Consider the following 72,089-nt stretch of genomic DNA (forward strand, 5'->3'; position numbering starts at 1 on the left):
CACCAATCCCTCACCCACTTCAGGCATCACCACACATTTCCTTTAGAAACATCACCATGGCTTCAGCAGGTTAAACGTCTCTAACACCAATTTGTCTACATATATACATTTTATATGCATGAATGCCTTTACTAATATGGCCTTTATTGGCGTGTACTGACTATGCTTTTTCCATTTTTCCGTTGTTTTCCTGCTCATGTAATTATAAATGGATGTGCATGTTCGTAAGAGTACTCGATTAGAGTGGCCAGGGGGAGAATTTAGTTCAGAAAAGGAGAGAGGATAAGCCTTGAGAATAACCCACTACTGGTAGGTAGGTAGGTAGAATGCTGGTAGTGCTTCATCTGCAGTAAGTAATGACTATCAGTCTCTGTAGTAGATGGAGCAGAACATAGTCAGGCAATCCAAGTTCATAGACAAACAATGAGAATCTTGATCCAAATCAAATATTAAGAAGACTTTGAGAACAAGCCAATGATCAAACCAAGTAAGTATGTCATGTGCCAAATCAGAGAGCAGGAGAGTAGCCACAAGCCAGAATAAGGTCAGGATATCAAAAGACTAAACCCACACCATTAATTTCCAAAAAGCACATGAAACAAGGTTTACATTGATGACAAAACATGTATGGTCACAAACATGATGGGAAAAACCAAAGGAGCACAAGAGTAAGACGATGCATAAGACGCCTTAAAGCTGCTGGGTCACATGGGTTGTATTATTATATGTGCCCTGTAACACATTTGAGTTTTTTCTACCCCCAGGAGAAGGGTTTTAGCTTCTTGTACCAAACAGTTTTTGGATGAAGGGCTGGTAGTTGTAGTCAGTATAGAGATTCTTAAACTCTGAGTACCTATAGCAGAGTCGCCCCTCCCCATGTATGTCATCTCATCAGTAAGGATTGTTGTAGTAATAGGTAAGAGCCATATTAGCAGTAGAAGAACTAATGAATAGGTTTAGTCCCCAATATATAATACACCTGGTAAATTAATAACAATAACTGAAAAAGAAACAAAAATCAATATATAAATCCCAGTGAAAGATGATTTTAACAACATTTGCCTCAATCACAATCTATCAGCAATTTGCTCTTGAAATGCTTATTTGCTTTTCGGCTTTTCAACCAAATTAGTTGGAGAGTTGCTCGAATAATCACAATAATATATCAACTCATTTGTTAAAAGCCTGCTGCCGTTAACTAGTTTTTAACAGAAAAGTTCCAGAAAAGGACTTTTTGTGTGTTAGGAATCTGCTTTATAGAAACCAGACTATGAATCAAATTATACACGCTTATGCCGTTACAATATTCTATACAACAGATCATAAAAAATATACCTTTAAAATTAACCTTACTCACAATGAATCGCATTAAAATACCACAATAAAATACCAGATTATGGACCGCTAACCTTGCAGTGTTTAGATAAACAATATACCAAGATACTTCACACAAATCTCACTGGGTCTCAATAGATTTAAAATAACTTTCAGACAAGTATAATTAAGTTATTTAGTCTACAAATTATTTTATATAACTTCAATTAGAAATATCAGAAATTGTATATATTATTAATGCAAAAAGCCAATGTATATGCCAATATGTCTGACCTGAAATGATCTCTTATTTAGCTACAATAAGGCAAATTTTATAATATATATATATAGCAATAACTGTAATTAATTTATGATATTAAAATACGAAATTCTTTCTAAACATTAATATTTAATACCATATACTTACTACAATCTAACTAAAGCTTTAGAATATATTTACGTTACCAGATAAAATTGAAGTTCACCTCATAAATTAAGAGAGGTATTTTTGCAATATGGATAAGGAAGTTAGGCCCAGATTTGCTTTATAGAGACTGGATTCCAAGGCAACAGTTTGTCAGTCAAAATTCAGCAGCTAAGCCCCCTTTCTTTCTCCTTGCATGAGGTTATATCACGTGATATACCCCACCCCTTTTTATTCTAATCATTGGTGAATATGGGATACGCTCCATGGAAGCTTGTCTGTGATAGGCCCTTCGAGCTGAACATCTCTTGGTTATTTGAGAGATGCCTCCCTGAGTAGCCATTTACCTTTTAGTTGCAATACCATCTTTGAACTATAGGTGGCAGCAGACAACCAAAAATGCAGTCTCATTATCAATACTACTACTACAGTAAATACAGTTCTTATATGTATCTTTTAATTGTATATTTAATATACTCATTACTTCCTGATATTAAGAAACCTGTCTGGTCACATATCTGTCCCATCTAATATGACTTATCATGTATCTATAGAGACTAAACATAATTATATAACTAGCATCATACTAGTAAGCAATTTACTGTTAATTATTTTTCTTCACAGAATCATAGCATTCAAAATCCTTGCATTGTATTGTATTTTAATATGAATACAGTTTATTTCATGTTTCTAATAATTTTTGAGTTTTATGACCAATGTTTATGACCAATATTCATAGGACATCTTGTTGTCTGAAAAATAAAGAAACAGATGTTGTTATTTTGAAATGAGTCAAACATTTATACATCTATCAATGCAGCTATTATTCAATACGGCAGACATTTATCCAATATAGTATGTTTCAGATCAATACATATATATATATATATATATATATATATATATATATATATATATATATATATATATGTTGTTAATATAGTGGAGAATGTTAACTTACATGAATTTATACTCAATTCAATTCATTTCATATCTAATATCCAAACAGACAATCTCTCAGACTTATCTATTTACATTTACTATACAGCTACTTATTAAGTTCAGCAAATACTTTCTAATTTACTCCTATTATCAAATTTTCTTCGTTCTCTTGTTATCTTTATTTGAAAAAGAAGGCATCTAAGGGTTTTTTTTTGGTTCAGACCTCTGGACAGCACTTTTGTGTTGTTGAAGGACAACCCAGGTTGTTCACCAAAAATGGGCCAGCATCTAAACTTACATTCTTGCATTTTAAATAAAGATACCAAGAGAATGAAGAAAATTTGATAATAAGAGTAAATTAGAAAGTTACTTAAAATTTCATGCTCTATCTGAATAATGAAAGAAAATGTTTGGGTTCAGTGTCCCTCTTATATGTTACTGTTAGGCACTGCTTCTTAGATCCACAAACATACATTTTTATACAATACTGAAAATTACACATAAGTTGTACTTTAAAATGAATTTCAAAGTTAAAATGCAAAAAGAAAATTTATGCTTACCTGATAAATTTCTTTCTTTCTTGACACGATGAGTCCATGGATCATCTAATTACTATTGGGAATATCACTCCTGCCCAGCAGGAGGCGGCAAAGAGCACCACAGGAAAGCTGTTAAATATCACCTCCCTTCCCTCCCACTCCAGTCATTCGACCGAAGTAAAGAAGAGAAAGGAAGTAACAAGGGGCAGAGGTGTCTGAAGTTTATAACATACTCCTACCCAGGGCGGGCCGTGGACTCATCATGTCAAGAAAGAAATAAATTTATCAGGTAAGCATACATTTTCTTTTCTTTCTAATGACACGATGAGTCCATGTATCATCTAATTACTATTGGGAATCAATACCCAAGCTAGAGTACACAGATGATAAGGGAGGGGCAAGACAGGGATCCTAAATGGAAGGCACCACTGCTTGAAGAACCTTTTTCCCAAAAGCAGCCTCAGCCGAGGCAAAAGTATCAAATTTATAAAATTTTGAATAAGTGTGAAGAGAGGACCAAGTTGCAGCCTTGCAAATCTGTTCCACAGAAGCTTCATTTTTGAATGCCCATGAGGAAGAAACAGCCCTCGTGGAATGAGCCGTAACTCTCTCTGGAGGATGCTGTCCAGCAGTTTCATAGGCAAAATGTATGATAGTCTTCAGCCAAAAAGAAAGAGGAGTAGCCGTAGCTTTCTGGCCCTTACGTCTTCCCGAGAAAGCCACAAGCAAAGCAGGAGACTGATGAAAATCCCTAGTTGCCTGTAAGTAAAATTTTAGAGCACGTACCACATCTAAATTATGCATAAAAATCGAAAGAGAGAGAACAGCACTCCATGAGATAAAACAGAAGCTGGAATAACTTCCATGCATGTTCATTTTTATTGTAACTCCTCAGGGTGCACGTTCTTTTTGCACACTATGCCCCTTCACAGAGAAAAAATATCCTGAAGCATATCAGTCTGACCCGGCCCAATGACAGTCCAGCGCCAAAATACCAGGCAATTCTTCTCTGAACAAGGGAAGCAACAACCCCACGTCCAAATTATGCAGAAGCTGTTCCTTCTTAGAAGAAGGATTAGGACACAATGAAGGAACAACAATCTCCTGATTAATGTTCCGGTCAGAAACTACTTTAGGAAGGAACTCTAACTTACGGCAAGATTACGAGTTTTGCGTTATGAGTAAAAAGCAGTCTTGTAGGTACAGCTGTCCAGCACACTTTTTTGGCCTTACCGCAAATAAACTTACGCAAATGGTGTACAGTCTTTTTTCTATGGGACCTCCATAGCTCCGGTATTACGAGTTTGTCCTGGGAGGCCAAAAAGTGAGCGGTACACCCTATCCCGTCAAGATTCGTAATGCATTTTAAAGTCAGTAGTTATGAGTTTTACGCTACAGAGCTGTAGCATAAAATTCATAACTAAAGTGCTAAAAAGTACACTAACACCCATAAACTGCCTATTAACCCCTAAACCGAGGCCCTCCCGCATCGCAAACACTATAATAAAATTATTAACCCCTAATCTGCCACTCCGGACATCGCCGTCACTATAATAAACATATTAACCCCTAAACCGCCACACTTCCGCATCGCAAACACTAGTTAAATATTATTAAACCCTAATATGCCGCCCCTAACATTGCTGCTACCTACCTACATTTATTAACCCCTAATCTGCCGCACCCAACGTCGCCGCCACGATACTAAATTTATTAACCTCTAAATCTATGTCTAACCCTAACCCTAACACCCCCTAACTTAAATATAATTAAAATAAATCTAAATAAAACCAGCTATTAATAACAAAATAATTCCTATTTAAAAATAAATTCTTACCTGTAAAATAAACCCTAAGGTAGCTACAATATAACTAATAGTTACATTGGGGCATATGTATCAAGCTCCGAATGGAGCTTGAAGCCCCGTGTTTCTGCCGAGCCTGCAGGCTCGCCAGAAACAGCAGTTATGAAGCAGCGGTCACAAAGACCGCTGCTCCATAACCTGTCCGCCTGCTCTGAGCAGGCGGACAGACATCGCCGGAAATCAACCCGATCGAGTACGATCGGGTTGATTGACACCTCCCTGCTGGTGGCCTATTGGCCGTGAGTCTCTTGTGAGCTGCTGGTGAAATGCTGAATATGGCGAGCGTATTGCTCGCCGTATTCAGCGATGTCTGTCGGACCTGATCCGCACTGTCGGATCAGGTCCGACAGACATTGATAACTAGAGACCATTGTATCTATCTTAGGGTTTATTTTTATTTTACAGGCAAGTTTGTATTTATTTTAACTAGGTAGAATAGTTACTAAATAGTTATTAATTATTTAATAACTACCTAGCTAAAATAAATACAAAATGACCTGTAAAATAAAACCTAATGTAAGTTACACTAACACCTAACACTACCCTACAATTAAATAAATTCCCTAAATTAAATACAATTAAATAAATTAAATACAATTAGCTAAATTACCAAAAAAATAACACTAAATTGCATAAAATAAAAAATATAAAATCTAATAGCCCTATCAAAATAAAAAAGCCCACCCAAAATAAAAAAACCCTAGCCTAAACTAAACTACAACACTAACCCCCTGAAGATCCACTTACAGTTTTGAAGAGCCGACATCCATCCTCAACGAAGCCGGGAGAAGTCTTCATCCAAGCGGCAAGATGTCCTCAATGAAGCTGGCAGAAGTGGCCCTCCAGACGGGCAGAAGTCTTCACCCAGACGGCATCTTCAAGACATCTGGCGCGGAGCATCCTCTTCAATCGATGGCTTCTTGCTGAATGAAGGTTCCTTTAAATGACATCATCCAAGATGACATCCCTTAGATTCCGATTGGATGATAGAATTCTATCAGGCAATCGGAATTAAGGTAGAAAAAATCCTATTGGCTGATGCAATCAGCCAATAGAATGCAAGCTCAATCCTATTGGCTGATTGGATCAGCCAATATGCTTTTTTCTACCTTCATTCCGATTGGCTGATAGAATTCTATCAGCCAATCGGAATCTAAGGGACGCCATCTTGGATGACGTCATTTAAAGGAACCTTCATTCAGCAAGAATCCGTCGATTGAAGAGGATGCTCCACGCTGGATGTCTTGAAGATGGACCCGCTCCGCATCGGAAGGATGAAGATAGAAGATGCCGCCTGGGTGAAGACTTCTGCCCATCTGGAGGACCACTTCTGCTGGCTTCATTGAGGACATCTTGCCGCTTGGATGAAGACTTCTCCCGGCTTCGTTGAGGATTGATGTTGGCTCTTCAAAACTGTAAGTGGATCTTCAGGGGGTTAGTGTTAGGATTTTTTAAGGGTGTATTGGGTGGGTTTTATTTTTAGGTTAGGGCTTTGGGCTGCAATAGAGCTAAAGGCCTTTTTAAGGGCAATGCCCATCCAAATGCCCTTTTCAGGGCAATGGGGAGCTAAGGTTTTTTTTAGTAAGGGTTTTATTTGGGGGGTTGGTTGTGTGGGTGGTAGGTTTTACTGTTGGGGGGGTTATTTGTAAGTTTTTTAAGGTAAAATAGCTGATTTCTTTGGGGCAATGCCCCGCAAAAGTCCCTTTTAAGGGCTATTGGTAGTTTAGTTCAAGCTAGGGTTTTTTTATTTTGGTTGGGCTTTTTTATTGATAGGGCTATTAAATTAGGTGTAATTAGTTTAAAGATCTTGTAATTTGTTTTTTGTTTTCTGTAATTTAGTGTTTTTTTTTGGTAATATAGCTAATTTTATTTAATTTATTTAATTGTATTTAATTTAGGGAATTTATTTAATTGTAGGGTAGTGTTAGGTGTTAGTGTAACTTAGGTTTTATTTTACAGGTCAATTTGTATTTATTTTAGCTAGGTAGTTAGTAAATAGTTAATAACTATTTAGTAACTATTCTACCTAGTTAAAATAAATACAAACTTGCCTGTGAAATAAAAATAAACCCTAAGCTAGCTACCATGTAACTATTAGTTATATTTTAGCTAGCTTAGGGTTTATTCTACAGGTATTTATTTTTAAATAGGAATTATTTAGTTATTAATCGTTGGTTTTATTTAGATTTATTTTAATTATATTTAAGTTAGGGGTGTTAGGATTAGGGTTAGACTTAGATTTAGCGGTTAATAAATTTAATATAGTGGCGGCAACGTTAGGGACGGCAGATTAGGGGTTAATAAATGTAGGTAGGTGGCGGCGATGTTAGGGTCAGCAGATTAGGGGTTAATAATATTTAACTAGTGTTTGCAAGGCGGGAGTGCGGCGGTTTAGGGGTTAATATGTTTATTATAGTGGTGACGACGTTGGGGACTGTAGATTAGGGGTTAATAAATGTAGGTAGGTTGCGGCGACATTGGGGTGGGAGATTAGGGGTTAATAAATATAATGTAGGTGTCGGCGATGTTGGGGGCAGCAGATTAGGGGTTAATAAGTATAATGTAGGTGGCGGCGATGTCGGGGGCGGCAGATTAGGGGTTAATAAGATTAGGGGTTAATAAGTGTAAGATTAGGGGTGTTTAGACTCGGGGTTCATGTTAGGGTGTTAGGTGTAAACATAAAATGTGTTTCCCCATAGGAATCAATGAGGCTGTGTTACGGAGCTTTACGCTGCTTTATTGCAGGTGTTAGGCTTTTTTTCAGCCGGCTCTCCCCATTGATGTCTATGGGGAAATGGTGCAAGAGCACGTAAAACCAGCTCACCGCTGATTTAAGCAGCGCTGGTATTGGAGTGTGATATGGAGCACAAGTTTGCTCTATGCTCACTTTTTGTCTTTTAACGCAGGGTTTGTAAAAACCTGTAATACCAGTGCTGTAGAAAAGTGAGCGGTGACAATAACGTGCAAGTTAGTACCGCATCCCTCATAACGCAAAACTGGTAATCTAGCCGTTAGTACGTAAAACTACCTTATCTGAATGAAAAATAAGGTAAGGAGACTACTTACCAAAAAATGTGGCAGCGCAAAAATTAAACTGATATAGGGTACACTCTACCTATTAGATACCACAATTTAAAATTCTACAATCTTACAATCCAAAGAATACTAAAAAGTCTTTTATACACAATTCTAAACTACCAATGGTAAAGTGCTAGTGCTATTACTATTCTTCCTTAAATAATTTAATTAAAAAATGTATTTCCTTATCTACCTGAGTAATATAATAAACTCAAAAATCTGTTATGCATGTAAAAAAATCTATTACACATATAAAAATCTATTACACATAAAACACTGTTTCATGTAGTATAAATACCGCAGTTCAACCTCTTGAATTAAAACAGGTCCTGAAAAGGGTTAAAGTCCAAATGGAGTAAATATGGCTTGAATGTTCTTTAGCAATAGGTTTCCAGCTGATATCTGTGATCTTTCCGTTGCTGCTTGTCTCAGGATCCTACTTGTGTCCAGATCCTCCTTTCACACAAACTAAAACAACAAAAACACAAGCGCATCCGAGATTCACTGTATCTTTCTTTATTATTTTAAAATAAAGCCATAAAAATACACACTTACAAGATAAGTGCAAATTATGTGCACATAAAGTTTAAAGTTGCTCTGCGGTCCCAACCCAAGCCTCAGTATCTGGTCTTTGTAATGGGAGCTGTATGTCCGCTCTTTTATTCCTCCAGCTTAGTGATTCAGCAAATCCGGTATTGTTTCACCGGTGAGGCACGATTGTCCTGTCAGTAAGCAAGGTTTGTTCAACTTTTTCTCCCGAACGCGTTTCATTCACTCTCGGGTGAACTTTCTCAACGGGCTGGTATTACGAGTCTTGCAGGTATATCTGTACCGCAACGTAACTACTGCAGCTTTCAAAAAGTCATTTTTCAATGGGACTTCCACAGCACCGGTATTTCGAGTTTGCCTGTACAGCCTATACCGTCAAGATCCGTACTGAAAGTCAGTAGTTATGGCTTTTATGTTACAGAGCTGTAGCATAAAACTCATAACTAAACTGCTAAAAACTACACTACACTAACACCCATAAACTACCTATTAACCCCTAAACCGAGGCCCTCCTGCATCGCAAACAATAAAATAAAATTATTAACCCCTAATCTGCCGCTCTGGACATCGCCGCCACTATAATAAACATATTAACCCCTAAACCGCCGCACTCCCGCATCGCAAACACTAGTTAAATATTATTAACCCCTAATCTGCTGTCCCTAACATCGCCACAACCTACATTACTGTTATTAACCCCTAATCTGCTGCCCCCAAAATCGCCGCCACTATACTAGTTATTAACCCTTAAACCTAACCCTAAGTCTAACCCTAACCCTAACACCCACTAATTTTTACATAATTTAAATTATTCCAAATAAAAATTACAATTACTACCTAAATAAATCCTATTTAAAAATAAATACTTACCTGTAAAATAAACCCTAAGCTAGTTACAATATAACTAATAGTTACATTGTATCTATCTTAGGTTTTATTTTTATTACACAGGTAAGTTTGTATTTATTTTAACTAGGTAGACTAGTTAGTAAAGAGTTATTAACTATTTACTAACTATCTAGTTAAAATAAATTCAAATTTGCCTGTAAAATAAAACCTAACCTGTCTTACACTAACACCTAACCTTACACTACAATTAAATAAATTGCATTTATTAAATACAATTAACTAAATTACAAAAAAAAACACACTAAATTACACAAAATAAAAAATAAATTATCAAATATTTAAACTAATTACACCTAATCTAATAGCCCTATCAAAATAAATAAGCTCCCCCAAAATAAAAAACACACTAGCCTAAACTAAACTGCCAATAGCCCTTAAAAGGGCCTTTTGCTGGGCATTGCCCCAAAGAAATCAGCTCTTTTACATGTAAAAAAAATACAAACAACCCCCCAACAGTAAAACCCACCACCCACACAACCAAACCCCCCAAATAAATCCTATTTAAAAAGCCTAATCTCCCCATTGCCCTGAAAATGGCATTTGGATGGGCATTGCCCTTAAAAGGGTATTTAGCTCTTTTTCAGCCCAAACCCTAATCTAAAAATGAAACCCTCCCAATAAACCCTTAAAAAAACACTAACCCCCGAAGATCCACTTACAGTTTTTGAAGACCGGACATCCATCCTCAAAGAAGCCAGGAGAAGTCTTCATCCAAGCGGAAAGAAGTGGTCCTCCAGGCGGGCAGAAGCCTCCATCCAGATGGCATCTTCTATCTTCATCCTTCTGATGAGGAGTGGCTCCATCTTCAAGACATCTGGCACGGAGCATCCTTTTCATACGGTCCCAGCCGTACACTGAAGGTTCCTTTAAATGACATCATCCAAGATGGCGTCCCTTGAATTCGGATTGGCTGATAGAATTCTTTCAGCCAATCGGAATTAAAGGTGAAAAAATCCTATTGGTTGATGCAATCAGCCGATAGGATTGAGCTTCAATCCTATTGGCTGATCCAATCAGCCAATTAGATTGAGCTTGCATTTAATTGGCTGTTCCTCTCCCTTACATAGCCCTGTGGAAAGAAAAAAAATGGAGTAATTTTACTCAGACTTTCAGAGTTAGGGCAGCATAAATTACATGGGAGGCGCAGTGAGAATTATGTCCCACAAGTTCCCAGTACTTGAAAGCTACCACTGCCCTACTGAAGAGACTGGCGTGGACTACGGCTACACCCTAGAATAAAGCAGCACAATCTTGCACTACTTAAAAAAATAATAAAATCTTGCTTGAAGACTCTTTATCTAACACCTAACTTTACCACTTCCTTGCTCTAACAAGGCAAAGAGAATGACTGGAGTGGGAGGGAAGGGAGGTGATATTTAACAGCTTTGCTGTGGTGCTCTTTGCCGCCTCCTGCTGGGCAGGAGTGATATTCCCAATAGTAATTAGATGATCTGTGGACTCATCGTGTCATTAGAAAGAAACATGTGTTTCTGCTAGCCAGTACAGATGTGTATCTGAGATTTAGGGGCAATTAACATGCCTGTGCTAATTACTATATTTTTAGAATTTCTGTTTGCTTATCTGACTTATGTAGAGAATCTTGTCACCAACATCCCATGATGTATCCTGGCTTGGTTAATTATCAATCTTCACTAATTGAACCAAATGTTTTCCCTTTGTCTCTCTCTTAGATGTATTGAGCAGTGAGGGGGTCTGTAAATCTATTATCTATTTTGGGCAGGAAACCCATATATGGACATATACATCGGAGGGTTCCATAATGCTAATATTTACTTTGAAGTGACCCATTGGTCTTATCTATACAAAGGTCTAAATCTTTTGTTCTTTCCTGTGTAACCAAGAAGGGGGGGGGGGTTGGTCTGTTATGGCTACAGCCCACACAATTCATGTCAGAGGAGACATTAGCTGATCTGAAGTACCAAAATTTATTTGATACATATGTAGTTTATTTAATGCTATTTACAGATACCATGACATAATTACCCCTTCCAGTTTTAAATAGATGTAGGACACATGTATTTGAATTGGTGGTACTTGGTGAGTGTGTTGGTTGACCGATGCATCATAGACAGTCTTCTGTAAAGAGAGTCCGTTATTTTTGAGTCCTCATGCTCGTTAGTTAGGCATCTTTAAACTACAATATGTCTTTAGTGTATTTGGGGATATGACACTTCATTCTCCCTCAATGACTTGTAGTTGGGATCTAGGATGGCATGCTCGTAACTGATTAATATGGACCCATTTGTCCATAAAAGTATCATTTTAGGGATCCTTATTTTATAGGCAACTGGAGATATTTTGTCAGTAATGACAAAAGGACCCTTCCATGATGGAAGGAATTTCTCCTTAACCTGATCTCTTCCAAAGTTATAAAGATAAACTGTATCATTTTTTTTATATTACTTTTTGGATGTTTTGAGATCATAATAGGTTTTAGCAGCAGTTGCGGATTTTCTATGTTCATTTGAACAAATGCAAAGGCATATTGCAGGTGCTTCCTTAAGTTCTCCACAAACTGATGTGTATTGGCAACATTTATCAAGTTCTGTTCTGATGTACGGTACAGTAAATGTTGAGGTAGAACCATTCTTCTACCCGTCATCAATTCAAAAGGTGACATCTAAGTAGCACTACTTGGAGTTGCTCTTAATGCCATTAAGACTAGAGGAAATTTTACATCCCAGTCTTTACCCGTTTCACTCACAAACTTTTTGAGGATTTTCACAATGGACTGGTTGTAATGCTCTACGCCACCACTTGAGGCAGCTCTATATGCAATATGGAGCTTTCTTTTGACCCCTAGTATTTTTCACATTTTGGTCATCACTTCGCTAGTGAAGTGGGTTCCCTGATCGGATTCAATTCACTGGGGTAAACCGAATCTGGAAAATACGTGGTTGATGAGCAATGCTGCGCATGTTTCAGCACTATTGTTAGGTGCACTGATGCACTCTACCCATTTAGTGAATAGGCACGTTACTGTCAACATGTATTTGTTACCTCTTGATGACCTTGTTACTGGACCAATAAAATAAATTTGTAAATCTAACCATGGCATTACCACTCCCCTTTTCTGCAATGGAGCTCTATGCGTTGGCGCAGTGGGTTGGAACTGTGGACAGATTAAACACCCTTGACAGTAGGTTTAAACATCCTTCAACATGTGCAGCCAAAAGGCGTAGTCACGCAATATTTCATACATTAATTTGGCGCCACAATGACCAGATGTGGGAGCATCATGGGCATGTTGAAGCATGAGACCTCTGAACTTGGTGGGTTCCACCCATTGCTGGATGCCAGTTTTGGAGGTTCTAATTAACAAACCATCCTGCAACTTGAATTGTGATCTGGACTTCATTAAGATTCTAAGATCTTCCTTGCCAATACCATCCTCTTTTGAGATGGGGTTGCTTTCAGGATCTTCTATGTGTTTATAGAAGATGCCTTCAATGGGGTCTTCTTTTTGACTAGTAATCAGGTCCTCACTAGGAGAATCCTGACTCCATTGTACCAGATTGTCAATCTCGCAGAACAACTTGCCATGTTTGACTGGTTTGTTGTTAGTTTTCTACATGCCATTTCTTTTCCAAGTTGGCAGGTTTTCAACAAAGCTGTCACGCACATAATTTGAGTCAGTAATGATCACAAATTCATGAATATCATGTTCAATAGCCATCTCAATGGTTTTTAGAATAGCAGTTAGTTCTGCAACTTGACTGGATCTTGGTCCAACGTTGAAACCTACAGAAATGTTTGGGAATCCATTTGCCCAAGTTATACCGATGCCGGCGACTAATCTGCGCTCATTATCAATAGTGGCATGGTAAGAACAACCATCAACATTTACCCAATGTAATGTTTGACAATGGTCCTCATTGTATATTTTATACGGGGAAAGCAATTGTTACTCCAGGAAATCATCTTTTAATAACTCTTCCCCATGATCCTTAGACGTGCAGTCATAGAGCTCAACAAGCCCCTGTGCAACTGGATTCTTTTTATTCTGCTTGTAGAAAATTTCTAAAGGCCAGCCTTGTAAGGAAAGAGTCCATGCGGTTATGCGGCTGTTAAACAAATTTCCATCTCTTATTCTCTCACTTTGCAGATATAGCAAAGACTGGTAGGCCGTTTCTACAATAATCTTCTCACCCTGTATATAGCTGCAGAAATTTTGTAGAGCCCATACAGTAGATAAGAGGGTTTTTTCACAATCACTTTTATCAATTTTATTTCTACTGGGGATAGAGTTTTGCTCGCATAATCAATGACTTTACTTAAATTATCATGCTCCTGGTATAAAACAGCACTCATGCTTATATTGGTGTAACCTGTCTCTAAGTAGAAAGGCTTACCCCTTTCAGGGTATGCTAAGCAAGGTGCTTGAGTGAGTTTTTTCTTCAGCTCTCTGATGGCTATCTCTTGAATCTCGCTCCAGTGCCATTTCGCATCCTTCTTTAGAAGAAGTAGCAGTGGTTTATCTAATTCTGCATAATTATCAATACATTTGCGAGAATAATTTGTCATACCCAGGAATGATTTCAATTCCTTTAAGTTAGTTGGTTTCTTAGAATTTATTATAGCTTCCACCTTTTTCTTCTGAGGATTTAACCCTTCAGAGGTAACTTCTGGCTAGATTACGAGTTCTGCATTAGCCTTAAAAAGCAGCGTTGAGAGGTCCCAACGCTGCTTTATAACGCCCGCTGGTATTACAAGTCTGGCAGGTACAGGTGTACCGGTCACTTTTCTTCCACGACTCGAGGCTACCGCAAATCCCCTTACGTCAATTGCGTATCCTATCTTTTCAATGGGATTTGCCTAATGCCGGTATTACGAGTCTTGGAAGAAGTGAGCGGTACACCCTCTCCTGTCAAGACTCCTAACACATTTAAAAGTCAGTAGTTAACATAAAACTCTTAACTAAAGTGCTACAAAGTACACTAACACCCATAAACTACCTATAAACCCCTAAACCGAGGCCCCTCCCACATCGCAAACACTATAATACATTTTTTTAATCCCTAATCTGCCGACCGGACATCGCCGCCACTTTAATAAATGTATTAACCCCTAAAACGCCGCACTCCCGCCTCACAAACACTAGTTACATTTTATTAACCCCTAATCAGCGTCCCTAACATCCCCAACACCTACCTACATTTATTAACCCCTAATCTGCCACCCACAACGTCACCGCTACTATTGGAGCAGCCAATAGAATGCAAGCTCAATCCTATTGGCTGATTGGATCAGCCAATAGGATTGAACTTCAATCCGATTGGCTGATTGCATCAGCCAATAGGATTTTTCCTACCTTAATTCCGATTGGCTGATAGAATCCTATCAGCCAATCGGAATTCAAGGGACGCCATCTTGGATGACGTCACTTAAAGGAACCTTCATTCAGTCGTCTTCCGTGGACAGAAGAGGATGCTCCGCGTCGGATGTTTTCAAGATGGACCCGCTCCGCTCCGGAAGGATGAAGATTGAAGATGCCGCATGGATGAAGACTTCTGCCATCTGGAGAACCTCTTCTGCCCCGATCGGATGAAGACTTCTGCCCCTCTGGAGGACCACTTGTGCCCGGCTGGGTGAAGACGGCTCAAGGTAGGGTGATCTTCAGGGGGTTAGTGTTAGTTTTTTTTAAGGGGGGTTTGGGTGGGTTTTAGAGTAGGGTTGGGTGGTGGGTTGTAATGTTGGGTGGTGGTGTTGTATTTCTTTTTTTACAGGTAAAAGAGCTGATTACTTTGGGGCAATGCCCCGCAAAAGGCCCTTTTAACGGCTATTTGTAATTTAGTATAGGGTAGGGATTTTTTTTTATTTTTATTTTTTTTTTTAAATTTTATTAGGGGGATTAGATTAGGTGTAATTAGTTTAAAAATTTGTAATTTCTTTTTTATTTTCAGTAATTTAGTGGGGTTTTTTTTCGTAATTTCGTTTATTTAATTTAATTGTATTTAATTGTAGGTAGTTTAGGTAATTCATTTAATGATAGTGTAGTGTTAGGTGTAATTGTAACTTAGGTTAGGGTTTCTTTTACAAGTATATTTGTATTTATTTTAGCTAGGTAGTTATTAAATAGTTAATAACTACTCAATAACTATTATACCTAGTTAAAATAAATACAAAGTTGCCTGTAAAATAAAAATAAATCCTAAAATAGCTACAATGTAACTATTAGTTATTTTGTAGCTATATTAGGGTTTATTTTATAGGTAAGTATTTAGTTTTAAAAAGGAATAATTTAGTTAATATTAGTAATTTAATTTAGATTTATTTAAATTATATTTAAATTAGGGGGGGTTAGGTTTAGGGTTAGACTTAGATTTAGGGGTTAATAACTTTATTATAGTGGCGGCAATGTTGGGGGCAGCAGATTAGGGGTTAATAAATATAATGTAGGTTGCAGCGGTGTCCGGAGTGGCAGATTAGGGGTTAATAATATAATGTAGGGTTCGGCGATGTTGGGGGCAGTAGATTAGGGGTTCATAAGTATAATGTAGGTGTCGGCAATGTCGGGGGCGGCAGGGGTTAATAAGTGTAAGATTAGGGGTGTTTAGACTCGGGGTTCATGTTAGGGTGTTAGGTGTAGACATAAATTTCATTTTCCCATAGGAAACAATGGGTTAGAAGCTGGACGCTGCTTTTTTGCAGGTGTTAGGTTTTTTCAGCCGGCTCAGCCCCATTGTTTCCTATGGGGAAATCGTGCATGAGCACGTTTAGCCACCTCACTGCTGACTTAAGCAACGCTGGTATAGAGGTGAGATGTGGAGCTAAATTTTGCTCAGTGCTCACTTTTCTGAGGCTAATGCAGCCATTCAGAAAACTCGGATTACCAGCGTTGTTTTAAGTGAGCGCTGAAAAATAAAGGCTCGTTAGCACCGCACGGCTTTACCGACAAAACTCGTAAAGATTTTAGGCTGTCCTCTCTCATAGGCTTCTTCCAACCTAGAGGTGAGATCCCCTTGATTATAATTTACATTTCCTTCATGATTCTAAATATTGGGGTATTCTTGCTCTTTGATCGGCTGATCAAATACTAGAGAGGCTTCTTCAATTTTACAGATGCCTTCCTCTGAGCTTTTTAGGCACTGCTTCTTAGATCCACAAACATACATTTTTATACAATACTGAAAATTACACATAAGTTGTACTTTAAAATGAATTTCAAAGTTACAATGCAAACCATGTGTTTCTGCTAGCCAGTACAGATGTGTATCTGAGATTCAGTAGCAATTAACATGCCTGTGCTAATTACTATATTTTTATAATTTCTGTTTGCTTATCTGACTTATGTAGAGAATCTTGTCTCCAACATCCCATGATGTATCCTGGCTTGGTTAATTATCTATCTTCACTAATTGAACCAAATGTTTTCCCTTTGTCTCTCTCTTAGATGTATTGAGCAGTGAGGGGGTCTGTAAATCTATTATCAATTTTGGGCAGGAAACCCATATATGGGCATATACATCTGAGGGTTCCATAATGCTAATATTTACTTTGCAGTGGCCCATTGATCTTATCTATTCAAAGGTCTAAATATTTTGTTCTTTCCTGTGTAACCAAGAATGGGGGGTTGGTCTGTTATGGCTACAGCCCACACAAATCATGTCAGAGGAGACATTAGCTGATCTGAAGTACCAAAATTTATTTGATACATATGTAGTTTATTTAATGCTATTTACAGATACCCTGACAAAACAAAACTCATATTTACAATGCACGGGTGATTGTGCTGTACTGAACTGAGCATATATTGATATACGATTGGCTACAGCATTCCCTTTAAGGTGAAAACTCGAACAGGGCACAAAACAAATACCCGTGCATTTGAAATTAACAACACACAAACAAATTGATATAACATATTTTTGATATCTATCAAGATGATAGCAAAGATGTTTTTGCAAGGGTACACACAAAATACATAAATATTGATGACAAATTGGAAAGTTTTTTTGAAAGTTTTTTAGAAAAATCGGAGAGTCCTATGATTGAAAACTATTACCTATTGCCAAAAATTAATTACGTCATACTCAGAATTGAGTCCAGAAGGCACCCTAGTTTTGAACCTAAAAATCCAAAAAATTTCTTGTCGCTCTAGGCTTTTGATTCTATCACCACCCTTACCTACCCTTACCTACTGCTGCTATCCTTTCAATGATGTTCCATACCAAGGTATCACTACTCTTGTTGTGGAAATATGCAAAATGTTGAACCAAAGGAGTTTTAGATTTACCCATATGTATAGTGGAGAGATGTTCTCTAATGCGGGAATTAACAGACAGTACATGTTATAAGGTATATGACAAAGTTGCAAGTACAATTAAGACAGCTGTGTATAGGAAAGTTCTCCTGTGTTACCATAGATTTAAACATGTCACCTAAAAGAACATGTTCACAAGGTTTACACCTTGACCTGCCGCATCTAAACATGCCTTTGTCTTGCAACCATGTAGAGGTGGACCCTTTAGGTTTAATTACTTCAGAGGGTGTTATTGAATTTGCAATTGTTTTTGCTTTCCTGTAAGCACATCTTATGCTCTTTTTGACCGTGGGGACCAATAAGTCATCTCGATCTCTTGACTGGAAGCCCGGCGTAAGTGAATCGTCGGGGGTTAGTGTTAGGTTTTTCTAAGGGTTTTTTGGGTGGGTTTTATTTTTAGATTAGGGTCTGGGCATGTAAAAGAGCTAAATGCCCTTTTAAGGGCAATGCCCATACAAATGCCCTTTTCAGGGCAATGGGAAGCTTAGGTTATTTTAGATAGGTTTTTTATTTGGGGGGGGTTGGTTGGTTGGGTGGTGGGTTTTACTGTTGGGGGGTGTTTTTTTTTTGCAGGTAAAAGAGCTGATATCTTTGGGGCAATGCCCCACAAGAGGCCCTTTTAAGTGTCATTGGTAGTTTATTGTAGGCTAGGGTTTTTTTTTTATTTTGGGGGGCTTTTTTAATTTGATAGGGCTATTAAATTATGTGTAATTCTTTTTTATTTTTGATAATTTGTTTTTTTTATTTTTCGTAATTTTAGTGTTTGTTTTTTTTGCAATGTAGTACTTTTAATAATGTTTAATTGTATATTTAAATAATTTGAGTAGGGTTAGGTTTCTGTAATATGTAATTTAGTTTATTTAATTGGTAGTTTAATTTAATTGTAGTTTAATAGTTAGGGTAGGTTAATTAATAGTTTAAAATAGTTTCTTTTAATTCTAGAGGTAAGTTTTAATTTATATTAAGATAGTGATGTTGTAAGTTTAATTTAAAGTTAGGGGCAGGGATAGGCAAGGTGTCCGTACACGGACACTGGTGTCCGTGACTAGCCCTTGCAGTGTCCAGCACAACCTTAGTATATATTTTCTTTCTGATTAAATAATAGGAATAAAAAAAAAATATGTAGTGTGAATTAAGTTAGTGGCTTGTCAAGAGACTGCTAGTGATATTGGGTGATAAGTTATGGAATAAATAAAGCCTGAGAGAAATACTGAATGTGTATCTGCATCTGTATAATAACAATCAGCTCTATACAAAGACACAGTAGTGACACTGGCACATGCGTATAGCGAGACAAGGGCTGGTTATAGGGTCAGTGGTATCTGCATGAGTATAATAACACCCAGCGCTGTATAATGACACAGTAGTGACACTGGCACATGCGTATAGCGAGACAAGGGCTGGTTATAGGGTCAGTGGTATCTGCATGAGTGTAATAACACCCAGCGCTGTATAATGACACAGTAGTGACACGAGCACATGGGTATAGTCAGAGGAGGGCTAGTTATAGAATCAGTGGTATCTGCATCAGTATAATAACACCCATCACTATATAATGACACAGTAGTGACACTGGCACATGCGTATAGCCAGACAAGGGCTGGTTATAGGGTCAGTGGTATCTGCATCAGTATAATAACACCCAGCACTATATAATGACACAGTAGTGACACTTGTTCATGGGTATAGCAAAAGGAGGGCTGGTTATAGGATCAGTAGTATCTGCATCAGTGTAATAACACCCAGCACTATATAATGACACAGTAGTGACACTGGCTCATGGGTATAGCCAGAGAAGGGCTGGTTATAGGATCAGTGGTATCTGCATCAGTATAATAACAAAAAAGCACTATAAAATAATGTTTTTAATTTTAAATGTTTCTTGGTGTCCTTCACTAAGGTCTGTACTTTGGAAAATGTCCGCCACAGCCTTTGCCTGTGCCTATCCCTGGTTAGGGGGTTGTTAGGTTTAGGGGTTAATAGCATAATTTAGTTTATGGTGATGTGGGGGGCTGACGGTTTAGGGGTTAATAGGTTTAGTTAGTGGTAGTGATGTGGGAGGCCAGAGGTTTAGGGGTTAATACGTTTATTTAGTGGTGGTGGTGGCGGAGAGTGGCGGGATAGGGGTTAACAACTTTATTTAGGTTGCGGCGGGGCCGGGGAGCGGCGGAATAGGGGTTAATACATTTTATTTAGGTTGCGACGATGTCGGAGGCGGCAGATTAGGTGTTTATGTTAGGTGTAAACATTACTTGTTTTCTGCCATAGACATCAATGGGTTATATTTCTTTGTTTTGCAGCATCGAACATAAGCTTTCGCTGCTTTCAGACTCCCATTGATTTCTATGGCATCTGCGGTCTCTAGGGTGGTGGATTGAAAACTAGGTACGCTGGGTCAGAAAAGACGCAAGCGTACCTGTTAAAATTTTGATAACTGGGAAAAAGTGCTAGATAGAGCCGAATGTGTATTCAGAACATCTGTAATGACGTAAGCATCGATCTGCGTCGGATTGAGACCGGCGGATCGTATGTTACGTCCCAAATTTCAACTTTTGCCGGTCTTGAGGCTTTGGTTATTAGGTCTGATCAATCTTGCAACAATTTCGATGCAGAATTCCGGTGTATTTGCAGTTGACACATTGATAGAAAGCCCTCTCTGTGTAAATAGCGTTCAAGCTCACAAATCCAGCATGCAAACTTGTTACAATAAATATATAGTCCAGTAAAAATGTGATACTGCTAAACCCTAACAATTAGCAGTTAATCCTTAAAATATATGATGTGTAAAATAGTGATTCAATTCCCTTTTGTTCTGTATATATATATATATATATATATATATATATATATATATATATATATATATATATATATACATATATACAGTATATATATATACTATATATATTATATACTATATACTGTATATATACATTTGAGTTTTTCCATGTCAAACCCCTTGACATATACCATATCTCTTTAACCTTTTAAGCGTGGATTGCGACACATGGTCATCATCCACACTATGGGCAAGATTACAAGTGGAGCACAAAACTGTTATCAATGTTGTACACTAACACCTCTCAAGGTTAATCAATACCGATCCTATGTTTGCGCTGTTATTACAAGTTGAAAATAAAATGTTAGCTCAACAGTGAAAGACTCAGGCTCGCTAACATTTGGAGATTGGTTAACACAACTATGCTAACTCCCTTTACCCATAGACTTCTATGCGGCATGCTACAAAATACTCTTCTATCTTTGCTTGATCGCAAAACCAAAGGTGGAAAACACTAAAAACAGCAATAAAAGGGGGCGCACAGATTATGATGTCTAGAATGATATATATAAAGATATAGCAAAGGAAATCTTAATATAAGATACAAACAATATGTCTGTTACCAAACTATTGTGCAATGATAGTCCCAAAATGGAATCAGTGCTCACTGTTCATAGATTGTAAAGGCCTCAATTGGTCTCAGGGTAAAAGCGGCTGCTCTCCTCTTCACAGACGAATCTGGATAAGACTAAGAAGTAGAAAGCACAAAACAGAGGGGCGCCTCATGTGCAGGTCAACCAAAAGCAAGAATCAGATGTAATAACCATAGCCAAAAGGGTACTCACGTTTGGCAATAGCACACCAATGTGCTGGTAGTAGCGTGCTGATATCAGACGGGCCCGGACAGATTACAAGTGGAGCACAAAACTGTTATCAATGTTTTACACTAACACCTCTCAAGGTTAATCAATACCGATCCTATGTTTAAGCTGTTATTACAAGTTGAAAATAAAATGTTAGCTCAACAGTGAAAGACTCAGGCTCGCTAACATTTGGAGATTGGATAACACAACTATGCTAACTCCCTTTACCCATAGACTTCTATGCGGCATGCTACAAAATACTCTTATATCTTTGCTTGATCGCAAAACCAAAGGTGGAAAACACTAAAAACAGCAATAAAAGGGGGCGCACAGATTATGATGTCTAGAATGATATATATAAAGATATAGCAAAGGAAATCTTAATATAAGATACAAACAATATGTCTGTTTCCAAACTATTGTGCAATGATAGTCCCAAAATGGAATCAGTGCTCACTGTTCATAGATTGTAAAGGCCTCAATTGGTCTCAGGGTAAAAGGGGCTGCTCTCCTCTTCACAGACGAATCCAGATAAGACTAAGAAGTAGAAAGCACAAAACAGAGGGGCGCCTCATGTGTAGGTCAACCAAAAGCAAGAATCAGATGTAATAACCAAAGCCAAAAGGGTACTCACGTTTGTCAATAGCACACCAATGTGCTGGTAGTAGCGTGCTGATATCAGACGGGCCCGGACATGTACTGGCTTAAGCAGGGGGACATGTCTGGCACTGCAGGATCCCTGGCGGCATAGTGTGTTACTGATGCATTTCGCTAGGACGCGTTTCGCGCCCCCTAGCGAAACGCGTCAGACTAGTCTTTCTGTCCATGTCTGTCTGGGTCTAATTTTGTAAATAACCCTTGGTGTTAATTTGGAACCTTTTATGCAGTCGTTCTTGTTCATGATGTACTGAGCGGTGGGTTCCTACTCCTCTACGGCTTTGCACCTTGCGTTTGCCATCCGGTGCTCTTTTTGCATTCCCCTGCTGGTCACGTCTATTACGAGTTCCCCCTGATGAGATCATCATCCAAGCGACACCACGCTGTCCTGCAATACGGAAGCTTTGAGTGGCTGCGCCTTGACTGTATCATTAACTAGGTCCCCCCGTGTGGTTCTGGGATGTTTGCTCACCGTTCTTGTGATCATTTTGACACCACGAGGTGAGATCTTACGTGGAGCCCCAGATCGAAGGAGATTATCAGTGGTCTTGTATGTCTTCCATTTTCTTTTTTTTTTTTATATTATTTTTATTGAGGTTGTGCGAAAACAATACAACTTATAAGAAACGACATATCATGAAAACAAACATGCATATTAAATTTCAAAATGCCGACTTCCATATACACAGAAGGATAAAATTCCCAACAAAAATAAATCTAATGGAAAAAACTGGAACCTCTTTTTCTCTATTTTACATAGATTAGAACTAGCAGTTTGAATGGTCACATTTGGGTTTATAAGCTTATGTAAATAGTATGATAAAATATATAGGTAGGATTATGCTAGAAACTCGAGCAATCCTGCGACACTAAATATGATAAACAAGGTCAACATCATACAGAACCACAGGGATTATTAATAGAAAAGAGTAATAAGGATGCGGCATAGGCTAGATGAGCCGCGTAGTTAGACCTCCTAAATTAGGAGGTATATTATGGGGGGGAGGTGGTAAGTTTAATTCTTAAATGTTAGGTACCGGCTATAGACAGGTATGGTGAACCTGCACAATATAAATATATTAGATTAGGTAAATAACTATTTGCGTAGAGCTAATATATATGAAGTAAGGGATATCAAGCATGTACCATGTGTTGGCAGCCAAAAATCCAATGGTTGCTATGGGGACATCAATTAAACGCTAAGATTATGTCTGCATAGTAAACCCCCTCAAAACACTAAATAAGATAAAAAATTATACATCTGGTAATGAAGTTGTACATGAGGGGTCAACACAATAATATTTCCCAGATCATAGTTAGTAAACAGTGTAGAGGAAGAGGCACTTGTAATTGTTTACGAATAGGTAAAATTAATATATATATTCTAGGCAAATAACTTCAGGTAAGATGGGAGCAAACCACAAATAATGTCTTTCCAAACTGTGAGTTTATAACAATTCGAAATGTAGATAAGTTACCAACAAACTACATGAGAGTTTAGGGCTGCAGTCTTCAAAAGTCAAGCTAACTATAAACAAACGCTAGCATTGCCTTAACATTAAATAACAATTACCATACTCCATCACACCTACAGTCCGAGAAAGGCACATTTACTGGCCATATGAGAGAGTAAGGGAAAGGAGTGTTACAGATTTAACTAAGCCATAGAGATACGCCCTTGTACTAAATCATTTAAAGCCATGCTGCTTCGGCCGATAGCAGCACGGCAACTCACACTAGCATATTTAAGGGGAATCTTCCAAAGACCCAACATATTGCATATACATTGTAATAAAGTGATGAAGACTGGAGGTATACTGGTTAAACAAAGTCTAGTGAGTTAAGGATGTGCCCATGAACCCAACAAACAGTACAGTCATCTAGTTACTTTAAGGGAATCCACTTACATTCTATGCATTATCAAATGCATAGTAATAAACTGCTAGTTATAATTCTGATTACAAGTCAAACTAGAAGACTACATTCTTTAATCAGGTTGTAATTGCCAGATTCATAGGACAACAAAACTGAGCGGGGTAGTTAAGACTATGTTAGTGCAGACCAGCACAGCCAAAATTGCTGCAACTGGCTCATTTAACAAGAGCATGACATGCATAGTGACTGCCTAAAAATAAAAACTAATAACTAATAGCCCCACTCGAAACCAGCAGCGTATTACTCATGCATGAGCTCCCAGTCAACCTTATACTTTTATAGAACATTTAACTAGGTTAATGCATAACTTATATAAATAAAATGACAAAGATAGCATCACAAAAATGGGAATGACTGCCTCCCACATTTAAACCTCATAGAAATTACATAGACAATACAGTGCTTGTCGAGAGTCATAATTATAGGTAAGTAGTGATCCTTGTAGTGATCTCCTCTCAGAGGAGTGTAGTAGAAAAGGTAAGACAGATCTAACTAGAGGTGTAGTAGCAGCAAGGCAATTTGCACAGGATTGACAAATCTCTCATATGGAATATGGATCACAACTTCATCCAGGCAGTTTGAATGGAAGAAGTTCCACCGGACAATAGTAAAATTTCCAGCCTAGTGAAGGTCTCATATATCAAATTCAGAGACTCTCATAAATGTATCAACGATCTTGCTAGTGTTGTAATAGCAGGTATATATAGCTGAGGTAACCATAACCAAAAGTTAAAGATATAGCTCCACATAAAGCATGGAGGGCTTATTGATTTGCTGGACAGTTCGCCTAGCCAATTCCTCTGGGGCTCATTAGTTCCGGATCTGATAGAGGACCTGCAAGTCCCTGGGCCGCTGTGTTGTGATTTTGGATTACTGCAAATAAGCAGGATCGGGCGAAACAGTCCGATGGTGAGAGAGTTGTTAACGGGATGAGGTAAGAGCTGTCTCGGGCTGCTTGAGCTGTATGCGGCAGGTCCCACACACAGCTGTTAGGCTTAGTAGAAGATACCTGTCATGGTGCTAGACCGGAGCACTTTATCATGGCTGGTGACATTCGGGTGAGGGAGACAAGCGGGTGAGGGACAAGGTAAGAGCTGTCTCTGGCTACTTGAACTGTATGCGGCAGGTCCCACACACAGCTGTTAGGCTCAGTAGAAGATACTTGTCGCGGTGTTAGACTGGAGCACTTTATCACATCTGGTGAGAAGCAGGTGAGGGTTACACCATCTGAAGGGAGTAGGCGTCCTGCCGTAAATGTCCCGACTTCAGGGTCCTTCCAACTCAGGTGAGACATCACAATCCCCTCGCAATCCAAAATGTTATGCTCAGGAGATGAAGAGCGCTGGGGCCCCAAAGCGCCACCACCCCCAGGAGCATTCAGGCAGATAGGCGCGTGGCTATTATGATCTGCAGGCTTGTCCTCTACTTGCTGAGGCACCAAGGTGCATAAGTACTCAAACATGCTATAGCACCCTTCTATGAAAGTGTGTATTTCCTCCATGATTTGCTCCGCGGCCGTCATAGTGAAAGATAGTAGTAGGCACCAGGTTTGAGAATAGCGTAGTAGCGATGGGCCCAAGATGGACGATTTCAGAGCTGTTTGTCAACAAGAAACGCACTAGGGTCATGAGATTTCATCAATTTAGCAAAACTCAAAGTAGGATTGAATACGCAGGTCACCCAAAGCAAGCAGTCCTCAGTAAGGTAGTATTTGTGCAGGAACCATCTCTAAGATTGATTTTTACATGTGTTATCGACGGAGCTGTTGTAATGTGCGACTGTACTGCTTCACTGCTGGCTCCGCCCCCCCTTCCATTTTCTAATTATTGCTCCCACAGTTGATTTCTTCACACCAAGCTGTTTGCCTATTGCAGATTCAGTCTTCCCAGCCTGGTGCAGGTCTACAATTTTGTTTCTGGTGTCCTTCGACAGCTCTTTGGTCTTCACCATAGTGGAGTTTGGAGTGTGACTGTTTGAGGTTGTGGACAGGTGTCTTTTATACTGATAACAAGTTCAAACAGGTGCTATTAATACAGATAATGAGTGGAGGGCAGATGAGCCTCTTAAAGAAGAAGATACAGGTCTGTGAGAGCCAGAAATCTTGCTTGTTTGTAGGTGACCAAATACTTATTTTCCACCATAATATGCAAATAAATTCTTTCCAGATCAGACAATGTGATTGTCTGGATTTGTTTCCACATTTTGTCTCTCATAGTTGAGGTATACCTATGATGAAAATTACAGGCCTCTCTCATCTTCTTAAGTGGGAGAACTTGCACAATTGGTGGCTGACTAAATACTTTTTTGCCCCACTGTATATATCTATCTGAATATATCTTTTAAAAAGATAAAAAATTATATTGCATATATATATATATATATATATATATATATATATATATAGGTGTGTGTATGTATGAGTGCACATATATATTTACACATATAGACACATATATACATATATATGTTTACATACACAATGCTACCTCATTTGAATGAGGTAAGTATAGAAGGGTAGTGGAGAGCCGTAATGGCATTTCTAGGACTGAGCTACGCTGTCCTTTTCTGTTTAAACCTCAGCATGGAAAAGGTAGTTGGGATCTGGTTGTCCTAGCTTCAATTCTTCTACTATTATGATAGAAACAGGGATGCTTTTTTAATATACCCTCGATTGCAATTCCACTATTAATCAGGATTCTGGTACAGCAGCACTTTCTGGATCAAAGTTCATACATAATAGGTGAAGAACATTGGAATGTGAAATATGTACAGTAAATATACAGTAAAACACATAAATACATATGTATGTACACACATATATACATATGTATATACATATATACACATATTTAGGCATGTATATACTGTATATGTATATATACATTATAGCCCTTTGCAGTCACAGTCATATACCATATGCATTTTAACCCTTATATTTTTTTTTTTAGTTATATGAATAATTTATAACAGATAGTGTTTATGTCAGTGTAACTGTATTTTTAAATGTTTTTTATGTTGTGTTTAGGGCCACTTTTTTTAAAGTGAAGGTCAATTTGGATGAATTAGTGCCCGGTTTTTAATAATCCTATTAAAAACAAGGGCACTTTAATTAATCAAAATTGACATTTGACTCCTTTTCTTTAAAAACTTACCGTTTAATCCTGAAAGCAACTCCAGCGATTCCCCCGGCCGTCGGAAGCCTCTTCTTATGTCAAAAATGACGAATCCAGCCTCCTCCAATCACAGCTTCCCCCTCCGGGGGATCATGGAACGCCATGATTGGAGGAAGCCGGATTCGTCATTTTGGACCCACGAAGAAGGCTTGCGACGGGCGGAGGAAGTTCTGGAGCGACTGCCAGGATTAAAAGGTAAGTTTTTGAAGAAAAGGAGTGAAATGTCAATTTTGATGAATTCAAGTGCCCTTGTTTTTAATAGGATTATTAAAAACCGGGCACTAATTCATCCATATTGACCTTCACCTTAAGCGATGGTTTCAGTTGCACTAATACGTTGAATGCAAAATGTGATTGAGCTCTCGCAATTGTGTTTACTTTCAACTTAACTACGCTCGCTATTTCGGATGCACGCAAAAACCTGATATCGCTTTTTTGAAAATAGAAGTGAATTTAAAAGTGTCTTAAAATCACATGTTCTATCTGAATTATGCAAGTTTCATTTCGATTTTCCTATCCCTTTAACTACTTTAAAAGATTGAATTTGACTATTGAACTCCAATAAAAGTAGATCCTCTAGTTCAATTTTTAAAGCGTCTAATGGGGTCTATTTATGAAGCAGCAGATGCTGCTTCCGACCCACTCCGTTAAGAGGTAGCGGTCGTAAGAACTCTGAGGCGGCGGACAGCAATCAGCCCGATCGTATACGATTGGGCTGATTGACACCCTCTGCTAGCGAAGGTGCAGGAGTTGGTATTGCACAAGAATTTCACGAGAAATACTTGTGCAATGAGAAATGCTGACAGCGTATGCTGTCGGCATTTATCAATGTGTGGCGGACATGATCGCATTTTGATAATTCGGTCCCCATGAGTCAACATTTTAAAGGAAAACTTAATCCAAGCATTTATTTGCCTTCTAAAGACCTGGCCACACTACTTGCTATTCATTAATAACTGTGAATATATTTGCACATTATTATACCTTTATTTATGATGGTTGAGAAACCATGCTACTCAGGAACACCTCCCCGTCTTCAGCCATAGCGCAGTAAGTATGGGAACTTCTCACACACGTGCTCCGCTACATTACAATTTGGTGCTCGCATCGGTCATCGATTGCCGCTGCCTGAGAGGGAATCCCACGAAAGAAGAGTAATTGACTCGTCTGCGATCGATAAGACAAACTGAAATCTTGTCCGTGTATGAGGCAACTAAGTGTCATGTGACTCTAAGCCTGCCAGGGAGCTGGTGGCATCTCTGGGCTAAATGGCAGGGCTTTAAACCCCTCCAACAGCAGCACACACGACTGCAAAAAGAAAAAAAACGGCTTTTGCATTGCTGGTATTTTACTAATGCCGGTGTTCTGTTCTATATTCCGACCGTGTTACATTTTCCTACCTACGTCACTTAGAAGGCCACGCCTACAATAAACTTGAAAAGACATAGGGGCATATTTATCAAGCTCCGTATGGAGCTTGATGCCCCGTGTTTCTGGCGAGCCTGCAGGCTCGCCAGAAACAGCAGTTATGAAGCAGCGGTCACAAAGACCGCTGCTCCATAACCTGTCTGCCTGCTCTGAGCAGGCGGACAGACATCGCCGGAAATCAACCCGATCAAGTACGATCGGGTTGATTGACACCCCCCTGCTGGCAGCCGATTGGCCGCGAGTCTACAGGGGGCGGCGTTACACCAGCAGCTCTTGTGAGCTGCTGGTGCAATGCTGAATACGGCGAGCGTATTGCTCGCCGTATTCAGCGAAGTCTGGCGGATCTGATCCGCACTGTCGGATCAGGTCCGCCAGACTTTCATAAATAGGGGCCATAGTGCACTCATGCGCTCGTTGCCGTAGTCAAAATATGACATTACAACCCGCATACAATAAACTTTAAAATTGCACTAAATAGCACGCATGCGCTCACTGCCGCAGTCGGCAAATGTTACAGAAACGGTCCGTACACAGTTTTGGCACTAGCTTTTGAAATCAAAATCCCATTGACAAAAAAAGGTTTTTATCTCCCTTATATAAAACTACCCTTTCTGACATACAGTATACCTTGACGATCATCTATTGATTGTAATCTACACATACCCTCTCACCTGATATATTATCAATATATACACTAATACTAGAAGATAGCCTTTTATTATGGTAAAGCCTTTTAAGTAATTACAGATACCTCCTGCATTGAAGCTCCTTTTACCTATATGTTTTTAAATGTTACTATTTCAGTACTTTTCATTATAGGAAGCCTTTTTGCTCACTTGTTTAAACAAATCCATTATTTCATCAAACAAATCCATACAATAATTGTGACTAATCCTTTTTTTTTGCATTGTTATTTCGATGTCCCCAGCTAGTGCCAAAATTATGGACACACCAGTTCTGTAATATTTGCCGACTTCGGCAGTGAGCGCATGCATGCTCATTAGTGTAATTTGCAAGTGCATGCGTGCGTTACAGTCTTTGCAATTTTTTTGTAGGCATGGCCTTAGCTAGGGAAACTTAACGCGGCCGGAGAACATAACATAACACTGGCTCCTAATTGCCGATTACCAGCTTTGCCGGTAAAATACCAGCTGGGTGGCAACCCTAGACACAAACAAAGGGCTGGGTGTGGCTGTTCTGGGGTTGTAGTCAGGATTTTTCACCTACACTAACTCTAAACATGAGGAATTATTAACCCTTTCGCTGCTAACCTTTTCCACACCCAATACTCAGTCAATTTTGAGCTTTTTTCTCTACTTAGATTTAAACACTATTGTAAGTCAAATTTCAGTGAGTGACCCACACAAATTATATATATTTTTTTTGCAGATTGAGAATATAACATTATTATATTTATATTTCATGGAATATGAGACAGCTGCAGAAAAAATATGTAAAAAAAAAGTCTATTTTTGTTGAGTTTTAGTAAATAGTATTGAAAATGGTCAGGTGACCGCTGTTGTTACTGTAATCACCTTACTAAATTGTCATCAAGAGTAGCCGCATTTGAAATAAGGGCCCATATTGGGCATTTGGGAGTTATAATATAAACTAGAGAGGCCCCTTTTTGCAGTACAAAAATAAAAACAATTTTTTTCTTGCAAGGTGATCACAGTTACCAGAGTGATCACCTGACTATACAGACAAATGTCATATAGTTTTAAAGAGAGGGACTTGTCTACTATAATATTATCTTTATAAGTGGTCTCATCCCATCCCCCAGCAAAACACCATGGGGCCAATTTATTAAGATGCAGTTGGACATGATCCGCTGTTGCTGATCATGTCCGCCCGACATCGCTAAATGCCGAAAGCATATGCTGTCTGCATTTATCTTTGCACAAGCATTTCTAGTGAAATGCTTGTGCAATGCCGCCCTCTGAAGATTCGCGGACAATCGGTCCCATATAGTTCTGGGAGTGTTGCCCACTATACTACCAACCGATATGATGTTGACGAGAACGGGTCATCATGCGCTTACAAGCAGCACTTTGTATGATGACCAGTTCTTATCATGTGCATCAAAGCTGTTAACACTCTGTTGCCCTTGTCAAGTATCTCAATTTACTCTTGTGTCTCAATGTCACAGAGCTGACAAAGTTGTCTTCATTTATTTTATTTTAGTTCTAATTATTTTGAATTTCATTATTTTTGAATTGTGATGTTGGGGTGATATTTTTCCATGAGATATATGTTTCACAAACGGGTTTCTATTAAATCTGGGCCACCGTGGAACTTTTACAACCTTTTCAAGCTTTGGACCTGTTATAAAGTTTAAAGTAGACTTTATTTTCTTACTTAGCAAATAATTTAAATGTTATACTACAGGGACATCAAAGTCTCAAAATAATATATCTTACCTCCTGGAAATACCTTCATATCTAGGCTTCCAGGTATTATTGGGTGACAAGACCCGGATTGAGGAGTCTGTCCCCAGAAATGTCCTTAGGAAGACGGTCCGCATCTGCTCCTGTTGCAAGTCCAGCCAACACAGGCGACGGTGAATTTTGCCCTCCCCCAAAAATGTTTTTTTTTAACCCCTTAGGGTTGCAGATATTTACTGTAAGGGGTTAATTTTTTTTTAGCAATTTTTTTTTTTTTTTACAGTTGAACTTTTCTCTCTGTCAGCTAGTGAAGGGGATTTGGCACAGCCAGTGTATTTTAACATTGGCTTGCCATTCATATCACAAAGTGATTAGGGCATGTAGTCATAATCAATACCTGATCTGTGGTTATTACTGTATGTCCGAGTTTAGGGGCTCCCAGTAATAGCCCAGTGACAGTTGATCCCAGCGTGCACTGGGATCAGCTGTCACATGGATGAAATGTGAGAAATAACGTATATATCATACAAACACTCCATAAACACATACCAAATACACTGCATATATATTTTGAGGAAAATATGCAAATAAAATAGTTTTTTACCATTTGCCAATAAAAAAAAAATGCCCCCGTATTTCATTTTAAAAATCTGGCCACCTTAAGTTATTAGCTATACTGAGCTAAAAGGCACACTGAACACTTTGTAAGTATATTATTTTTTTCAGCAGTTTAGAAATATAATAAAATGGTTGGTGAGTTTACACAACATTATCACTTTGTTTGCTGCAACTGTTTTTAGCAGCTAAGCTCCTCCCACCATTAGCTTTATTTAGAGGACCCAATCTGGACTTGTTACTGGAGAAGACAAGGCCAGCCACAGCCATAATATTAGCAAACAACATTTTTTTGCAATTATTATGGAATCTATTCTTATCTTCTCCACTGAAGCCAATTAGGGAAAGATATGGTCAGGGTTAGGGTCAAGATTTCCATATACACAATTAGTTCTCAGACTTAAATTATAAGAAAAGAGATCAAAATAAATAATACAAAGTATATATATATATTTTTTTTACTATAAATAATTATACATTTTGGTGCAGATTACAAGTGGAGCGCAATCGATAGAACAGGATGCCCTATCCATAGTGCAACCCTTCGCTGAGAATAGCATACAGTATTAGTACTAGTATTTGGTAAAAACAGCTTTACCAGAGAATATGAACACAGATTAAATTTTTTAGGGCACCAAATACTTTCAATGGATAGTGCAGGGGGCACTATAATCGCTCATATTACAAGCAGCAACACATAATAGCTGTGGAAAATGTAGCTCTATAAGTAAAGTGTTAAGGCATGAATTTATACATAACAAAACACATTTATAATACATTACAAAACAGTATTTCAGTCATATTTATACATATTAAATGTAAAGCTTTTTTATTGAAATAAATGTAAAAGTGATTTAAAGGGATATGGTCTACGAGGTAGTAATGACAAACACTGTGGGGGACTTTAAGAATGCCTGGGATAAGCATAAGGTTATCCTACTAACTAGATATGTTTATACTTTAGGAAATATCGGGCAGACTTGCTGGGCCTATGGCTCTTATCTCCCGTCAATACCTATGTTTCCATGTTTCTATGAACAGGTGTTGGACTGGGACAGGCTCAAAGATGTATATGTATATACACATATATATATATATATATATATATATACACACATATATCTACATATACACACATACCTACATACACATATACATACACATGTATCTACATACTCAAACATACATATACATATATACATAGTCATTCAAAAGGGGGTTAGAAGAAATGCAGGCTGCACTAAATAGGACATTCCGTAAAAAACAAGACTTTATTTCATCTCTTAAAATATGTACAAGCACAATCCATAGTAGTTACCCAAGCACACAGGGAGAAAAAGGCTGCTGGAAAGCAACCTTTTTCTCCCTGTGTGTTTGGGTAACTACTATAGATTGTGCTTGTACATATTTTAAGCACCCTTTTGAATGACTTTGATATTTATCAGCGTATGGGAAACGCTGTCTTGAAGAATTTGCAACCTAATGAACATTTTTTCTAAAGTGAGCCGCTGCTTGTGCAGTGCATAATCACTGAGCTAACTAGCCGGTGTGCTCAGCGTTTGTTTGTGGGAGACGACGGACACAAGCCTGAATATACATCCACCTTCTTTTCGGTGAGATGAGAGAGACACAAGTCTGAACAGACATCCACCCTTCCTGCGGTGAGTAGGACCGGTTATAACATATTAATGTATTTGTAATTATACTGGTGTGGGACTAACACCACTGAAAGTTATCAAGATACAGCTTTATGGTAACATTGGTGTGAGACGGATGTTAAATGTTTTCTACAAAACAACTTAACTTTGTTATATCTGTGGTTTTGCAACATTGGATTTAGATACTTGGTGCTGGATTTATCTACAGTGCCTTTACAATAATTGATTATACATTTTTATCATTTATGCACCACTGAATAAGTAATGCACAGATACTGACTCATGCACACTTGATTCAAAGCACAGAAAATTTGCAGTACTTGAAGCCATCTAAGCCTATGTGAGAGCAAAACGGAGTTCTATGTATGAATGTTTACATATATACATACACACATATAGCTACATACACACATCCTATAATATAAAAGGCCAAGTGTGTTTGTCCGAAGCTGTCATGCGCTGTAGAGACAGCATGAGGACAAACACACCTGGCCTTACCGGACATGCTGTTTGCGGCGGTGGGGTGAAAGTGGGCGTGGCCGTGCGGGAGCCTGGGCGAGGCCGTGCGGGAGTGTGTGTGGTCGACGTGACCAGGCATGGACGGGGGGGGGGGGGGTGGTCGTGCGTGGTTAGCGCAAGAGAGAGGGGAGAGAAATAGAAAGAGAGGGGGAGAGACGAAAATAGATAGGAAAGAGCTAAAGAGAGGGGGAAGAGCAGAAGAGAGGGGAAAGAGCAGAAAAGAGGGGGGAGAGAGAGCAAAGTAGAGGGGAAAGAGCAAAATAGAGGGAAGAGAGAGAAAAAGAGAGGGGGGAGAGAGAGTAAAAGAAGAGAGGAGGGGAGAGAGGCGGGAGAGAGATCAAAAGATGGGGGAGAGAAAAAGAGAGGGGGGAGAGAGAGCAAAGAAAGGGATGGAGAGAGAGCAAAATATAGGGGAAAGAGCAAAAGAGAGGAGGAGTGAGAGCAAAAGAGAGGGGGGAGAGAGAGCAAAAGAGAGGGATGGAGAGAAAGAGCAATAGAGAGGGATGGAGAGAGAGAGCAAAAAAAGGGGAGAGAGACAGAGCAAAAGAGAGGGGTGAGAGCGCAAAAGACAGGTGGGTAGAGAGAGCGCAAAAGAGAGGTGGGAAGAGAGAGAGAGCAAAAGCGAGGGGGAGAGAGTGCAAAAGAGAAGGGGAGAGAGAGAGCGCAAAAGAGAGGGGGAGAGAGAGCGCAAAAGAGAGGGGGAGAGAGAGAGCACAAAAGAGAGGGGGAGAGAGAGAGCCCAAAAGAGAGGGGGAGAGAGAGAGTGCAAAAGTGAGGGGGAGAGAGAGAGTGCAAAAGAGAGGGGGCGAGAGATCACAAAAGAAAGGGGGAGAGAGAGCACGCAAAAGAGGGGGGAGAGAGAGCACAAAAGAGAGAGAGAATGTAAGAGAGGGGAGAGAGAGAGCATAAAAGAAAGGGGGAGAGGGAGCGCAAAAGAGAGGGGTTGAGATAGCAAAAGAGAGAGGGAAGAGAAAGCAAAAGAGAGGGGGAGAGAGAGAGCAAAAGAGAGGGGGGAGAGAGAGAGCAAAAGAGAGGTGGAGCTAGAGAGAGCGGAAAAGAGAGGGGGAGAGAGCGCAAAAGAGAGGGGAAGAGAGCACAAAAGAGAGGGGGAGAGAACACAAAAGAGAGGGGGAAAGAGCACAAAAGAAAGGGGGGAGAAAGCAAAAGAGAGGGGGGGAGAGAGAGAGCAAAAGAGAGGGGGATAGAGCACCAAAGAGAGGGGGAGAGAGCACAAAAGAGAGGGAGAGAGAGAGAGCAAGGGGTGGGACCGCTGTACTGCAAAAAATGGCCCATGTAAACGGGCTTTAGGACTAGTATATACATAAACACATGCACGTACATAAGCATATAAACACACACATATATCTACATACTCAAACATATATACATACACACATACACATATATACATACACACACATATATTTCTACATATGCATACATATATACATACACACATACATATACATATATACATACACACATATATCTACATATGCACAAATATCTACATACACACATCTATCTACATATGCACACATGTATATATACACATACATGCACATATATACATATACACATACACAGGGCCGCCATCAGGGGGTGACAGGGGTGACTCCTGTCAGGGGCCCAATGGGCCAGGGGGGCCCCATGAGGCAAGAACTAAAAAAAAAATTTTTTTAATTTTGGCAGCCACCAGTGGGTACTACAGCAGAGTGCTAATTGAGCATGGGAAATGTTATTACAAGGAGTAAAGTATTAGCATTTGAGAGGATTTCTGAGTGTGCACTAAACCACTATGCACAGTGTGAGACAGACTTGGCACTTTGTTTGTACAGTGTGTGCCTGAGTCAGACGGCAGATCACTTTCATTTGCAGAGGAGGTAGGACTTACTTAGCAAATGTTTTGTATTTCTTTGTGCAATTTTGGATTGTAACTTCAGTGTGGTAGTAGTTGTATGGTGGGGCCAGGGGTCCATAAAAACACATTTTTTTTAGCAGGAGTGTATTTATTATTATTTGACAATGCTATAGAAATTCTATATTTAAAACCATGCAGAAATGTTTCCTCCTCAATACACAAATGGTAGGTGCCCTTTTGGCAGATATGCATTTTTTTTTATTTATATACTGCCCCTTTATGCAAGGACTTTCCAGATGCAAGGAGGCATTTTATCTAACATGTTTACATTTGCATAACAGGTTATACTCTCAGACTAAGATTTCTCAGTGTTTGAAATCAGACAGGTTAAATTAAAACTGTTCAGTTTACACTACAGCTGACTTAATTTTGAAATACATATCAACAAGCCTAAATCCTGCATTTAAAAAGATCTAATGGTATGAGTATCATAGCTTATGGTTCCACCAAGACCTTATAGAGTACAGCATTTTCAAAATCCATAAGTACAGCTGACAGATGGGAACATTTGTACACTATATTTGAAGCAGTGCTCTTGGTGGGGGAAAATGGGAAAAAATCAAACAAACATATGTCAACCTTTTTAAAAGTACTTTTCTTCATCTAGCCATCTACCCAGATCATTAATGTACAATTTTGAATTCACAGAATTATTTTTGCACATTTACAAATATGATTCTTTAAAAAGTGATCTCTTAATTTCTGCAATTTTTTTTATCATGCTTATCACACACTGTTGATTTAGGGGATGCAAGGTGCATAAATGTTTCCTCCTGTGAGTGTTTCTGTGGGTGTCTGTGTTTATGTCTTTGTGCTTTGGTTTGTGTCTCTATGAGTGTGTATGTATTTTTTTTTCTGTGGGTCTCTCTGTGAGGGTGGGTGTGTATGTCTTTGTGCATTTTCTGTGGATGTCTGTGAGGGTGTGTGCATAAGTCTTTGAGCTTTTTCTATGGGTGTCTCTGTGAGGGTGTGTGTATGTTTGTATTTGTGTATTTTCTCTGGACGCCTCTGTGAGGGTGGGTGTGTATGTCTGTGTTTTCTGTGGATGTCTCTGTGAGGGTGTGTGTGTGTGTGTATGTATGTCTGTGTTTTCTGTGAATGTCTCTGTGAGGGTGTGTGTTTTCTGTGGGTTTCTCTGTGAGGGTGTGTGTATGTCTTTGTGTGTTTTATGTGGTTGTCTCTGTGTGTGTGTGTGTGTGTATGTCTTTGTGTGTTTTCTGAGGCTGTCTCTGTCTGTGTTTCCTTGGGTGTATGTGCAAGTTTGAGTTTGTGTGTGTGTGTCCATTGTCTGTTCCTTTTTAGGACATTTTGACCTTACTACTGATTATTCACATCTTTCTACAGACTTTGAGACTAATGAGACCTTTCCGGAAGTCACCAATCTACCATTTAACCTTTAAATTATTGTTTAGGCAGTTCAGGGCCCTTCCTTTCAGCCACTGCATGCTGTTGTCTTCATTTAGTTGGCATCTTCCTTTACAAAAAGATAATCAGAACTCCATATTTTGTTTTCTAAATCTCCTTTTTTTTTTTTACAAAACTGTAGTTTACCTCATTACTTGTCAGGTCAATGTAAAGAAGTGCTGAGTGTCTGTTTGGGTGTCTGTGTCTGAGTGTGTTTCTTTGCGTGTCTGCTAGAGTGTCTATATGTGAATCCTTATGTGTGAGTGTGTGTGTGTTATAGTGTATGAGTGTATCTGTGTGTTTGTATGTTACTACCTTTACAACATTTCCAAGTTTAAATAGACACAAGAATAAAGTGCATATACGTTTTAGCCATTTGGTAAAAAATTGCACATGTCAAAGGAGGGCGGGGGGGGGGGGGGGTCTTGATCAATGGTTAAGTCAGGGGCCCCAAAATTTCTAGTGGTGGAACTGCACATACACGTAAATAAACATATAAACACACATATATCTACATATGCACACATATCTACATACACATACATACACATTTATACATACACACATATATCTACATACACACATATATACATACACAAATATATTTTTACCTACACACGCATATATATATATATATATATATATATATATATATATATTTCCTGTACAAATGACAGCACTCTCAGGTCTTTTTTCAAAATGAGATCAACAAAATTCTCTTTTTTAATGGAACGTTTTCGAGGAGCTTGTCCCCATCATCAGCATAACATTCAAGTGTAACAAAACATATATTTATACAAACAAACCGATTAATCAAATCTTAATAACCTGTGTCTCCCTTGGTGTCCCAGAAAACCGCCAACCACTCGTGTTTGGAACGCACTATGCGTTCCAGTGCTTTGTAACCGGAAGTACCTCATGTCATGTGACTTCCGGTTTCGTATATTCACAATATATCTTATCCGTGCAACATTTACATATTTCCAACTTATACTCTTAAGTACTTTTGCTTACTATATGCCTGTTATTCTCATATAGACATTTCATTGCCTTATTTTACTTGTGATCTTGTGATACACTGACTTGTCACTACTGCAGCGTAATCTAATCACTCTCACACTAGTGTGCTGATTTGTGCAAACTTTATATTTTTGCATTCCACTTTCTTTGTGTAGTCTATATACTGTGTATTGTGTGGGTATTAACTTTTATGTGTTTATTTGCAATAGCTTGTGTTAATTGTGCCTTTTATGTTTATCTCGGTTACCATGGTTACCCAGTAGTGCTGGCTATGTATTCTCTATGTGTCTTGCAATCTTTATATAGCCATATTCCATTAATTCCTTTATTGCACTTAGACTTAGAGGTCTATTAGTTGCCCCACTGCAATCTAATATGCATGTGTATTTACTCTTCCCCTAGGTGTACGTATTGCGTTACTCAGCCCCTCTTTCCTTAGACCCTTGTGTCTTAAAAGGTGTCTGCTTAGAGGCTAGTGATCTACTTGTGCCTATAGGCACCTTGCATCTTTTACACATACATTTCTGACATATAGTTTCTTTAGTTTCTATTCTATTATCATATTATTTTGTACATTTAGATGTAGCATGTCCTCTTATTTAGTGCTTTTATTATTTTTTCTCTATGTTGTTGTTTGTTATTTATTTTACTAAGGTTGTCTCTTTGTATACAGGATTTTCAAGTGTCCCCACTGTGGTGCATCTGTCTCCTAGACTTCTATGCCTTGGATCTGTGTGCATAGCCATTCCACTTCCAGTTATCAGTCTATTTCCGTCCTGCTGTGTCTTTAGATGTTGTTCATCCTTTCCATGCTTATCTTTTGTTGTAATAGGCTACTGTGTATCAAGGTAATGGGAGTTGTTGTTTTGCTGGTAACCTGCCCCTTCTGTGTCTTACTCCAAGAGTAGTGGGAGGCACTTTCATGTCTCCCCCTGCTCTGATCTAAGGTATATGACTAGGGCACTACCCCCCTTGGGGTCTGTGTCTCAGCCCCACCTTGATCCGGTGCACAGTATCTGGCCATCGTACCTTTGTATGTATCTCCTACCTACACCAGTGCCTTAAAATCTGAGTTGAGCCCCCCTGGGTGTATTGTGCCCAGTCTATACATCCATTCTGCTTCTCGTCTGAGAAGGGCTTTATTACGATCGCCTCCTCTGTCAAGCTGGGGGATGTGGTCAATTAAGATGTATCTGATGCTGGAGACTTGATGTTGTTTTTGAGTGCAATGTCTGGCTACAGGTTGGTCTGAATTGCCTGTGTCTAGTGCCACCCTTATCGCCCGCCTGTGGTTAGCCATTCTTTCACGTAATGTCCCACTGGTCTTACCAATATAGAATTTGGCACATGGGCAGTAGAGTAGGTAGATTACATGTGTTGTGTTGCACGACAGAGAGTGTTTGATGTGATACACCTTGTTAGTATGCGGATGGTGGAAGGTCTTAGTGGCTATTAGGCCATTGCACGTTGTGCAGCCCAGGCATTTATATGAACCTTTGATGTTAACCTTTTCTTTCTTTAGATAGCATTTTTTGGGGTCTGTTTTGACCAGCAGGTCCCTTAGATTTGTACCCCGCCTGTATGCAATCATCGGTGTGAGATTATGTGCAAATCTTAGTTTTGGGTCCGATTGTATCACAGGCCAATGTTTCCTTAGGATCTTGCCAGCATCACTGGTATTTGGTGAAAATGTAGTTGCCATTATGAGCCTGTTAGTTGTATCTTTGTTTTTTTCTTTGTTCATAAGAGTTGTCTGTGTATACGGTAGTAGTTCTTGTACAATTGTATCTACCATATTCTTTTTGTATCCTCGCTGTATAAATTTGTCCCTCATAAACTGAAGTTGGGAGACCCCTGTAGCTTTGTCTGTGTTGTTACGTATTACTCGCATCAGTTGTGATTTTATGATTCCTTTGAGTAACGCTGGTGGGTGACAACTATTGGCACATAATAAGGAGTTCCTATCGGTGGGCTTATAATACAGTGTAGTGCCTATTGTACCATTTTGTATGTATACATTAAGGTCCAGGAAATGTACTTCTGCTGCACTGTGTGTTATTTTGAATCTCACCGGTGTGTTTGTGTTGTTAATGTATTGGAACCATTCTAATAGTGTGTCTTGTCCTCCCCTCCAGATTAAAAAGACATCATCTATATATCTTACATAGAAAATTATAGATGTTATGTCTTTGTTCCACAGATATGTCTTTTCAAACTCAGACATGTATATGTTGGCATACGATGGGGCCATATTTGACCCCATCGCCGTGCCGGATGTCTGCAAGTAGTATTGAGTTTCAAATCGAAAGTAGTTGTGTGTGAGACAAAATTGCATAAGTGTCATGAAGTACTCAATTGGGGGTCCCTCATATTCTCTATCTTCAATGAGATGGTTCCTGACTGCTGTAAGCCCTTTATCATGAGGGATGATGGTGTAGAGACTGTTGACATCCAGGGTTACCAGGATGTCCCCAGTCTCCACAGCAACATCCCCCAGTTTGCATATGAGGTCATTTGTATCAGCGATGTAGGATATTGTTTTCTTTACTGTGGGTTGCAGTAATATATCGAGTAACTGTGCTACCGGTTGTGTCATGGATTGTACCGCCGACACAATCGGTCGCCCTGGTGGTCTATCCATAGTTTTATGGATTTTGGGCGTGGTGTATAGAATTGGCACTTTTGGGTATTTAGTAGTACAGAATTCATATAAGTTTTCATTGAGATATCCCTGCTGGAATCCAAGTGTTAAGACTTGGTCAAGTTCCTGCTTAAATTTGCCCGTGGGGTCTCTTGTTAGTGTGGTATATGTTTCAGCATCACTTAACTGTTGCAGGATGTCCTCTCTATAGTCTGAATAGTTCAAAAGGACAATAGCCCCGCCTTTATCTGCGGGGCGAATGACCATTGAGTGATCATCCTGCAAAGTTTTGATGGCTTGTCTTTCTTCTTGTGTTAAATTATGTGCCCATTTTTTGTTAACTCTTATTGTTTCAAGGTCCTGCGTGGTGAGTCTTATGTATGTCTTAGTTGACGCGCTATTACTGTGCGGTTCAAATGTGCTTGCCTTTTTACATTTATCTAGTGGAGACATTCCTGTCTTTTGTGTGGGGGTGTCTTGGAAGAATTCCTTAATTTTTAGCACTCTATTATGTTTGTACATATCTATTTTAAGTTCTAATTCTGGAGTGCTATGGCTTGGTATGAATGTTAGGCCTTTGTTGAGAGGGGCTGAGTAACGCAATACGTACACCTAGGGGAAGAGTAAATACACATGCATATTAGATTGCAGTGGGGCAACTAATAGACCTCTAAGTCTAAGTGCAATAAAGGAATTAATGGAATATGGCTATATAAAGATTGCAAGACACATAGAGAATACATAGCCAGCACTACTGGGTAACCATGGTAACCGAGATAAACATAAAAGGCACAATTAACACAAGCTATTGCAAATAAACACATAAAAGTTAATACCCACACAATACACAGTATATAGACTACACAAAGAAAGTGGAATGCAAAAATATAAAGTTTGCACAAATCAGCACACTAGTGTGAGAGTGATTAGATTACGCTGCAGTAGTGACAAGTCAGTGTATCACAAGATCACAAGTAAAATAAGGCAATGAAATGTCTATATGAGAATAACAGGAATATAGTAAGCAAAAGTACTTAAGAGTATAAGTTGGAAATATGTAAATGTTGCACGGATAAGATATATTGTGAATATACGAAACCGGAAGTCACATGACATGAGGTACTTCCGGTTACAAAGCACTGGAACGCATAGTGCGTTCCAAACACGAGTGGTTGGCGGTTTTCTGGGACACCAAGGGAGACACAGGTTATTAAGATTTGATTAATCGGTTTGTTTGTATAAATATATGTTTTGTTACACTTGAATGTTATGCTGATGATGGGGACAAGCTCCTCGAAAACGTTCCATTAAAAAAGAGAATTTTGTTGATCTCATTTTGAAAAAAGACCTGAGAGTGCTGTCATTTGTACAGGAAATATTTAAGGCATCATAGCACCCAGGCAGACGACCTTTGGAGGGTATAACCTGTGTGGTATGGACGGTATTATATATATATATATATATATATATATATATATATATATATACAGGTGACCCTCGTTTTACAACGGTTCAATTTACACCGTTTCACAATAACAACCTTTTTTTCCAATCATGTGACTGCTATTGAAAAGCATTGAGAAGCAGTGCATTTATTAAAATAGCCAGTAGGTGGAGCTGTCCGCTTTTGTTGCAGCAAAGCCAAGCAAGCTGAAATTAATCAGTTTAACCAGAGCTGAGCTAACGAGAAGATTTCAAAGGAACAAGATCTTCCTGTCTATAAATCAGTCCAGATTGGAATGCATAGAAAGAACTCTTTGCAGAAAAATGCAAGTGAAGTCTGTGTTGTGTGATTATTTTATTAGGTTTATAATGCTGTTTAGCAAATGTTTTTGTTAATTTAACTTAGTTTAATTATATATTCTGTATTGTGTGATTATTTTATTAGGTTTATAATGCTGTTTAGCATTTAAAGTCTTCATTTCAAAGCTTTAAACATAATGTATTAGGTGTTACTTATGAGAATTTTGAGAGGAGCCTGGAACCTTAATCCCTCACTTCCCATTGACTTAAATTATAAATTGGGTTTCAATTTACAACGGTTTCGATTTACAACCATTCCTTCTGGAACCTAACCCCGGCGTAAACTGTATATAAACCTGTATATATATATATATATATATATATATATATATATATATATATATATATACAGTATATATATATATATATATATATACACACATGATACTCATATATAGATACACACATATATCAACATAATACACATATATACATAAACACATATATCTACATACACACACATATATATATATACACATACAGTATATATCTACATACACACACATATCTACTTACACATATATACATACACACACACACACATATATCTACATACAAACACACATATATACATACACAAATATATTTTTACCTACACACACATACGTATATATATATATATATATATATACACACACAAACACATACAAACATGATACACATACAGTATATAGATACACACATATATCAACATAAATACACATATATACATAAACACATATATCTGCATACACACACATATATACATACACACATACAGTATATCTACATATGCACACATATCTACTTACACATATATACATACACACATATATTAACATACGCACACATACATACACACATATACAAATACAAATACACACACATACATATACCATATCTCTTTAAAGGAAGGATTAATAGTTAACAGGATTAACCCATTCACCTACCTAACTTATTTTTCCTATTCCTCTTTATACAGCAAGCAGATAGAGCGCAATTGCAGTCTGGTTAGGTGCGGAGTTGTGTGGCTGAGACATTTTCACACAGTTACTGAATTTGTAGAAAATATGGCTGTGAAAAATTGCATGCCCTTACTGTTTCCTGTAGTATTTAGAGCTATATTACAAGTGGTGAGTTAACATTAGCGCATGCGCAATATAACAATATTGAAACCCACGTTATATACTGTCATATTACAAGTTGAAAGTAAAGACGCACCTCTGTGCGTAGTCTAAAATTGTGCTTGACGGGTTAGCATGAGGGTTGGGGATTTAAAAATGTTGCACCAAACACAACAAAAATACATTAATATAAATAAACTATTTGATAAAAATTCTTCATATAAATAATATATATTTTTTATAAGGGTTCAAAGGTTTATGGTATATGACAAGGTGTTTAACTGGACAGGGTTAGGATATATATAACACCCAAAAAATGTTGACTAAGTAAAGGTGATTCAATACAATCCTGGCGAGTGCTCTTTTTCACCAAGATTAAAAGTTGTGTGCTGAACCCGGTGTGTAAATAATGCTAAAAAATTTGCGGTACCGCCCTTTCCATAGCGCTGCCATTACAAGTTACACAAAAACCTTCTTGTGTTGTGCGATTTAGGGCAAGATAACATATGCAATGTTTTCCGCAGTTTTGGTATCACATATGCGGCGCAGCATATAAATTTGGCGCGTACATTTCACCCGTCGCTCGCAATTTTTACTCCCATAAGCTAACATAGAACCAGTTCGCAAATAGGTATCTAAATAAAATACTCTAACATTACATAAAATAATAAACCAAATTATCAAAAATAAAAAAATTAAACCTAATCCCTATGAAAATAAAAAAGCCCCCCAAAATAAAAACACCCCCTAATCTAATACTAAACTACCAAAAGCCTCCCAAAAGGGCACTTGTAAAAGAGCTGAATGCCCTTTTAAGGGCAATCCCTATACAAATACCCCTTTAGGGGCAATGGGTAGTTTTTTATATTTTAGTGTTAGATTTTTTATTTTAGGGGGTTTGGTTAGAGGGGGGGACTTAGTATTTTTTTTAATGCAAAAGAGCTGTTTAACTTAGGGCAATGCCCTACAGAAAGTCCTTTTAAGGGCCATTGGTAGTTTAGTATTAGATTAGGGGGAGTTTTTATTTTGGGGGGGGCTTTTTTATTTTCATAGGGATTAGGTTTAATTTTTTGATTTTTGAAACTTTGGTTTATTATATTCTGTAATGTTAGACTTTTTTATTTTTTCGTAATTTTAGATTATTTTAATTTAATCTTAGTTGTTCTTTTTTAAGTACTGTTAGAATTCTTCTTTTTAATTGTAATTTATTATTTTATGTAATTTGGGGTTAATTTAGGTGGTGTTAGGTTAGGGGTTTTAGTAATTTAAATAGGTTAATTGTGTTATGGGTTTGGCGGTTTAAGGGTTAATTGTTAAATTAGGTTAATTGCTATGTGGGTGAATGGCGGATTAGGGGTTTATAGTTTAGGTTAATTGCGATGTGGAAGAATGGCGGATTAGGGGTTAATAATACTTTTATTAGGTAGATTGCGTTGTGCGTGAATTGCGAATTAGGGCTTAATAGTTTAGACATATTGCGTTGTGGAGGGTTGTCTGTTTAGGGATTAATACTTTAATTATTAGTTGCGATGTTGGGGATTGCGGATATAGGGGTTTTTACGTGTTGGGTTTATTTTTGGGAGGCGGGTTAGACTTTTACGGGAGATTTAACCTTTTTTTTTTAATTTTCTTAGGCGCCGGCAATTTCTAACGTGCTATAAGTCACTGGCGACTCCAGAAATTTGTATTTACGCACATTTCTGGACATCGCTAGTTTATCCGATTTACGGCACTTTATGAACTACCGGAGCCGTAAATGTGATTCCTTGATGTGCGAGGGGAAATTACGGGTGACGCGGGTTTCAGCAGTTACACTGAAGCCTGCGCTATGTATGTAATCTCGCCCATGGTGCATTAAGCTCCATACCGCACAAAAGCCAAGGTCTGACTTGACGTGCTTGTGCACATTTTGCCCCATAGACATCAATGGAGAGAAAGTGTTAGAAAAAAACTAACACCTGGGATTGCGGAATTGCGATCACTATAACACAATCCCCATTGATGTCTATGGGGAAAAGAAGTAAAAACCTAACACCCTAACATAAAACCATAGGCTAAATACCCCTAATCCGTCTCTCCCCCGACATCACAGACACTAAATAAAGTGATTAAAGGGACAGTCAAGCCAAAAAATATTTCATGATTCAAATAGGGCATGCAATTTTAAACAACTTTCCAATTTACTTTTATCACCAATTTTGCTTTGTTCTCTTGGTATTCTTAGTTGAAAACTAAACCTAGGAGGTTCATATGCTAATTTCTTAGACCTTGAAGGCCGCCTCTAAGCTGAATGCATTTTGACCACTAGAGGGCATTAGTTCATGTGTTTCATATAGATAACATTGAGCTCATGCATGTTTGGTTAAAATGCAAGTCTGTCAAAAGAACTGAAATAAGGGGGCAGTCTGCAGAGGCTTAGATACAAGGTAATTACAGAGGTAAAATGTGTATTATTATAACTGTGTTGGTTATGCAAAACTGGGGAAAGGGTAATAAAGATAATATCTATCTTTTAAAACAACAAAAATTATGGTGCTGACTATCCCTTTAACCCTGAAGCAATCAGCTCTTTCACATAAAAAATGTACAAAGTCCCCCCTAACAGTAAAACCCCCACCCAACCAACCCCCAAAATAAAAAAAACCTAAGTCTAAAAAAACCTAAGCTACCTGTTGCCCCTAAAGGGGCATTTGTATGGGCATTGCCCTTAAAAGGGCAGTCAGCTCTTTTGCTGCCCATAAAAAAAAAAGTCCGGACATCCATCTTCATCCAGGTGGCGACAAGTCTTCATCGAGGCAGTGACATCTTTCGCAAGGGCATCTTCTATCTTTATCCCGGTGGCGCAGAGCTGTGGTCGCATGGAGCTTTGGGGGCGCAGAGCTGAGCAGGACCGGCAGCGACAACGACATCCAGCACGGAGGATCCTCTTCATGCGATCTCCGTTGCACAATCCTATTGGCTGAAATATTCAAATAGGATGAGAGCTGCTTAAATCCTATTGGCTGATTTGAACACATTAGGGGCAATGGGTAGCTTAGGTTTTTTGGACTTTTTTTTTCTAACACCCTACACGCACTAACTTTAGCCCCCGAAAACTGCCTGGTGCAGTTATTTTATTAAAAAAATAAAGATGCTAATATTTTTATTTATTAATAAAGTACACTACACTGTATTCTGAGTTCATTTTGGGCATATTTATAAAATTAACCAGAGATCTTATCTCTGGTTAATGTTATAAGCGCTAATTGTTACCGCAAGCTTGCAGTAGCAAAAGCCAGCCACTTGCAATGGCTGATTATTTATTGCGTATTCGCAAACTGGCAAATTTTTCCATTTGCATGCGCACAATAAATTAGTTTCTACTTGCAATCTGTAAATATGTTACAGCATTTTTGTTTTTGCACTTTTATATTTCTAACAAATATCAGCCTTAATACGTGATTCTGAATGAGGGTGACAGCTGGTTTATTGACTCCAGATTCATTTTTAATAGGATATTTTTCCCATTTTCTATCCATTGCAGAATGTATATTTTCCTTTATGTTTTATATATGATGCATATAATATGTTCAAATTCTCATTAAAAAAAAATCATTACTTAAATTAAAACTAGTACTAATCAAAATAAGAAAACTACAGATTTAAACAGATTTGTTTGAAATGTTAAGTAAGGATTTGTAGTAAGGTAATTAATTTACATGCACATTTATTTGTTGAATATGAGGGATTAGAAAGCAATTTTCCCTTTTTTGCTGATGGTATTAAATTATCTAAGGTAACTAATGCAGAACAGGACATGCATGTTCAGCAAATAGATTTGTACATAGTGTGAAACAGTTGCAAATGAGATTTAATACAGATAAATGTAAAATTATATATAAGAGAGAGCAATAAATAACGTTACATAATAGGAGCAACACATGGGGAACAGCGAATGGGAAATTAATTACTAGAGTGATCACCTGACCATTAAAACATATTTTAAAGGGGCTTTTGGGCTTTATAACAAGGGGTCATGGGGGTCTCTAGCTTTTTTTAAGGCAGATATCGGTCAGATTACAAGTGGAGTGCTAAGTATATTTTTGCTTGTGCACTAACGCGGATTATGCAGATTACAATTTAAAATAAAAAGTTAGTGCAAGAACGAAAACCCGATAAGAACTAACTTCAGGACTTTGGTTATTGCAACTATGTTAAAGGGACAGTCAACACCAAAATTATTATTGTTTAAAAAGATAATATAATATATTTTATAACATTTAATCCTTCTGCCTGTTTCTAAGTCACTACAGACAGCCTCTTATCACATGCTTTTTTATTAGCTTTTCACAGCAGGAGACTGCTAGTTCATGTGGGCCATATAGATAACATTGTGCTCATGCCCGTGGAGTTGTGGCTGTCACTGCACTAATTGGCTGAAATACAAGTCAATATATCCTATACTATAAAAGGCCAAGTGTGTTTGTCCGAAGCTGTCATGCACAGTAGAGACAGCACGAGGACAAACACACCTGGCCGTAGAGTCCCTACCTGATCTGCGGTGCGGGCAGAAGTGGTCGTGGCCGGGCGTGAGTGGGAGGGTGGCCGGGCATGAAGGGGCAGGGCCGGGTGCGGTCACGCACGCAAGATAGAGGGGAGAGAGATAGAGAGGGGGAGAGATAGAAAGAGGGGGAGAGAATAAAAGAAATGGGAAAGAGCTAAAGATAGAATAAGAGAGGGGAAAGAGCAAGAGAGGGGGATAGAGAGCAAAATGGAGGGGGAGAGAGAAAAGAAGAGAGGGGAAGAGAGAGAGCAAAAGAAAAGGGAGAGAGAGAGAGCAAAAGAAGAGAGGGAGAGAGAATGAGAGGGGAAGAGAGAGAGAGGGGTGGGAGATAGAGAGGGGGAGAGAGGGGGGAGAGAGGGGGAGAGAGGGGGAGGGGAGAGAGAGGGAGGGGAGAGAGAGAGGGGGGAGAGGGGGGGAGACAGACAGGGGGAGAGGGGGGGGGGAGAGAGAGAGAGGGGGAGAGGGGGGAGAGAGGGGGGATAGAGAGTGGGAGAGAGAGAGGGGGAGAGAGAGAGAGAGGGGGGAGAGAGAGGGGGGGAGAGAGAGAGGGGGGAGAGAGAGGGGGAGAGAGAGGGGGAGAGAGGGGGAGAGAGAGAGGGGGGAGAGAGGGGAGAGAGAGAGAGGGGGGGAGAGAGAGAGGGTGTGAGAGAGAGAGGGGTGAGAGAGAGGGGGAGAGAGAGAGAGGGGTGAGAGAGAGGGGGAGAGAGAGGGGGGGAGAGAGAGAGGGGAGGAGAGAGAGAGGGGAAAAGAGAGAGAGGGGAGAGAGAGAGAGAGAGAGAGAGAGAGGGGGGGGGGGAGAGAGGGGGAGTGAGAGAGGGGAGAGAGAGAGAGGGGAAGAGAGAGAGAGAGGGGGGGAGAGAGAGGGGGGGAGAGAGAGAGGGGGGAGAGAGAGAGGGGGGAGAGAGGAGGCGAAGAGAGAGGGGGGGGGGAGAGAGAGAGAGAGAGGGGGGGGTGAGAGAGAGGGGGGAGTGAGAGAGTGGGGAGAGAGAGAGAGAGAGGGGGGGGGGAGAGAGAAAGATTGAGAGAGGGGGGAGAGAGAGAGGGGGAGAGAGCAAAAGAGAGGGGAGAGAGCGCAAAAGAAAGAGGGGAGAGAGAGCAAAAGAGAGGGATGGAGAGAGAGAGCAATAGAGAGGGGGAGAGAGAGAGCAAAAGAGAGGGGGAGAGAGAGAGCGCAAAAGAGAGGGGGAGAGAGAGAGCGTAAAAGAGAGGGGGAGAGAGCTCAAAAGAGATGGGGAGAGAGCGCAAAAGAGAGGGAGAGAGAGAGCGCAAAAGAGAGGGGAGAGAGAGCAAAAGAGAGGGAGAGAGTGCAAGGGGTGGGACCGCTGTACTGCAAAAAATGGCCTGTGTGAACAGGCTTTAGGACTAGTAATAAATAAATCGCTATGTGATCAGGGTGCTGTCAAAAGAGGTATAGACATCTATTTATCAAAGCGTCGACTTTCTTGCATTCGACGGCACCAATACGCTAGCCTAAGATCACCTAACATCGCTGCCACGGACCTGAATACGTTCTCCATAATTATCAAAAAAGCTGTCAAAAAGCCGAGCACCAAGTACGGTGCTATGAGCAGCGGACTGTTGTTACCTAACAGTCATCGATCTCGCTGCTCTTCGGCTTTTTTTCAGTTTTCTTGGTACCCTGTCACTAAACACCCATACTATACTATACTGTTTACCCCTATACCGTCGCTCCCGGACCCCGCCGCAACTCTAATAAATGTATTAACCCCTAAACCACCGCTCCCGGACCCCGCCGCAACTCTAATAAATGTATTAACCCCTAAACCGACGCACCCGGACCCCGCCGCAACTCTAATAAATGTATTAACCCCTAAACCGCTGCTCTCGGACCCCGCCGCAACTAAATAAAGTGTTTAACCCTTAAACCGCCGCTCCCGGACCCCACCGCAACTAAATACAATTATTAAACCCTAAACCTCTGCTCCCAGAGCCCATCGTCAACTACATTATACTTATTAACCCCTAATTTTCTGCCCCCTACACCGCCGCCTCCTATATTATATTTATTAACCCCTAATCTGCCGCCCCCAACGTTGCTGACACTATATTAAATTTATTAACCCTGACCCTAACCCTAACACCCCCTAAATTAAATATAATTTAAATAAATCTAAATAAATTTTACTATCATTAACTAATTATTCCTATTTAAAACTAAATACTTACCTGTAAAATAAACCCTAATGGCTAGATTTAGAGTTCTGCGGCCAAAGGGGTGCGTTAGCTACGCGTGCCTTTTTTCTCCCGCACCTTTTAAATACCGCTGGTATTTAGAGTTCACAGAAGGGCTGCGTTAGGCTCCAAAAAGGGAGCGTATAGCATAATTTACCGCCACTGCAACTCTCAATACCAGCGGTGCTTACGGACGCGGCCAGCTTCAAAAACGTGCTTGTGCACGATTCCCCCATAGGAAACAATTGGCTGTTCCGATCAGCCAATAGAATGCGAGCTCAATCTGATTGGCTGATTGGATCAGCCAATCGGATTGAACTTGAATCTGATTGGCTGATTCCATCAGCCAATCAGAATTTTCCTACCTTAATTCCGATTGGCTGATAGAATCCTATCAGCCAATCGGAATTCGAGGGACGCCATCTTGGATGATGTCGTTTAAAGGAACCATCATTCGGCGAGTAGGCGTCGGTAGAAGAGGATGGATCCGCGTCGGCTGGAAGAAGATGGCTCCGCTCCGGATGGATGAAGATTGAAGATGCCGCTTGATAGAAGACTTCAGCCCGATAATGGACCTCTTCAGCGCCCGCTTGGATCAAGACTTCAGCCCGATAATGGACCTCTTCAGCGCCCGCTTGGATCAAGACTTCAGCCCGATGATGGACCTCTTCAGCCCAATGATGGACTTCTTCAGCCCCCACTCTGGCTTGGATGAAGACTTCGGAGGCTCCTCTGGACGGATTGGTGATACCCAGCGTGGTGAAGATAAGTTAGGGAGATCTTCAGGGGCTTAGTGTTAGGTTTATTTAAGGGGGGTTTGGGTTAGATTAGGGGTATGTGGGTGGTGGGTTGTAATGTTGGGGGGGTATTGTATGTTTTTTTTTACAGGCAAAAGAGCTGAATTCTTTGGGGCATGCCCCGCAAAAGGCCCTTTTAAAAGCTTTGCTATTTGTATTTTAGAATAGGTTAGGGCATTTTTTTATTTTGGGGGGCTTTGTTATTTTATTAGGGGGCTTAGAGTAGGTATAATTAGCTTAAAATTGTTGTAATCTTTTTCTAATGTTTGTAAATTATTTTTTTATTTTTTGTAACTTAGTTCTTTTTTATTTTTTGTACTTTAGTTAGTTTATTTAATTGTATTTATTTGTAGGTATTTTATTTAATTAATTTATTGATAGTGTAGTGTAAGGTTTAATTGTAGATAATTGTAGGTATTTTATTTAATTAATTTATTAATAGTGTAGTGTTAGGTTTAATTGTAACTTAGGTTAGGATTTATTTTACAGGTAATTTTGTAATTATTTTAACTAGGTAGCTATTAAATAGTTATTAACTATTTAATAACTATTGTACCTGGTTAAAATAAATACAAAGTTGCCTGTAAAATAAATATTAATCCTAAAATAGCTACAATATAATTATTATTTATATTGTAGCTATATTAGGGTTTATTTTACAGGTAAGTATTTAGCTTTAATTAGGATTAATTTATTTAATAAGAGTTAATTTATTTAGTTAGATAAAAATTATATTTAACTTAGGGGGGTGTTAGTGTTAGGGTTAGACTTAGCTTTAGGGGTTAATACATTTAATAGAGTAGCGGTGAGGTCCGGTCGGCAGATTAGGGGTTAATACTTTAAGTTAGGTGTCGGTGATGTTAGGAAGGGCAGATTAGGAGTTAATACTATTTATTATAGGGTTAGTGAGGCGGATTAGGGGTTAATAACTTTATTATAGTAGCGGTGAGGTCCGCTCGGCAGATTAGGGGTTAATAAGTGTAGGTAGGTGGCTGCGACGTTGGAGGGTGGCAGATTAGGGGTTAATAAATATAATATAGGAGTCGGTGGTGTTAGGGGCAGCAGATTAGGGGTACATAGGGATAACGTAGGTGGGGCGGTGTGCGGTCGGCAGATTAGGGGTTAAAAAAATGTATTATAGTGGCGGCGATGTGGGGGGACCTCGGTTTTGGGGTACATAGGTAGTTTATGGGTGTTAGTGTACTTTAGAGCACAGTAGTTAAGAGCTTTATAAACCGGTGTTAGCCCATAAAGCTCTTAACTCCTGGCTTTTTGCTGCGGCTGGAGTCTTGTCGTTAGAGTTCTAACGCTCACTTCAGCCAAGACTCTAAATACCGGCGTTAGAAAGATCCCATTGAAAAGATAGGATACGCATTTGGCGTAGGGGGATCTGCGGTATGGAAAAGTCGCGGCTGCAAAGTGAGCGTTAGACCCTTTCCTGACTGACTCTAAATACCAGCGTGTGACCAAAACCAGCGTTAGGAGCCCCTAACGCTGGTTTTGATGGCTAACGCCAAACTCTAAATCTAGGCGTAAAATAGCTACAATATAACTAATAGTTACATTGTAGCTATCTTAAGGTTTATTTTTATTTTACAGGCAACCTTGTTTTTATTTTAACTAAGTACAATAGTTATTAAATAGTTATTAACTATTTAACTATTTAATAAATTCCTAGTTAAAATAAATACAAATATACCTGTAAAATAAAACCTAAGTTACAATTACACCTAACACTACACTATAATTAAATAAATTAACTAAACTAAATATAATTAAATACAATTAAAAATAATTATCTAAAGTACAAAAAAACCAAACACTAAATTACAGAAAATAATAAAATAATTACAAGATGTTTAAACTAATTACACCTAATCTAATCCCCCTAACAAAATAAAAAAGCCCTACAAAATAAAAAGCCCTACCCTACACTACATTACAAATAGCCCTTAAAAGGGCCTTTTGCAGGGCATTGCCGAAAAGTAATCAGCTCTTTTACCTGTAAAAAAAGAAATACAACCCCCAACATTAAAACCCACCACCCACACAACCAACCCTACTCTAAAACCCACCCAATCCCCCCTTAAAAAAAATCTAACACTAACCCCTGAAGATCACCCTACCTTGAGAAGTCTTCACCCAACCTCCACGAAGCCAGCAGAAGTGGTCCTCCAGATGGGCAGAAGTGGTCCTCCAGACGGGCAGAAGTCTTCATCCAGGCGACATCTTCTATCTTCATCCATACGGCGCGGAGCGGCTCCATCTTCAAGACATCCGACGAGGAGCATCCTCTTCCATCGACGTCTTCTTCCCGAATGAATGTTCCTGTAAATGACATCATCCAAGATGGCGTCCCTTAGATTCCGATTGGTTGATAGAATTCTATCAGCCAATTGGAATTAAGGTAGGATAATTTTTATTGGCTGATGCAATCAGCCAATAGGATTGAAGTCCAATCCTATTGGCTGATCCAATCAGCCAATAGGATTGAGCTTGCATTCTATTGGCTGATCCGAACAGCCAATAGAATGCTAGCTCAATCCTATTGGCTGATTGCATCAGCCAATAGGATTTTTCTTACCTTAATTCAGATTGGCTTCATAGAATTCTATCAGCCAATCAGAATCTAAGGGACGCCATCTTGGATGACGTCATTTAAAGGAACATTCATTCGGGAAGAAGACGTTGGTGGAAGAGGATGCTCCGCATCGGATGTCTTGAAGATGGAGCCGCTTCACGCCGGATGGATGAAGATAGAAGATGCCGCCTGGATGAAGACTTCTGCCCGTCTGGAGGACCACGTCTGCCGGCTTCGTGGAGGGCTTCGGCCCAGTTGGGTGAAGACTTCTCAAGGTACGGTGATCTTCAAGGGGTTAGTTTTTTTAAGGGGGATTGGGTGGGTTTTAGAGTAGGGTTGGTTGTGTGGATGGTGGGTTTTAATGTTGGGGGGGTTGTATTTATTTTTTTACAGGTTAAAGAGCTGATTACTTTGGGGCAATGCCCCGCAAAAGGCCCTTTTAAGGGCTATTTTAATTTAGTGTAGGGTAGGGCTTTTTTTTATTTTGGGGGGCTTTTTTATTTTGTTAGGGGGATTAGATTAGATGTAATTAGTTTAAACATCTTGGGATTATTTTATTATTTTCTGTAATTTAGTGTTTTTTTCTGTACTTTAGATAATTATTTTTAATTGTATTTAATTGTATTTAGTTTAGTTAATTTATTTAATTATAGTGTAGTGTTAGGTGTAATTGTAACTTAGGTTAGGTTTTATTTTACAGGTATATTTGTATTTATTTTAACTTGGAAGTTATTAAATAGTTAAAGGGACACTGAACCCAAATTTTTTCTTTTGTAATTCAGAAAGAGCATGCAATTTTAAGCAACTTTCTAATTTACCCCTATTATCATTTTTTCTTTGTTCTCTTGCTATCATTATTTGAATAAGAAGGCATCAAAGCTTTTTTTTTGGTTTCAGTACTCTGGACAGCACTTTTTATTGGTGGATGAATTTATCCACCAATCAGCAAGGACAACCCAGGTTGTTCACCAAAAATGGGCCAGCATCTAAACTTACATTCTTGCATTTCAAATAAAGATACCAAGAGAATGAAGAAAATTTGATAATAGGAGTAAATTAGAAAGTTGCTTAAAATTTCATACTCAATCTGAATCACAGAAGAAACATTTTGGGTACAGTGTCCCTTTAATAACTATTTAATAACTATTGTACTTAGTTAAAATAAATACAAAGTTGCCTGTAAAATAAAAAATAAACCCTAAGATAGCTACAATGTAACTATTAGTTATATTGTAGCTATCTTAGGGTTTATTTTACAGGTAAATATTTAGTTTTAAATAGGAATAATTTAGTTAATGCCAGTAATATTTATTTAGATTTATTTAAATTATATTTAAGTTAGGGTTAGACTTAGGTTTAGGGGTTAATAAATTTAATATAGTGTTGGCGACGTTGGGGGCGGCAGATTAGAGGTTAATAAATATAATGTAGGTGGCGGCGGTGTAGGGGGCGGCAGATTAGAGGTTAATAAATATAATGTCTTGAAGATGGAGCCGCTTCACGCCGGATGGATGAAGATAGAAGATGCCGCCTGGATGAAGACTTCTGCCCGTCTGGAGGACCACGTCTGCCGGCTTCGTGGAGGGCTTCGGCCCAGTTGGGTGAAGACTTCTCAAGGTACGGTGATCTTCAAGGGGTTAGTTTTTTTAAGGGGGATTGGGTGGGTTTTAGAGTAGGGTTGGTTGTGTGGATGGTGGGTTTTAATGTTGGGGGGGTTGTATTTATTTTTTTACAGGTTAAAGAGCTGATTACTTTGGGGCAATGCCCCGCAAAAGGCCCTTTTAAGGGCTATTTTAATTTAGTGTAGGGTAGGGCTTTTTTTTATTTTGGGGGGCTTTTTTATTTTGTTAGGGGGATTAGATTAGATGTAATTAGTTTAAACATCTTGGGATTATTTTATTATTTTCTGTAATTTAGTGTTTTTTTCTGTACTTTAGATAATTATTTTTAATTGTATTTAATTGTATTTAGTTTAGTTAATTTATTTAATTATAGTGTAGTGTTAGGTGTAATTGTAACTTAGGTTAGGTTTTATTTTACAGGTATATTTGTATTTATTTTAACTTGGAAGTTATTAAATAGTTAAAGGGACACTGAACCCAAATTTTTTCTTTTGTAATTCAGAAAGAGCATGCAATTTTAAGCAACTTTCTAATTTACCCCTATTATCATTTTTTCTTTGTTCTCTTGCTATCATTATTTGAAAAAGAAGGCATCAAAGCTTTTTTTTTGGTTTCAGTACTCTGGACAGCACTTTTTATTGGTGGATGAATTTATCCACCAATCAGCAAGGACAACCCAGGTTGTTCACCAAAAATGGGCCAGCATCTAAACTTACATTCTTGCATTTCAAATAAAGATACCAAGAGAATGAAGAAAATTTGATAATAGGAGTAAATTAGAAAGTTGCTTAAAATTTCATACTCAATCTGAATCACAGAAGAAACATTTTGGGTACAGTGTCCCTTTAATAACTATTTAATAACTATTGTACTTAGTTAAAATAAATACAAAGTTGCCTGTAAAATAAAAAATAAACCCTAAGATAGCTACAATGTAACTATTAGTTATATTGTAGCTATCTTAGGGTTTATTTTACAGGTAAATATTTAGTTTTAAATAGGAATAATTTAGTTAATGCCAGTAATATTTATTTAGATTTATTTAAATTATATTTAAGTTAGGGTTAGACTTAGGTTTAGGGGTTAATAAATTTAATATAGTGTTGGCGACGTTGGGGGCGGCAGATTAGAGGTTAATAAATATAATGTAGGTGGCGGCGGTGTAGGGGGCGGCAGATTAGAGGTTAATAAATATAATGTAGGTGGCGGCGGTGTAGGGGGCGGCAGATTAGGGGTTAATAAATATAATGTAGGGGCAGAAGATTAGGGGTTAATAAGTATAATGTAGGTGGAGGTGGGCTCCGGGAGTGGCAGTTTAGGGGTTAATAAGTTTATTTAATTGCGGCCAGTCCGGGAGCGGCGGGATAGGGGTTATTAAGTTTTATTTAGGTGGCGGCAGTGTCGGGGAGGCAGATTAGGGGTTAATAAGTATAATGTAGGTGGCGGCGGTATAGGGGGGCAGAATAGGGGTGATTAGACTTGGGGTACATTTAGGGTGTTAGGAGTAAACGTTCCCATCGGAATCAATGGGATATCGGGCAGCAGCGAACATAAGCTCTCGCTGCTTTACGACTCCCATTGATTCCTATGGCATCCGCCGCCTCCAGGGCGGCGGATTGAAAACCAGGTACGCTGGGCCGGAATAGTGCAGAGCGTACTTGGTAGACTTTTGATAACTTCCAAAAGTACTCAGATTGTGCCGAACTTGCGCTCAGAACATCTGTAGTGACGTAAGCATCGATCTGTGTCGGACTGAGTCCGGCGGATCGTATGTTATGTCACCAAATTCTACTTTTGCCGGTTTGTAGGGTTTGATAACTAAGGCGAATCAGGCTCGCCACAAATACACAGCAGAATTCCAGCGTATTTGCGGTTGACGGCTTGATAAATACATGCCATTGATAGAACGTAATCACCAAGGTTAAAAATATATTAATATAAGCATGTTGGTTGTGCAAAACTGTGGAATGGGTAATGGGTCCCTTTAACTTCTCCCCATAGATAAATAAATGTTATTCGTATAGACGAAAATATTTTATTTATATTTAAATATATGTTTACTTATATAAAGAGCTGATGATTTGATTTGTAAAATATATATTGATACTTATAGATCTATATGAATATAAAGGTATATATATATATATATATATATATACACACAGATATGTATAGAAATATATATTTAAAAATAAAAAGAACATTGGAATATTAAATATTTGCAGTAAAATCACATTAAGACATATTTAAAATTAAATTGATTAAAAAGTATTTTTCAACTTTTATGGTATTTGATTGGAAAGGGCTCTAAAATGTATATTTAAGTGCATTTATGTGTATACATCTGTATATATGGGTTTATATGTGTTTATACAAATGTGGCTGAAAGTATTGGTACCCTGACATTTTAAGAGAAAAACACAGAAAAAGTCCTTTGGATAGACGAAACTAAAATAGAGCTCCCTGTTTACAGAAGGAAAAAAGAATCTTTCAGAGAAAAGAACACATCCCTACTGTGAAAGATGGAGGGGGTTCAGTGATGTTTTGGGGTTTCTTTGCTGCCTTTGGAACCGGGTGCCTATAATCTGGGCAGGACACAATTGGGCATATGTATCGAGCTTGATGCCACGTGTTTCTGGCGAGCCTGCAGGCTCGCCAGAAACAGCAGTTATGAAGCAGCGGTCACAAAGGCCACTGCTCCATAACCTGTCCGTCTGCTCTGAGCAGGCGGACAGACATCGCCGGAAATCAACCCGATCGAGTACGATCGGGTTGATTGACACCCCCCTGCTGGCAGTCCATTGGCCGCGAGTCTGCAGGGGGCGGCGTTGCACCAGCAGCTCTTGTGAGCTGCTGGTGCAATGCTGAATACGGCGATTGTATTGCTTGCCGTATTCAGCGAGGTCTGGCGGACCTGTTCCGCAGTGTCGGATCAGGTCCGCCAGACCTTGATAAATATGCCCCAATGCATTTAGAAGACTATTCTGGAGCAAAACGTACTCCCCTATCTCAGAAAGCTGTGCCCCAGTCGCAGGTCATAGGTCCTCCAGCAGGATAATGACCCAAAATATACCTCAAAAAGTCGCCAAGAATGAGTACCTGATATTCAAAACCTCACCCCCTCAGGTGAGATATTCTATGAAGTCTTGTCAGTATGGGGAGGCCCTTAAAATGTAGAAAATGTTAACATGTTTATTTTACTTTGTAGTGTTCTTTATGTGAAACAGAGACTCCTACATTACAATACAAGGTCTAAATAAAATCCAAAAGGTTTTGCATGATTTACAGTATCTCCATGCTGGCGAGGTTTTGAATATCAGGATCTGGATGAAAAGAAAACATTGAACCATTCAGAAATGGTCTTCTATCTGTGGAAAGAGTTGAAAAATGCAGTTGAGAAAAGGCATTTATCAAACCCGAGAGAACTGGAGCAGTTTGCTCAAGAAGACAGGCCAGAATCCTAGTTGAAAAGTGTAGACATTTTATTCAGAGCTATAGAAAGCAGCAATATCTTTTTCAGAGCCCAGGCATTTCAGGAGTAGGGCAAAGAGGGTATCAACGGCACTCCTTACAAATATATGTATTGGCACTCTATATACACATATAACCCCCAATATATTCAATCAGTGAGGGAGGGACAGAGATGAGGGTGAGAGGGGGAGGGAGAGAGAGGGGAGAGAGAGAGAGGGAGAGAGAGAGAGAGAGGGGGAGAGAGAGAGAGGGGGGAGAGAGAGAGGGGAGAGAGAGAGGGGGGAGAGAGAGAGGGGGAGAGAGAGAGTGGGGAGAGAGAGGGGGGAGAGAGAGAGTGGGGAGAGAGAGGGGGGAGAGAGAGAGGGGGGAGAGAGAGGGGGGAGAGAGAGAGATTTAGAGAGGGGGGAGAGAGAGAGGTGAGAGAGAGCAAAAGAGAGGGGGAGAGAGAGCAATAGAGAGGGGGAGAGAGAGAGCAAAAGAGAGGAATGGAGAGAGATAGCAATAGAGAGGGGGAGAGAGAGAGCAAAAGAGAGGGATGGAGAGAGAGAGCAAAAGAGAGGGGGGAGAGAGAGAGAGCAAAAGAGAGGGGAGAGAGAGAGAGCAAAAGAGAGGGGGGAGAGAGATAGTGCAAAAGAGAGGGGGGAGAGAGCGCAAAAGAGAGGGGGGAGAGAGAGCGCGCAAAAGAGAGGGGGAGAGAGAGACGCAAAAGAGAGGGGAGAGAGCTCAAAAGAGATGGGGAGAGAGCGCAAAAGAGAGGGGGAGAGAGAGAGCGCAAAAGAGAGGGGAGAGAGAGAGACAGCAAAAGAGAGGGAGAGAGCGCAAGGGGTGGGACCTCTGTACTTCCAAAAATGGCCCGTGTGAACAGGCTTTAGGACTAGTAATAAATAAATCGCTATGTGATCAGGGTGCTGTCAAAAGAGGCATAGGCATCTATTTATCAAAGTGTCGACTTTCTTGCATTAAACGGCACCAATACGCTCGCCTAAGATCGCTATCAAAAAAGCTGTCAAAAATCTGCGCACCAAGTACGGTGCTTTTTTTCAGTTTTCTTGGTACCCTGTCACTAAACACCCACACTATACTATACTGTTTACCCCCCTATACCGCCGCTCCCGGACCCCGCCGCAACTCTAATAAATGTATTAACCCCTAAACCGCTGCTCCCGGACCCCGCCATAACTCTAATAAATGTATTAACCCCTAAACCGCTGCTCTCAGACGCCGCCACAACTAAATAAAGTGTTTAACCCCTAAACCGCCACTCCTGGACCCCACCGCAACTAAATACAATTATTAACCCCTAAAATGCTGCTCCTGGAGCCCACCGTCACCTACATTATACTTATTAACCCCTAATCTTCCGCCCCCTACACCGCCGCCTCCTATATTATATTTATTAACCCCTAATCTGCCCCCTACACTGCTGCCACCTGCTTTATATTTATTGATTATTTATTGATTGATTTATTGATTGATTTATTATTGATTTATTATTGATCTCTGATGAAGCGGATGTGCCCATGCGCGAAACGCGTAAGATAGGAGCTTACCTGTGTCTGACGATAAGCCTGCTCCTAATAAAAACTTCATTTCATCCACTTTGAAGACTCTGCACTCCTTTTTCCTCTTTTATATTTATTAACCCCTAATCTGCCGTCCCCAATGTCGCCGACATTATATTAAATTTATTAACCCCTAAACCTAAGTCTAACCCTAACCCTAACACCCCCTAAATTAAATATAATTTAAATAAATCTAAATAAATATTACTGTCATTAACTAAATTATTCCTATTTAAAACTAAATACTTACCTGTAAAATAAATCCTAAAATAGCTACAATATAACTAATAGTTACATTGACCTAGATTTGGAGTTTGGCGTTAGCCGTGAAAACCAGCGTTAGAGGCTCCTAACGCTGGTTTTAGGCTACCGCCGGTATTTGGAGTCACTCAAAATAGGGTCTAACGCTCACTTTTCAGCCGCGACTTTTCCATACCGCAGATCCCCTTACGTCAATTGCGTATCCTATCTTTTCAATGGGATTTTTCTAACTCCGGTATTTAGAGTCGTTTCTGAAGTGAGCGTTAGACATCTAACAACAAAACTCCAGCCGCAGGAAAAAAGTCAGTAGTAAAGTACACTAACACCCATAAACTACCTATGTACCCCTAAACCGAGGTCCCCCCACATCGCCGACACTCGAATAAATTTTTTTAACCCCTAATCTGCCGACCGCCACCTACGTTATCCTTATGTACCCCTAATCTGCTCCCCCTAACACCGCCGACCCCTGTATTATATTTATTAACCCCTAATCTGCCCCCCTCAACGTCGCCTCCATCTGCCTACACTTATTAACCCCTAATCTGCCGACCGCAAAGTGCTGCCACCTACGTTATCCTTATGTACCCCTAATCTGCTGCCCCTAACACCGCCGACCCCTATATTATATTTATTAACCCCTAATCTGCCCCCCTCAACGTCGCATCCACCTGCCTACACTTATTAACCCCTAATCTGCCGAGCGGACCTGAGCGCTACTATAATAAAGTTATTAACCCCTAATCCGCCTCACTAACCCTATAATAAATAGTATTAACCCCTAATCTGCCCTCCCTAACATCGCCGACACCTAACTTCAATTATTAACCCCTAATCTGCCGACTGGAGCTCACCGCTACTCTAATAAATGTATTAACCCCTAAAGCTAAGTCTAACCTTAACACTAACACCCCCCTAAGTTAAATATAATTTACATCTAATGAAATTAATTAACTCTTATTAAATAAATTATTCCTATTTAAAGATAAATACTTACCTGTAAAATAAATCCTAATATAGCTACAATATAAATTATAATTATATTATAGCTATTTTAGGATTTATATTTATTTTACAGGCAACCTTGTATTTATTTTAACTAGGTACAATAGTTATTAAATAGTTATTAACTATTTAATAACTTCCTAGTTAAAATAAATACAAATATACCTGTAAAATAAAACCTAGCCTAAGTTACAATTACACCTAACACTACACTATAATTAAATAAATTAACTAAATACAATTAAATACAATTAAAAATAATTATCTAAAGTACAAAAAAAAAAAACACTAAATTACAGAAAATAATAAAATAATTACAAGATGTTTAAACATCTAATCCCCTAACAAAATAAAAAAGCCACCCAAAATAAAAAAGCGCTTCCCTACACTACATTACAAATAGCCCTTAAAAGGGCCTTTTGCAGGGCATTGCCCCAAAGTAATCAGCTCTTTTACCTTTAAAAAAAGAAATACAACCCCCAACATTAAAACACACCACCCACACAACCAACCCTACTCTAAAACCCACCCAATCCCCCCTTAAAAAACTTAACACTAACCCCTTGAAGATCACCCTACCTTGAGAAGTCTTCACCAAACTGGGCTGAAGTCCTCCACGAAGCCGGCAGAAGTGGTCCTCCAGACGGGCAGAAGTCTTCATCCAGGCGGCATCTTCTATCTTCATCCATTCGGCATGGAGCGGCTCCATCTTCAAGACATCTGATGAGGAGCATCCTCTTCCATCGACGTCTTCTTCCCGAATGAATATTCCTTTAAATGACGTCATCCAAGATGGCGTCCCTTAGATTCTGATTGGCTGATAGAATTCTACCAGCCAATCGGAATTAAGGTAGGAAATGTTTTATTGGCTGATGCAATCAGCCAATAGGATTGAAGTTCAATCCTATTGGCTGATCCAATCAGCCAATAGGATTGAGCTTGCATTCTATTGGCTGATTGGGACAGCCAATAGAATGCAAGCTCAATCCTATTGGCTGATTGCATCAGCCAATAGGATTTTTCTTACCTTAATTCCGATTGGCTGATAGAATTCTATCAGCCAATCGAAATCTAAGGGACGCCATCTTGGATGACGTCATTTATAGGAACATTCATTCGGGAAGAAGACGTCGATTGAAGAGGATGCTCCGCATCGGATGTCTTGAAGATGGAGCCGCTTCACGCCGGATGGATGAAGATAGAAAATGCCGCCTGGATGAAGACTTCTACCCCTCTGGAGGACCACTTCTGCCGGCTTCGTGGAGGGCTTCAGCCCGGTTGGGTGAAGACTTCTCAAGGTAGGGTGATCTTCAAGGGGTTAGTTTAAAGAGCTTATTACTTTGGGGCAATGCCCCGCAAAAGGCCCTTTTAAGGGCTATTTTAATTTAGTGTAGGGTAGGGCTTTTTTTATTTTGGGGGGCTTTTTTATTTTGTTAGGGGGATTAGATTAGGTGTAATTAGTTTAAACATCTTGTAATTATTCTATTATTTTCTGTAATTTAGTGTTTTTTTCTGTACTTTAGATAATTATTTTTAATTGTATTTAAGTTAATTAATTTAATTATAGTGTAGTGTTAGGTGTAATTGTAACTTAGGTTAGGTTTTATTTTACAGGTATATTTGTATTTATTTTAACTAGGAAGTTATTAAATAGTTAATAAATATTTAATAACTATTGTACCTAGTTAAAATAAATACAAAGTTGCCTGTAAAATAAAAATAAACCCTAAGATAGCTGCAATGTAACTATTAGTTATATTGTAGCTATCTTAGGCCTAGATTTGGAGTTTGGCGGTAGATGGGCTGTTAACGCTCCGCAGGTTTTTTTCTGGCCGCACCATAAAATTAACTCTGGTATCGAGAGTTCAAACAAATGCTGCGTTAGGCTCCAAAAAAGGAGCGTAGAGCATTTTTACCGCAAATGCAACTCTCGATACCAGAGTTGCTTACGGACGCGGCCGGCCTCAAAAACGTGCTCGTGCACGATTCTCCCATAGGAAACAATGGGGCTGTTTGAGCTGAAAAAAAACCTAACACCTGCAAAAAAGCCGCGTTCAGCTCCTAACGCAGCCCCATTGTTTCCTATGGGGAAACACTTCCTACGCCTGCACCTAACACTCTAACATGTACCCCGAGTCTAAACACCCCTAACCTTACACTTATTAACCCCTAATCTGCCGCCCCCGCTATCGCTGACCCCTGCATATTATTTTTAACCCCAAATCTGCCGCTCCGTGAACCGCCGCAACCTACGTTATCCCTATGTACCCCTAATCTGCTGCCCTAACATCGCCGACCCCTATATTATATTTATTAACCCCTAATCTGCCGCTCCCAACATCGCCGCCACCTACCTACACTTATTAACTCCTAATCTGCCGAGCGGACCTGAGCGCTACTATAATAAAGTTATTAACCCCTAATCCGCCTCACTAACCCTATCATAAATAGTATTAACCCCTAATCTGCCCTCCCTAACATCGCCGACACCTACCTTCAATTATTAACCCCTACTCTTCCGATCGGAGCTCACCGCTATTCTAATAAATGTATTAACCCCTAACGCTAAGTCTAACCCTAACACTAACACCCCCCTAACTTAAATATAATTTACATCTAACGAAATAAATTAACTCTTATTAAATAAATTATTCCTATTTAAAGCTAAATACTTACCTGTAAAATAATTCCTAATATAGCTACAATATAAATTATAATTATATTATAGCTATTTTAGGATTAATATTTATTTTACAGGCAACTTTGTATTTATTTTAACCAGGTACAATAGCTATTAAATAGTTAAGAACTATTTAATAGTTACCTAGTTAAAATAATAACAAATTTACCTGTAAAATAAATCCTAACCTAAGATATAATTAAACTTAACACTACCCTATCAATAAAATAATTAAATAAACTACCTACAATTACCTACAATTAACCTAACACTACACTATCAATAAATTAATTAAACACAATTGCTACAAATAAATACAATTAAATAAACTATCTAAAGTACAAAAAATAAAAAAGAACTAAGTTACAAAAAATAAAAAAATATTTACAAACATAAGAAAAATATTACAACAATTTTAAACTAATTACACCTACTCTAAGCCCCCTAATAAAATAACAAAGCCCCCCAAAATAAAAAATTCCCTACCCTATTCTAAATTAAAAAAGTTACAAGCTCTTTTACCTTACCAGCCCTGAACAGGGCCCTTTGCGGGGCATGCCCCAAGAAGTTCAGCTCTTTTGCCTGTAAAAGAATAAATACAATACCCCCCCCCCCAACATTACAACCCACCACCCACATACCCCTAATCTAACCCAAACCCCCCTTAAATAAACCTAACACTAAGCCCATGAAGATCTTCCTACCTTGTCTTCACCATCCAGGTATCACCGATCCGTCCTGGCTCCAACATCTTCATCCAACCCAAGCGGGGGTTGGCGATCCATAATCCGGTGCTGAAGAGGTCCAGAAGAGGCTCCAAAGTCTTCCTCCTATCCGGCAAGAAGAGGACATCCGGACCGGCAAACATCTTCTCCAAGCGGCATCTTCGATCTTCTTCCATCCGGAGCGAAGCGGCAGGATCCTGAAGACCTCCAGCGCGGAACATCCATCCGGACCGACGACTGAACGACGAATGACTGTTCCATTAAGGGACGTCATCCAAGATGGCGTCCCTCGAATTCCGATTGGCTGATAGGATTCTATCAGCCAATCGGAATTAAGGTAGGAATTTTCTGATTGGCTGATGGAATCAGCCAATCAGAATCTAGTTCAATCCGATTGGCCGATCCAATCAGCCAATCAGATTGAGCTCGCATTCTATTGGCTGTTCCGATCATCTTCGATCTTCTTCCATCCGGAGCGAAGCGGCAGGATCCTGAAGTATGTGGGTGGTGGGTTGTAATGTTGGGGGGGGGTATTGTATTTATTCTTTTACAGGCAAAAGAGCTGAACTTCTTGGGGCATGCCCCGCAAAGGGCCCTGTTCAGGGCTGGTAAGGTAAAAGAGCTTGTAACTTTTTTAATTTAGAATAGGGTAGGGAATTTTTTATTTTGGGGGGCTTTGTTATTTTATTAGGGGGCTTAGAGTAGGTGTAATTAGTTTAAAATTGTTGTAATATTTTTCTTATGTTTGTAAATATTTTTTTATTTTTTGTAACTTAGTTCTTTTTTATTTTTTGTACTTTAGATAGTTTATTTAATTGTATTTATTTGTAGCAATTGTGTTTAATTAATTTATTGATAGTGTAGTGTTAGGTTAATTGTAGGTAATTGTAGGTAGTTTATTTAATTATTTTATTTATAGGGTAGTGTTAAGTTTAATTATATCTTAGGTTAGGATTTATTTTACAGGTAAATTTGTTATTATTTTAACTAGGTAACTATTAAATAGTTCTTAACTATTTAATAGCTATTGTACCTGGTTAAAATAAATACAAAGTTGCCTGTAAAATAAATATTAATCCTAAAATAGCTACAATGTAATTATTATTTATATTGTAGCTATATTAGGAATTATTTAACAGGTAAGTATTTAGCTTTAAATAGGAATAATTTATTTAATAAGAGTTAATTTATTTCGTTAGATGTAAATTATATTTAAGTTAGGGGGGTGTTAGTGTTAGGGTTAGACTTAGCGTTAGGGGTTAATACATTTATTAGAATAGCGGTGAGCTCCGGTCGTCAGATTAGGGGTTAATAATTGAAGTTAGGTGTCAGCGATGTTAGGGAGGGCAGATTAGGGGTTAATACTATTTATGATAGGGTTAGTGAGGCGGGTTAGGGGTTAATAACTTTATTATAGTAGCGCTCAGGTCCGCTCGGCAGATTAGGGGTTAATAAGTGTAGGCAGGTGTCGGCGACGTTGAGGGGGGCAGATTAGGGGTTAATAAATATAATATAGGGGTCGGCGGTGTTAGGGGCAGCAGATTAGGGGTACATAGGGATAACGTAGGTGGCGGCGCTTTGCGGTCGGAAGATTAGGGGTTAATTATTTTAAGTAGCTGGCGGCGATGTTGTGGGGGGCAGGTTAGGGGTTAATAAATGTAATATAGGGGTCGGCGGGGTTAGGGGCAGCAGATTAGGGGTACATAAGTATAACGTAGGTGGCGGTCGGCAGATTAGGGGTTACAAATTTTAATCGAGTGGCGGCGATGTGGGGGGAGCTCGGTTTAGGGGTACATAGGTAGTTTATGGGTGTTAGTGTACTTTAGGGTACAGTAGTTAAGAGCTTTATGAACCGGCGTTAGCCAGAAAGCTCTTAACTCCTGCTATTTTCAGGCGGCTGGAATTTTGTCGTTAGAGCTCTAACGCTCACTTCAGAAACGACTCTAAATACCGGAGTTAGGAAGATCCCATTGAAAAGATAGGATACGCAAATGGCGTAGGGGGATCTGCGGTATGGAAAAGTCGCGGCTGAAAAGTGAGCGTTAGACCCTTTAATCACTGACTCCAAATACCAGCGGGCGGCCAAAACCAGCGTTAGGAGCCTCTAACGCTGGTTTTCACGGCTACCGCCGAACTCCAAATCTAGGCCTTAGGGTTTCTTTTACAGGTAAATATTTAGTTTTAAATAGGAATAATTTAGTTAATGCCAATAATATTTATTTAGATTTATTTAAATTATATTTAAGTTAGGGGGTGTTAGGGTTAGGGTTAGACTTAGGTTTAGGGGTTAATAAATTTAATATAGTGTCAGCAACGTTGGGGGCGGCAGATTAGAGGTTAATAAATATAATGTAGGTGGCGGCTGTGTAGGGGGCGGCAGATTAGGGGTTAATAAATATAATGCAGGGGGCGGAAGATTAGGGGTTAATAAGTATAATGTAGGTGGCGGTGGGCTCCGGGAGCGGCGGTTTAGGAGTTAATAAGTTTATTTAATTGCGGCGGGTCCGGGAGCGGCGGGATAGGGGTTATTAAGTTTTATTTAGGTGGCGGCGGTGTCGGGGAGGCAGATTAGGGGTTAATAAGTATAATGTAGGTGGCAGCGGTATAGGGGGGGCAGATTAGGGGTGTTTATACTCGGGGTACATTTAGGGTGTTAGGAGTAAACGTTCCCATAGGAATCAATGGGATATCGGCAGCAGCGAACATAAGCTCTCGCTGCTTTACAACTCCCATTGATTCCTATGGCCCTCCAGGGTGGCGGATTGAAAACCAGGTACGCTGGGACTTTTGATAACTTCCAAAAGTAGTCAGATTGTGCCGAACTTGCGCTCAGAACATCTGTAGTGACGTAAGCATCGATCTGTGTCGGACTGAGTCAGGCGAATCGTATGTTACGTCACCAAATTCTACTTTTGCCGGTTTGTAGGGTTTGATAACTAAGGCGAATCAGGCTCGCCACAAATACGCTGCGGAATTCCAGCGTATTTGTGGTTGAGGGCTTGATGATAAATACATGCCATAGATACAACATAATCACCAAGGTTAAAAATATATTAATATAAGCATGTTGGTTGTGCAAAACTGTGGAATGGGTAATGGGTCCCTTTAACTTTTTCTCCCCATAGATAAATAAATGTTATTCGTATAGAAGAAAATGTTTTATTTATATTTAAATATATGTTTCCTTATATAAAATTTGCTGATGATTTTTTTTGTAAAATATATATTGATACTTATATATCTATATGAATATAAAGGTATATATATATATATATATATATATATATATATATATTTATATATATATATATACAGTATATATATATATATATGTATATACTGTATATATATATATATGTATATACTGTATATATATATATATATACAGGTATATATATATATATATATATATATATATATATTTAAAAATAAAAAGAACTTTGGAATGTTAAATATTTGCAGTAAAATCACATTAAAACATATTTAAAATTAAATTGATTAAAAAGTATTTTTCAACTTTTATGGTATTTGATTGGAAAGGGCTCTAAAATGTATATTTAATGTGTATACATCTGTATATATGGGTTTATACAAATGTGGCTGAAAGTATTGGTACCCTGACATATTAAAAGAAAAACACAGAAAAAGTCCTTTGGACAGACGAAACTAAAATAGAGCTCCCTGTTTACAGAAGGAAAAAAGAAGCTTTCAGAGAAAAGAACACATCCCTACTGTGAAAGATGGAGGAGTTTCAGTGATGTTTTGGGGTTTCTTTGCTGCCTTTGGCACCGGGTGCCTATAATCTGGACAGGACACAATGCATTTTAGAAGACTATTCTGGAGCAAAACGTACTCCCCATCTCAGAAAGCTGTGCCTCAGTCGCAGGTCATAGGTCCTCCAGCAGGATAATGACCCAAAACATACCTCAAAAAGTCCCCAAGAATGAGTACCTGATATTCAAAACCTCACCCCCTCAGGTGAGATATTCTATGAAGTCTTGTCAGTATGGGGAGGCCCTTAAAATGTAGAAAATGTTAACATGTTTATTTCACTTTGTAGTGTTCTTTATGTGAAACAGAGACTCCTACATTACAATACAAGGTCTAAATAAAATCCAAAAGATTTTGCATGATTTACAGTATCTCAATGCTGGCGAGGTTTTGAATATCAGGATCTGGATGAGAAGAAAACATTGAACCATTCAGAAGTGGTCTTCTATCTGTGGAAAGAGATGAAAAATGCAGTTGAGAAAAGGCATTTATCAAACCCGAGCAGTTTGCTCAAGAAGACAGGCCAGAATCCTAGCTGAAAAGTGTAGACATTTTATTCAGAGCTATAGACAGCAGCAATATCTTTTACAGAGCCCAGGCGTTTCAGGAGTAGCCCTGGCGTTTCGCTCGATAGTTAAGTAGCAGCAGTCTTAAGACTTCTGCTGCTAAACCTGTCCATTACCTATAAGGTGGCCGATTGGAATCATCCTGATCCAATCAGGATAATTGACAGCCCCTGCTAGCAGACGATTGGCCACCAGTGAGCAGGGGGCAGCATTGCACAAGTATTGTTTGTGCAATCTTAAATGCAGACAGCATGGTCCGACTTATGACAAATAGAGTTCATTGTCTCCAAAGGCTGTGCTACAAAATAATAGGTTAAGAGTACCAATACTTTTGTCCACGCCATTCTCATTTGTTTTACTGTTTAAAGTAATTTGCTAAATCATAAATAAAAAGGGAAGTTTCTGTTCTATTGCATTTGAAATAAATAATAGTGGATTCCAAATACTTTTGTCAATTTTTTACTTAGTTCAGTAAAAATGGGGAATTTTCCTAAAAAAGTCTAAGGGTATCAATACTTTTGGCCACATCTGTATGTATGTATACATACTTTATGGCCCTTTCCAGTCAAATACCTTGTCATATACCTTTTAACCCTTATAAAAATGTTTTTTTATATATATTTATATGAATAATTGTTATCAGATAGTATATATATGGGTGTAACAATTTATTTTAATGTGCTTATGTTATGCTTGGTGCTACTTTTTTTTAACCCCTTACACTTCTAGCACTAACCCGGACGAGCGCACCCATTTACTTTCAACTATAATATGTGCAAAATTTAGCATGGTCACAATATTGCTTATTGTGACCCGCCCTAACTTTAGCATGCCACTTGTAATCTAGCCCTATGTGTATTGAAATATGTGTGTATTTTATTATTATTATTATTAATAATAATAAATTGTTTTAGTTTTACATACCCAAGACACACACACACCTTTTGAAAGAGCAAGCATAAGGCAATTTCTAGGACTTAAGGGAGCTAAGATTGAGGGGTTTGAATATTTACCCCTTCTTAGCGCTCCCTTAAGCTCCTTGCCTCCTATACTTATGAATCTCTGGGGCTTGGCAACATCGTATGTGGGGTTATTTGGGGGTATATACATAGGATATAATGGGGAGCGCTACATCAGCGAAACATCGCCAAAATTGCCACTTGTCGGCACTTTCTGCTGGCAGGGGCGTATTTGAAGTGTTCCTAAACAGCGCAGACAGTGAGCTCACTGTAACCAAACACGGTTTCTGTGTCGGAACACTTCAAATAATGTCTGACTTTACTGTATCTATACCTACGCTAACTGCCTCACACCGTAAAGTTTCACCACTTAAAAGGTGGCGAGACAAACATGGCTAACATTCTACTTGTAACCTGTACTTTAGAGATTGGAATTATTATTAGGAAGGTTGATAGAGTAATTTGTCATCCAGACTCCTTAAATAGAACAGTTTGCTGTCTTCCAGGGGCTTGTGTTAAGCATATTGTTGAGTGTATTGACAGATTGTTAGAGGGATGTGGTTCTGATCCTTCAGTCATGGTGCATATTGGTACTAATGAAGGAATCAGCAGGAGATAGAGTGTCCTAAAAATGACTTCAGGGAGTTAGGTAGCAAGTTTAAATCAAGGACCTCCAAGGTAATATTTTCGGAGATATTACCAGTGCCATGTGCTAACTCAGTAAGACAGAAAGAGCTAAGGTCTGTTAATTCTTGGTTAAAAACATGGTTTAAAAATCAAGGGGTTTGGCTTTTTAAAGCACTGGGCTGACATTTTCACATTTACTTGTACAATTTGTACAGTAAGTATGGATTGCACCTGAATGACATGGGTGCAGGTGTGTTGGGGAAGAGTATGGTAGCCAGCTTAGAGAATAGTTTAAACTAGGCAAAGGGGGGGGGGGGGGTCAGTCCAAGCATAATAGAATAGAAAGTTGTCTAGAATATCTAGAATATGTCAAGGAAAGGATGACTTAGGAAATGTCACATTAGAAAGGTTGGAGGAAAGTGCACCAAGTAGCAGCAGAAAGCACATGAAAATAAAATGTATGACAACAAATGCAAGAAGCATGACGGGTAAAATGGGGGAGCTTGGAGCTCTTAGTTGCAGAAGAGGACTATGATGTTATCAGCATAACTGAAACTTGGTGGGATGATTCACATGACTGGGCAGTTAACTTAACCTGACCTTAAACCTACAATAAGGGAAGATATTTATGATGATATACAGTAGGTGATAATGTAGAGACCCTGTGGGTTGAAATAAGGAGTGGGGAAAAAATCCTAAAATAAATTACTAAGAACATGCTACAAGCCCCCCAACTTTAGTGACATGGAGGAAACTCAACTACTAATGCAAATAGGAAAGGTTGCTAATAATAACAGTGCTGTAATTATGGAAGATTTTAACTACCCTGACATAAACTGGGTCAATGAAACTAGTAATTCAGCTAAGGGAGATATATTTTTAAATGTTCTCAGGGATAACTTCTTGTCAAAATTAATAGA

The sequence above is a fragment of the Bombina bombina genome, chromosome 4, assembly GCF_027579735.1.
Source record: "Bombina bombina isolate aBomBom1 chromosome 4, aBomBom1.pri, whole genome shotgun sequence".
Taxonomy (NCBI): Eukaryota; Metazoa; Chordata; class Amphibia; order Anura; family Bombinatoridae; genus Bombina; species Bombina bombina.